Raw genomic sequence first — 66,517 nt, forward strand, 5'->3', positions numbered from 1 at the left:
ATGTATAATCTGTTACAAAACCAACTAACAGGAGATATGGTATACAAGTTTACCTTGTCTTGAGATCTCAAATGTCTTATTCGTTTTGTCGTCAATGCCGTGTGCATGTGCGTTTGTTTGAACCTTAATTTGGCATGTATGTTCATTGTTTTGTCCGTTATACTCTATCCTTTGCTCATTTCTATTTTGAAATGACAAAATGTTATTGTTGATTAATAAAAAAAAACGCTCAAAAGTGAGTCGAGAAGGTTTACATAATGCAGTTCTTTGTCCAATAAAATTTTCTGCATTCTTTCTCGTGAAACTTCTGGCGTATTCTACCCTCGCAATGTCATGACATGATAATGATAATGCGCACCAACTTTCGTCCGTACGGCATCCTATGTCTCTTCTCGTAACAAGTTTTTCAAACCCTCCTGGAAACCAAATCGAACTCTTGACGAAGAACTAGAGAAATGAAGAGTTTAAATGCAAAAAGCAAACAAACAAACAAACAAACAAAAAACAAATCAATATATCCATTTGCATCAGTTTGAGATATTGAGATTAAACCTCCTGAAAATAAATAAAAAAACAGAGGAAAGGATCGAATATAGGGATTGTGATGATTCAGTATCTGCAAAGATATTTCTTGTTAATCTATTCGTAACGAGGGCATGTAGTATCATCGAAGAAAAAATCTATTTGCTGATGATCTTTAAACAACTTAGTATTTTGAAAATGGCGTTTATTTTGTTTGTTTGTTTGTTTGTTTTTCTCCCTTTTTTCAGTCAAACTCGTCAACTATCCCCCAAACTGCGCTCTTAGTATGAAGCACTCGATAATCGTGAGACTTCCGCGCCCCGGTGTCTAGCCTTATTGGTCTGACATAGTATTATTACGTAGAGCTGGGCTATCTTTCACTAGCCTAGCTTCATGTTTCGTGCGTGATTGAGCAAAACATGAGTTTAGGGGGGGGGGGGGGTGGAGGATCTTGAAGAGAAGAGGCAGAACGGTGAGGTGATGCAAAGAAACGACGAAAATGAGCGAGAAGAGGAGGATGAACAGGAGTAATTAATATGTTTTTGTTCGTGATGTTATTTCAGAAGGAAATTTGTAGGCTGCAATTTCGAACAAAGTTACGGTATGAGAATGACAGCCCCCCCCCCCACATTATACACTCTTGTTAGATAGATAGATTATGATAAATAGATAGATAGAGAGAGAGAGAGAGAGAGAGAGAGAGAGAGAGATGGAAATAGATAAAGATAGATAGATAGATAGATAGATAGATAGATAGATAGATAGATTAGATAGATAGGTAGATAGATAGATAGAGATAGAGACAGATAGATGCTTCGGCACAGACAAATGAAATAATTATTATGCGTGCTTATATATGCAAAGTGCGATGCATTGTACATCACTCAGAGTTGTCGCTGTTCTTTGATGGTCTCCGAGCTAATTACAGCCATCTTCGTTTTAATGTCATTTTGGGATAAGATGATTCAGCGGCGTATCAATTGGAGGTCATGCGATTACTTTAAAGTCATTAACGCGCGCTCACAGTCTTTACATTGTATGTTCGATCTGCATGCATTGTTATGCAATAACGTGGGGAAATACTTGGGAAATATGAGTATTCGTATCCAAATCAAGTGTGATGAAACTGAGAGTGGAATCTGAAAGTCTAATAAGAAAGGATTCGACACATCAGAGGTGATAACAGGATTTTATTCAGGTCGATTCTAATTGCTGACGAAAATAATCACCTTAATAATTTAAATTGCTATACAAATGACGACTGTCTTCTTCGTCGATGTAGATGGCCGAGCCCTGCTGTAGCATAAATACTCGTCAGATTAAGTTAAATAAAAAAGAGTTATAGTTTAGTGTACAAAATCTAATGATTCTTATTAACATCAACAGCAGCAACAACAACAACAGCAATAACAAACTGTTTAGCATTAATTTGATCCGTTTGTACGTTTGTCTGTTTGCATTTGTGTGTCAATTCTGGACAATGCCATGACGCGGCAGGAGTATTTCTACTGTACAAACACGGAAAAAAAAATCATGTTTTGCACACACACACACACACACACATATATATATATATATATATATATATATATATATATATATATATATATATATAATATGTATATATATTATGTATATATATATATCATATATATATATAATATGTATATATATATTATGTATATATATATCATATATATATATATATGTATATATACACATATATATATGTATATATATATATATATATGTATATATATATATGTGTATATATATATATATATATATATATATATATATATATATATATATATAGGGAGAGAGAGAGAGACATATAACACATTATCCACACAATAGAATTTAGGAGGAGGGGATATAACAGGAGAGGAAACATAACAAAAGACACAAAGAGGGAGCGACAGATGCACAACTCAGGGAGAAAGACATTATTATATCCAAACAATTTTACTCAAAATGGATTCATTAAACATTATTGTACATTCAAAGATCAAAGCATGCATACATTTTATACACTGGAGACTATAGTTGTCTTCACTCAATCCGTATACCGAATGTTTTCATGCACTGGATTGCTGCACGTCCATTCCGATGTCAAGAATGTTAATATTGTTTGCTTATCCGCAGGAGTGATTTCACTCTTTCTATATACCATGCTTCAAATTAATGTTTATTCATTACCTATATCGCACGGAACTTGGCGTTATAAAAAGTTTTGTGAGGTATACATTCTGATATGTCTCTGACATTAAAGAGTCTCTGGTATAACAATTTCTTACAGTGAAATAAAAGAGAAGCATTCAAAGGGAAAATACAGCTGTCTTTTTTCGTACTATTCTGTTTGGTTAACTATCATGAAAACGTCTTTGACATGGTAATATTTCACTACTTGACTCTTATGATGATTTTCTTTAAATCTCATATATTTTTATAGATGACGCACATATTTTCTTTTTCACTGCCACTGAGAAATAATGATTATTCATATGAATTTTAGTGTGTAAAGAGGGAGAGGACGCCACTGTCCTATCCGGATTCAAGTGAATCGAGGTAATATGATAGTAACTTTAACGCAGTTTTATAGACTTTGTTGGTGCCAAAACCCTTGCTACGTGTCGTCCACCCCCAGGTGGTGTGTGTCTCTTGTCAAAAATACGCACACATTAATAGGTAAGGTCGGGTTACGTAATGTTGTATAGTGTTCATACTCGATGTAACATTATGATACAAAATATTATCATGCAATAAAGGTCTCTGTGTCAGAACTCCTCGAGAATGTAGCCAATGTTTGTCATGTCATCAGCAGGAGATCCCTTCTAAAACGGTTACAGCTCGTTATTCCGAAGGTTCGTTGTTCCGAATGCTCTTTATTCCTAAGATTCGTTATTCCGAAGGTTCATTGTTCCGAATTTCATTTTCGGATTAACCAATCTTCGGAATATCGAACCTTCGGCATAACGCCACAAATTTTCGGATTAACGAACCCTTTTTCATTTTCGGATTAAAGAACCTGTGAGGTATAGGTAATTTGCGTGTTTCGGATTAACGACCCTTCGGAATAACGAACCTTCGGAATAGCGAACCGTCGGAATAATGAACAGCACCCTCTAAGGTTGAGATAGAAGGCTCTAGTAAACCAACAACATGCAAGCTTCACCGTTGCAATCAATGACGCTCTAGAATGAATTGGTAAATCCAATATTTTAAAATGTCACTCCTCGAACCTTTCGTAAATGTCAGATTTAAAACTCAAAATGCTGGATTTACCATTATTTTTATTTGTAGCTAAAAATAATGAAATGGGAAATCCAACATTGTGAGTGTTGAGTTGCACATTTTACAAAAGGTTGGAGGAGTTACACTACTTAAGATGTTGATTTACCATTTCATTTTTAGAGCGGACGCAGATAATATAGGGCAGTCCTGTGGGGTTTTATTTTAGCAAAATGAGAGTAGATATTTCATTGTTTCAGCTTCAGTAAGTTTTATTTCTCTACTTGTATAAAAGAAAAATAAGTATGGCAATATCAAACATATTCCCAAGATATGAAAATATAAACAAGAGTTATCTTTACAAATATATAATCATGTGAATAATACATATATTTCATGACAAATCTTTAAGTATACAGGTGGAGGAGACCTTTATCAATAAGCAAATCGCTTGACTTGGACAACGGCCTCTACACATTACGGCCTGTGACAATTCTATTTATTTAACCGAAGGAACAGAACACGTACACATATAATGAATAACGTAAAACTTTCAAGTATTTTAAATGTCATTTGAGCGAATTGTCATCTCGTGGATCAATCACGAGAACTGTAAACCAAATCATTTTGTCTACTTGCGAGCACGAAAGAATAGTTTCTCAACATTCTAACAGTAGAGCTGTATAACTGCAAGTGTGTGAATCCTCTTCAATGAATACCTGCAGGGCATTATTTTGACCTCATCGCGGACTCTTGCAGATATTAACATCTTTCATGATGTTCCCTCCCTTATCCTGTATACTAAGACTGTAAGATGCAAAACGCTTCTATATACGCTGTAGTGAATTCAGGCAGTGAAATACAGTATATACCGGATGCTCTTCAACGTTCGTCACTTTGTTTGGGGGAATTGGTGAAGCAATGCATGATATACCTTTCATATAACAACGTGGTCGACTAAAGATTAAAAAAAAAAAACAACAAAGAAAAATAAACAAGAAATTAAGCCAGCGGGAGGGAACTATTCGGCCAGTCTCAATGGTGAAGAAAAATCCCACACTTCCATCTATTTCATTTAATCTGATCCACAATTTTCGATAACCATGTATTATCCGTTCAGTCATGATTATGAACATAAAAAGTCATACTCTCTCTGTAACCCAATGATCATGTCCAGTTCATTGTTTTCTTCGATTTATTCATCTGTATGAATCTATTTCACTTTGATCTATTGCGTTTGCATAATAATCTAAAGATATTTGTTTACTTATTGTGCCTTTTATCTGTTTACTATATCTATTCATGTCTTTATTGATAGTTTATTTGTTTTCCAGTCGATCGAGCCTTACGCTATTTTGCCGATCGCTGAAAATGCAATTTTTATTTTGTTCTTTATATAATGGCGTGCAATAGAATAGGGCTGCAAAGGGGATTACAAGGAGACGAAGTTTTCAACTGTGATTACTTTCACTATCCTCATCTCTAGATGATGCTCAGTTGTTTCCAGCAATATTGAAATTATGAAAACGAGTGTTCTTTTGTTATTTTCATGCGCGCATTGCTTTTTTTTTGTGTTCTGTGTTGTTTTGATTTGCTTGTTTTGGTCGTGAGTCTATTTCCTTCCAATTTCATTACACTATACGTGATGCCATCACCCCAATCACTTGGTTTGGGTTTTTTTTTCAATCTTGTTTGTATTTCCCACGCTACATAAATCGTTTCGACTTCAATTCTCTTTATACAGCAAACAAATTCTCGCTGATGCTTCTCTGTTTTTATCCCCATCCCTCCCCTCTTACCCTGTTCCGATATATTGCACAGCTCATGTCTTAAGAGTTGAAGAAAACCCCCCTCTCAATCGATCCGTTGTACTGTGTGTAACAGCGCTACAGCGTGGCGCCTCTCACCAAGGTTGTGGCGCCATCTTGCATTTTTCGAACTCACGAAAGGAATGACACGGTATACTGTATTATTTTTGTAGGCATAGCAATGTTAGAATCGTGTTTCAGCCTACAAAGTGCTGACAATTCGTGGGAACGTACTGAATAAGACATGTAGTAGCTATTACAGGTGATCCCCATCGGGTAGTTTTATAATTGAAATATGCTTGTCATTTAAGTTTTGTATGAGAAGCGAAAATCAGAGTATGTATGCACAGTAATGTAAGTATACATTGTAGTAAAGATGTCTGTACAATAGTGTAATATATTATAATATAGATATACATAGATAGATAGAGACAGACAGACAGACAGACAAAGGGATACTTACGTACATATACATGTATATGTATACAGTGTGTATATATCTATTATATCCTAATCATAATGATGCTACTTTAAAAAGAAAGCCATTCTAAAAGGTAAGGTGAACAGCTCGAAGGATTGTTGACTTGTACATGCAGTTAAAGGGATCGTATAGTTTTGGCTGAGACTTAACTTCAGGTTTTCATCAGTTTTTTTTTGTGAGATAGTGAGAAACCTCTTATGAAATATGAAAGAGCATGTAATTTTATGAGGATTTCAACGTTTATTTGATGAAAATTGATTTTGAAATGGCTGAGATATCCACAACAGAGTGATCCTATAAAGTGTGGGACCCACATTTTATTACGATCGTTTTGTTTTACTTTGTTTGTGGATGTTTCAGCTATTCCAAACCCGAATTTCATCACAAATAGACTTTGAATTCCTCTCAAAATGGCATGCTCTATACTATTTCATAAGTGTTTTCTTGGTATCTCGCAAAAAAGTTAAAGCCCAATTTTCATCTCCACCAATACTGACCATCCCTTTAAGAACCCAGTTCTCAGAATAGGGATCTTCGATTTCACACATTTTTCCCATTGCAAAGTGAATTGATAATGTAGATGACACGTACATCCAAGAGAAAATTTTGTGACTATAAATCCACTTTATATTGTATTAATCTTGATAACAAAAAAAAATATCCCATTTCACGTTTTCAACCAGAAAATGTTAAGTTGAACACTGGACATAAAGCTAGATCTTATACAAGTTTACAGAGTTACGGTTGTACTTGCTTATCAACATGAATTTTTCAGGAAAATAAGATCTCAGATTAAAAGATATATATATTTTTTTCTTCAGGCCCGTGAGGAAGCGCTTCCTCTACGAAAGAAAATGAGAAGATGCATCATAATCTTTATGTAATATCTTTATGCAACTTCATCGTCCGTGTATAATTGAGCGTTTATTGGTATTATCTTAACCTTTTTCGAAATTAATCTTGTGAATAAAAACACCTAGCTCGTATAGGACATCACAGCAAAGAGAGGTACAAGGGGAAAGCAATATATATCGGGAGAGCGAAAGAGAGGGAAGGGGAGAAAGGGGAGATGATTTCTTTTCTTCCCGTGACAAAACGTAGGCCTACATCGACTTCATAGCAGAAGGACCCGAGGCGTTGGTTGTCGGGCCGCCGTCGTCCTTCCCTTACACGCCGCCTCTCGGAAGCAAACCCCCAACTGGAGCGAAAAATCCCCCCGTACATAACAGCGGCGAGACGCTGACCTAGCGCGCCATAATACCTCATCAACCGTGCAGAAAGCGCAAAAATCGCGTCTCGATCGTCTGCCTGATGGTGTGCCTGCAAGCGAGCTCTCCTCCCTTTTTCCATCAATTTTTTGCCTCCAACTGGTTTCTTCACGCCATGCGACGATCAATACACATTGTCCGGAACGCCTCTATGACATGGAAAGTGTCAAAAACGGGATTCGATTCTGTTTTAAAAATGTTATTACACGCAAACATCGCGGATATAATGCCGCGATGAGCTCAGCGAACCCGTATAATTAAGGCGGTGGCGCAGTAATTTCACGCATCGGTCCGCCGATTCATTTTCCGTGTGGCTGACCCTGTGTGTGCCCGCCACCATTTACAGCGCCACGCCACGATGACACTTCCTAATAAAAGAGGCGAGGTGCTTTATTGATGTAGGGTGCGCGCACCGGATGACGCCTGAACATTCCTAAATCCACCAATTTCATATCTAAATCAGGTTTGTCAATAAATTGAAGCTGATCGAAGAAAAAAAAAAGGAGGGGGAGAAGGATGTTGCATTGTATTGCATTTACATGCTTTATTTGTTATGCCAATTTGACAATGAGCTGACGCGTCAAGTACAATGCGGCGCGTTTATTGCTTTTCACTAGCATTACCAAAGCCATTTTCAATCGGCAAAGAAGGTGTAGAACTGTGGAGAATAGAGAGAACGAGAAACAGACAGCCATGAGAGTTGCATGGTTGAGACAGAGAAAAAAAAAAAACCCGCATCGCCAAATATGTGTAACAATATGCTTTCTCTGTGCGCGTAAAGCCTATGATACCAGCTTCCAAATGCGTTGTGCCTAATCGAGCGGTAAAATTAGCGACAAAAGAAGTCTCGCCACCAATTGAAAATGCAAATTGTTCCTTCGTCCATGCGTCGCACCATACGTGTGTCATCAGCTTCACGCTGAGCCAGCAGGTATGTATATGTGTTGTCAGAATGGAGGTACAAAGAGGGGTTGTCAATTATTTTACCTTGTCACTTCTTCCGACAGAAAGAGCGAGGGTGGGGGGTAGGGGAGAGAGAAATGAAACTCAGACTATAGAACAGGAATTTATTCAACAATATTTTCACGCTTGATTAGAGAGCTGCATAGTAGTCATCTTTCTTTATAGGATAATTCCTCACAAAGTTATAAATCACCAAAAGATTGCAAAAAGGCTTTTTCAGCACGTCGAAGTAAGATGGAAATGTAAGATGATAGAACTTATAAACTCACATTCATGTCATCTGACAATACAAAGTGTATATGAATGTTTGTTTTAAGATTGTGATGTATGTGTTGGTTCGTTATACAGTATAAGATATTACATAATTTTGAGTGCATAAAATATGCGTTCGTATAATGTGTGCTGTATTGAGAGCATGGGCTTTTGTGTTTGTGATGGATGTACCTGAATCACCAAGTCTTGCGCATACCACTTCACTACTTAAAGTGAGATTCTGTATAGAGATGTGTCCCTATACATAGTGTGTATTGCTTTCATGTTTTCATTATCGTCATTGCATTTGTCATCAGCATTCATTATCACATTTCATTATTATTTTACACCAGCATCAGTTCTGTATTTTACTACTTGATCTCTTTGTATGGAGGAATTAAACGTTAAACGTGACAGGGAAAATACCACTATTCAAGGAACGTTTCTTGGAGTACCTATGAAATGCTATGGCAATGCCGTGCGCCACCATAGCTAGAACAACACCGTACTTTGTGATGCGATCCGTCGCGCATGACAACAGACTGGCGGCGCCCTACAAAGGCGGTCGGCCAAAATAATCTAATGATCACCCCCTTTCGACACCCAGGATTCTGACGCTAAAGGCCGGCAGCAACACAGAAAGAAGAATTGGATCAGAGGAAATCCTTTGACTTTATTTCTACCAATGGTTCTTCTTATTATGAAGAGTATCGATGCTGAAATTAGACACTGACGATTCTCCCTGTGTTACTCTGCCAATAATCATGGCTATTATTATCAGTCTCCAATGCTAGACATTAAGCAATTTAACTTACATCATTTACAACTGATGCGACTGATTACGTAATTCTGAGTAAAGAGGCTACTCCTTGTGCAGTTTTGATTCTAAAAGCGCTTACAAAAAAAATCATGTGAATTCACTGAACTATGAATAGCGCAGTGTTCAAATGATAATCATTCTCTTGTAAACACTCAATTTGCATGCTGTTTCGTAAAGAAGCTTATTAAAGGGATAAAGGAGTTTGTCGGTGTGCTACATTATCATTATTATTATGCATCAAGAAACATCCTTTAGACCAGTTTCCAAGAAACCACAAGAGAAAATCGCGTTTATGTTTCTCCTCTCAATCTTTTTGTTATACAGAATATTAATGACTGAGGACCACATAACATGATAGTTTACGTTTGTCTTGTGGTAATGACAATACTGTATGGGGCAAAGATTGCGGCAGGGTCTTTTTATGATTTTTATTGTTGATTTTTCATTTTTTAGGCATCTTATACCGTGAAACTCTCTTAAAAGGTTTGTACTCTGATAGCCCTTTGTTGTCATTGTTGTTACTGCTACACTTGGTAAAGTTTGTGAGCTAAAATCCTTTTCCAATTAGATTTTAAAAAAATGTGTAGATCTTCATGCGTTTTGGGAAATAAGCGTGTCTTGGTATAACATAGCTGTCACCGATTGACCTATCCACATTTCTCCGATGTAGTCGCTAACGTTTAGACCCCCATCGACATGTGAATATCAACAGCATGAAAAATAACATTAAATCGAATTTGAATATCAAATATCAAAAACGTTCGTTGAATTTCCTTGTATTTTCTCTGAATGATTGGAAGTGTCCTTATAATCCGTCAATCTGCTACAAAGTGCGTGTGTGTTTGTGTGTGTATGTATGTGTGTGTGTTTGTGTGCGTGTTCAATTCAGCACACATTTTGTGTCCCTTCAAGGTTTTAAGGATCTGTTCTTGCGACATGTTTGCCCAAAACGCCGTTCACTTAATCTTCAGCGTTCAAACTTCTTTTTGTTTAAGTTTCGTATTTCTCCCTTCCGGTTATGAAGGGGATACTGTAGCCTCTTACTGCCTATGACTTGACAAGCTCCCGGATGTAAAATTCCGCGCTAAATGGACTGTCAACACACGGAACTTAAAATGGCCTACGAGGAAAACCATACGATGTGTGCTGTGCAGAAGCATTGCATGGCTAAATATCAGTGTTCATTGATTTCTTGTCACAAGGTACTGGAGTGTACGCATGCGCGGAATCAATGCCGACATTTATTATGATGTATTTGAATGACATCTTGTCTACACCGTCCATGAAGTTGTGTACATTAAAATAATGGAAACTTCATGCACACGAGTCATCAGTTTTGACTGTATAATGCTACTACGACGAGCCTTGTATGTTTAGAGTGCAAGCAGCGATTGGGTTACTTTATGTAAGATACTAGTTTGTCACCTTTAACGTTTCTTTTCGATAAAATTCAAAATAAATTTCAGTTCACGCTGACGCACAAGAAAGTGAAAAGCTCAACTGAAGCACGACATTCTATTGAAACTTTTTTTTTTCGAAGAGAATGTTCGCTCAAATGTTACTAAAGACATCAATCCTAATTCATGAATTGTGAATATTTGACCAAAAATGTAATCAGTTTTGACATATATTGCCTTCAGATTGATAAAAATTGCCCCTGTCGAAAAATTCTCTCGATTTTATTCATTAAGGGCTGATCTTCTCGCGGTGATTTGCATAATTTTTTGACAGCCGCGTCTATCAATAATGATAAACCCATGAATACCAATAGTCATGATTAATTCGTTTAAGGAGTACTTCATTCCATGCCCAGTTTTTTGGAGGAAGATCTGTTTTCCCCCTCAAGGTTCGATCTCCAAAGATTGCCAGCCATAGATCTCAATTTCAATGGGAGAAAAGGAAGATGTTTTTCCCCCACCCATTGAAAAGATGTCAGCGAATCAACGAAGAAGAGGAGACGGTAGCCTATTGTTTATCTGCGCGTGCGTCGACGGTTGGATTGATGGTTTACCTTTTGCCCGCGCGCGTGCGACGCCGCCGCTTCTTTTCACACCGCTGCAAATCTCCCCTCCTCCTTTAATGGCGTAGACACGGCTGCACATGTCTCAGCCTCGTGGCGCCGTGAGCTGGTCGCGCGCTGCACTGTCTGTTCAGAAATATTACCCTTTCTATTTTTAACCATCATGATATGATATTGAGTTTTCAAAGATTTCGCAATTTCACGCAGCCCGGGCTATATAGGTACCGCACATCGCTTAAGCCCCCTGCGCATTATGAAGACAATTACGTCTTCTTTATTATCAATATCATCATCACTTTTGCGCCCATCAGGCTCATTTTTGTGGCGTTAGAGTGTAACCTTTGGATGTTTCTCTTTAGAAGTTGAAAAGAGAGAAAGGATTTGAGGGGTATAGATGTCAATTCATTATTTCTCTGTCGGTTGTGCGGGAGAACGGTGCGTGTGCGCCCATAGCAAAGTGACGGGAGGACATTTTTGGCACGGACACAAACCATCGTTCTTCCTAATGTGTGTCGGGGTAGAGTTTAATTTCAGAAATTGATAACATAAATCATTTCGACCCGCGTGTTTAATCTTTGAAAAGGGGCTGTCACTATCTTTGGATTGAACCATGATCTCCGAACAGAAAAAAAAGAAAAGCAAGGAAAAAGAAGCAAATCTGAGAAACTGCAGAGGACGGGAATACAATGTCAGACATACGATTAATTATCACGTGTCTGTCTGTGCATAGAATATTGTATGTGCGTGTGTGAATGTTAATGTAATTGAGTCCTGTATCATTTGGAGCAGAACATTGGTGGATATAATAGTGCCCTATGTTTATGTTTGTGTGTGGGTGTGTGTGACTGTGTGTATGTGTTATGTGTAAAGTTGCTTGTGAAAGTGTGTATGTGTGCGTTTGTGTGTGTTCGTAGATCACGTGTAAGATTATGTTCATCTGTCTGCGTGTGTATATGTTTGTGTGTTAGTGTGTTACTGTGTATAGTAAGTATTGGTCTTATATACTCCATCACAGCAGATTTCATTGCAAAATGCACCTGTTTCTACAATCCAGTCATTACGATAGACCGCTTCATTGTTTCTGTCTAGAGCAATTCAGATTATATCGTCGGTTGAGAATGATAAGGACGTTAAGTTGCCACTAAACCCATAGTGTTCGAGACAACTTAAAGCCCTTCTCATTCTCAACAGACGATATGGCAATTGACTGTGTTTTGACGGCGACAATGAACAATGTTCCGTCATAAAAAGAGATAATTGTTATAATGATGATACCATGTAGCATAGCGTTAAAATTGACATGGCGTATCAGCAGTGATGGATATGTCGCTCTCGCCACAATGGATGTTTATGAACAAACATCTCCCTGTATTATGCGCCTATTTTCATACTGAAACATAGATGGACATTTTCAAATACGAACGAAAATGAGCGCTGAAAAACAACTATATAATGCTTTACTGGGCACAAGGACATTATTGCACGGCCACGCACGCATTCTCACACACACGCACATACACACACACACACACACACACACAAACACACACACACACACACAAACACACACACATACCAATATTATGATCATGATGTATAGTATTTTCACGTTATTTTAACGCTACACACTACGCACTACAGTATAGTGTTTGGCAAAAACAACGACCAAGGGGACTTAATTCCGAAGGAAATATATAACTTGAGGCAAACAAATAGGATTATAAAATTTGAAGCATATTTTGTTATGAATACGATGCAAAATATCAAAATTAGCAACGAAATACGTATCGTCGAAAGACAATATCTTATCTTAACTTTACAGTTAAAGCATCGTATATCACACGATACATATGTACATATTTATACATTGTTTGAAGGATTGTCTATTTTGTTTTGGGTTTCGTTTTTTGTTTTCAGTTATCATTTGACATGCGACTGACAGTATACAATTACGGGCATATTCGGGAGACTTTGCTGTTGTTCTTAACTAAGTATCGTTCAAAGCCCATAAACTCAGACCAACTGGCAAACATGGCTGTGCATCATTTAGCTTCTAATAAAGAATTAAAAGTAATAGAAACATCTACATCTCCCCCAGTGACCAGTCAGTGGTTGGAAATCCGACACCTATTTCCACCCGCAATAAAACATGATGATTCCACGTATTATATAAAATGTAATGTGATACCTATACAAGGGTGTTATCATTTATGTCCGCATGTTTTTGGAATGGAACTCTACTGCCATGTTGGCCTAAAACATGCTGCTTCTGTAGATATAAAATGAATGCACAAATACAGACATACTGCAAAATGAATTATGTGGAGAATTGAACACATTTTCTTTTCTTTTCTTTTTCTAGCACAATGAAAGATCACTTGGCTTATGTACCTCTTTCAGAAGGCAAAATGTATTATCCTCAATGTTATACCAGTAACAAGTGGAAGAGATGTGTACTTTTCGTTAAAAATTAATTAGATTTTGTGGAATTCTCTTCATTTCTTCTTTAAATTGTTTTCCTATACTGTGACATTCCGAATTGTTGTATAGTCTTCTTATCCAGCGATGGCGGTACCGAAACTTAAAAAAAAAAATCATAACTTTTTAACGGATTGTCCGATTCTTATCAAACTTCACCGATGTGTTCTACTATTACTTTTGCATACTTGCACTCAATCCACAAAACAAACATATTATCTTTGGGTCTAATTTCCCTTCAAAGAGTAAATCCATCCCCAAAATAAATAACTCTACAAGAAAGCGAAAAGCAATTCCCTATACAGAACGTTCCAAAAATGACAATAGTCTGAAAAGAAATAATGAAGATATATACGACGATATTTTGAAATTTCATATTTTTTTAGGGGAAAACATTTCTTGACCAGTCCTTATGAATATTCAAACGAGCTAGTGTAGCTAGTGTTTCCATGTATATTATAATATATGAAATTTGGACAAATTGCTATTCTTAGCTAATACAGGTAAAATCAAATTCCTCTGCCAAAATATTTCACAGTTAACATTTGTTCTTTTTCATTTTGGGTGGTCTTAAGACAAATTTTATATTCATACAGCTGAAATTTGAGATTTTTGTCATTTCTATGTATGAAAATGAATAAGAAATTGTGAGAACATGACATCATCAACTTGCTGATGTGAATATTCATAACGACTGGTCAAGAAGTGTTTTCCGAAAAACTTTGAAAATTGAGAATGTCCTAACTTCCTTATTCTTATCCGATTTTGATCATTTTTTTTTGCACTGTTCTGCAGATATTTATCTTTTCTCTTTCTTATGAAATTGATAAAATTCTGGAGTGGATTTCTTCTTTAACTTCGCGATCAACAGGGTAAATATTTCTTCTCTGTTAAAGAGACAGCAAGGAGAGTTCGAATACATCTCTCCTGAGAACAGCTTTAGGTTAGTTTGTGGTGCAGTGGCTGTCACAACCAATCTGAATTTACGTGGTTTGCAAAACGAAAGGGAGATTTGCGGTGGAATCAATGCCGCCAGCATGTGACTTGTTCTTGTGACGTTATGAAGATTGTCTTGAATGAGATTTTCGTCCAGGAGGGACCCTTTTTTTTAATCAAATACAATCATCATATACATATATTATAATGTATACTTTTATTTCTATTCTAAATTTTATTTATTTACCAGATGCAATTACAAATTCTCCAACTACAAATATCTTTAAGAAGAATCTTTTGAAGGATATTTGCTAGATGGTTAGAGTCGCCGTTATGAAATACACGATGATTATAAATAATTTCGTGGTTTTTGTTTTCTAGGGGTTTGTATTACTAATCACCTCTACTTAATTTTATAACGATTTTTTTTTTGTGTGTGTGTGTGTGTGTGTGTTTTTGTAATATTTTCACCTGTTGTCTCATGTTTTGATCGTAAAGCAATATTGTTTCCTCTTATTCTTTTTGTTGGGAACTACACAGACAAGACCCTGGTCTTTTGTAGTTTCCATGTTTCATTTATAGTTATTATATGTTATGTATTGCACGTTCATGTACTCGTTCCCTGTCCTCAATTGTTATTGTACAAATGATATGTTTTTTTTTTTAGTAAAACAGAATAAAGTTCAAGTTCAAGTGTATTAATTCAAAAATATACATATAGGTGTGCACATATACATATGCATACATTATATACACACATACATAATTTTGCCAACTGTTAGTTTTGCTTGTACTCTCTGATCTTATAACCTTTACATCAGACATTATAGACGAGGTGGGGTTGACGGAAAAGATAACAGTTAGTAGTGGGACAAGTTATGAAACAGGACACCAAAAGGCAAACTACCCAAGAGATTAAAGTTAAACAACCGTATTGTGGAAAACAGTCAACGGCGCCTAAAAGGGTGGAGGATTATCGGCGTGATCGTCGAACAGGTCCATTAATTCGGTCTCTTCTCCAATTCCTAGTTATCGACGTGTTCTTTGCTCTCGCTGCTACAAGTATTTACTTTATTTTCGTTTTTATGCTATCGTTTTGACGGTCTTGTCGGTGCTCTTCTCTTTCTTTCATTTTTCTCTGTTGTGTGTTCGTGTTTGCACGCACGATTGTCCAGGTGTGCGTGGAGACATATGTGTTTACTGTGTATGTATGTATGTAGATTGTGTGTAATTATTTCTTTTCTGGAGACTTCTTTGGGTTCCATCACAAACTACTTTCATTCCAAATATGAATATTACGTACTCCGTTGACTGATTTAAGTGTATCCTGTAACTCTGATTATCATGTGAAGTTCATTCTGTATAAGTCCGATTTTCATTGTTACATTGGTTGATCTGTAGATGTATGTTACAAACGTAATCTAAGTAAAATTTGATAAATGAAATGAAATGAAATGGAATGGAATAACATATTATACTAGTGTCCTCTGTGAAAAAACATGAATTAAATGTTTTCTGCTGAAAGTTCCCCCTTTTTCATGTACGCATATCTGTAAGAACATACTATATGTGACGAATCTTCGAATAAGATGATTCAAATCAGATCAAAACAAACAACAATCACAACAAAAACGTGGCACACGGGTCGAATGTTCTTGGAGACTTGTTTTTAGTTTGAAACCGGTCGTCTTCTGAAAGACGTCAGTAATTGTTACATTGCTTGAAAAAGCAAATCGGATGAAAAGACTAAGAGGATTGTCATGGTATGATTTTGTTCATTTTATACATCCTTTCTATCATTCATTTTTCCTAAAGTGTATAGCGTGTAAAGGCGAACTACGCAGAAGACTCGTATTGCCGAAACACTTAATGGAAATGGAGGGTCATAAAAGGCAGTAAGGTCATCCTTTTATCCCTGTCGTATATTGTACGCGGGAAAATAGCTGAAAAGAAAATAAGCGAGTATGAAAAATACCTCCTGAGAATCAAAAAGTATAAAACATTGTTTTGAACAACATAAAAAAAAAAATAGAGGGGACTTGTAAAGGGTAGTGAATGAAAATGGGAGCTTGTTTGAGCCTATATAACCTCGGCTATGGTATCGTAAAATGCTGGGTTTATTGCAAACACTGTGCGTGCTTTTTGTCTCGACAATGCGACACGAACTCGCCATTGTGCGCGAGCCCGACGCATGTCTCGATTAAGTCGGTGGCGTTTGCGCACTTGACTTTGTGCGAGCCGGTCTCGGTAAGAACACGCGAGGCCAGATGGATTGGAATAAAGACAATGCGTCGCTCGTGCTTCAAAGCCAGATGCTGTCGCTTACGCCGGTTTACTAATCTACCATAATTCGTGGACGTCTGCAGCCTAATGTGTCTCGTGTCCCCTCTCTAAGTAGTTCGTGTATGTTAGAATATCAAACACTTGTTTTTTAATATTCTTTGTGGGCACTACAGCGACGAAAATGTTTTCTTCAAACAAGAAAGAAAAAAGAAACACACACACAAAAAAAAAAGAATCTGCATCAGCTCTCCAAATGTTTGGTTGGTATTTCATCCTGCATGTAATCGTATAATTCCTTGAAATTAGTGTTTCGAGTTACCAAGAATGTTTAGTTGGATCTAACTGGAAATTTTAATTAAATACAAGTGTTTTTCACCTTCCACTCCCCTTTTAGAAGGACTTAGTGCTTTGATCCATTCAACTGTTGTTGTTGGTTTTTTTTTTTGGGGGGGGGGGGGGTTGAAGAGGATGGGGAGAATGTGTTTTTCACATTAATAGCCGTTACGACAGATTTGGGGGTTTTCATTGATAACTTTTGAGAGGGGAGCATAAGATCACATCTAATAAATTGGTAACCCATTTTTTTTTTTACACGCACATACACACATGCCCTTGTCACAAAGAATTTTATTATGTAGTCTCTCCAATTTTTCACTTTTTTTGATGCTTGAAATTTTAATTTCAAAGGTCTCACACAAGAAATACTGGTTATTGCAGCAAGTTGTTCCATACTGAACAATAATATAATGATATTACAGAAACGAAGGATATAGAGCATAAGATATTATTGTCTCTGTGCGTGTATGTGAAAACAATAATCATACGAAATCTTTATGTTCATATAATAGTGACATCATAATCAATTGATGTACAATGTCCTCGGTGAATTGACGGTGAATGTTGTGACGTTAGATTCGATATTACTAGGGTTTTTTCCAGTTTGAGCAAAGCTATGTGAAAAACAAACATAAACACTGCAGTGTGGGTTTAGGAAGCCTGCTGTACTCGTTGATGCTGTAGCCTCGCACGAGGTGCATCGTCAGATGAAATAATGCAGGTCGACGCAACGTTGCCATGACACAGCAAATGGCGGGAAGGCAAAACTTTGAAAGGCGGGAAGACGAAATTCGTGACGTGACCAGCCAGATCATGAATATGACCTTTCCACGACTCCTATGGATTGAACAAGTTTGCCATGAGTATTCTACCTGAACATTTACTTAAAAAAAAAAATGTTGCTAGCATAGCCGATACGCAACAATTACATTCAATTACGATTCCTTGAATTCCTTGGCAACACACTCGTAGACACACTTTGAGCACTGCTTCCTGCGTGCACACTATTCAATTAGATGTTTTAATTTAATGATGTGCTTGCAAGAGACATCATCTGGATTGATTTAGCCGTTACAGATATATCGTTTTTTAGATTATTTTCCATGTCTCTCATGACGGAATTATTATGACTATGTTTCTAATTGTGAAATTATTGAAGATCACGTATTGCTTTTTCTCTCAACATGATTATCATAAACTTAATAACTCCTACAAGATCTTATCATCTCGTGCTGTCTGCAATATATATGTCAAAAGTTGAATTGTGCCAATGAAATTACAATCAAAAGATAGATATTCGTGGCGTACACACGAATGTCATCTTAATTCAATGAAACCTGAATGTCCTTCCTCAATGCTATCTTGATATATATAAGGTCTAATTATGCGTATCCTCCATGCCGTTAAAAGCGTCGAATTATCAAGGAGAAAAAAAGGGTGGAACGTGAAAACAGAATCCGAGACATCACGTAGACATGGCGCGAAGAAGGGAAACGTCAGATTCCATAGGAAGGTGACCTAGCCACACGACGAGTTCGTCCTCAATTCAAGCTGATTCGCAGTGCAAACAGGTACAGCTGGTGGCCAACATGCGTGCATTTTGTCCAAGTCCATAACTCGGTGCGACAAATAATCCGTGAGAACATTTGCAGAGATGGGGGAAAATCGTGAAATTCAAAAGTTTTTTCGACACTGCAGGAGTATTTATTAAAAGCGCAAATTTGACAGTTGATACATATTGTATGACAGAGAAAGATCCAAATATCTTTGAAAGAATGTAAAAGCAGTGGTATGTAATATAAAGTAGACGCTGCATGAGCGAAAGTTTTCCGGTCTGATTGATTGATTGAATGATTGACCGGTTGATTTGAATTCATATCCATCTTGAGTTCACAAAAACATAGAAACGAACATAATTAAATTACAATGATAATAACAATACAATGACATTTTGTTTTTCGTATAGTACATAAATGATAGTCAAAACGTATATTTTCGCAGCAAATGAAAATACAAACTAGAGAAATGAGAACGAAAAAGGTGGGGAACCTAGATTAAAAGCACAGCTTGTCCACTTATTAGGCCCCCAAAATTGGACGTGTGACAAATCATGTACCAAAAAAAAAAAAAAATGGTTTGAATAAAAAACTAAAGCTCCACTTGAGAAAGAGAAAGGATTGGCAAACCACTTACATTCGTGACTTTGTCATTTACATTTGTATATCAACTATATAATTTCATATACAATGATAAAATATCGTTAATACCCATAAAAAGTGAAGATGACAGTCATATCTAATTAAGCATACCTCGAAGGAATGGTCGGCTTTGTTTGATATACAATGATGTAGAAGGAATAACAGGAATATAGATAAAGAGGACAGGGGAATGGGGCTAGGGAAGAGGAGTTGAAGAATTTAAAGGTGCTGTCTATCACTGGGAGCAGTGATTTCAAAAAATGTTCGAGTTATCACATTAATGATGCATATTATGTGTAGGTTAGTTGTAACACAAAACATCCTGCCATATATTAAAAAAAACTCCTCACCAATAAAGCCTAAGATATAAGGGGGTATCACTATTATCGCAGTAAACCATAACTGTAAACGGTTTAGTCTAGAAACAAATTTGTTATAATTTTTGTTCACATTTTGTATATTCAACAATACTTAACATTGATTATACTGATTAACATTTTACATTGGTTGTTTCTATCCCTAACTCACATTTTAGAACTATTTAGAAGCACTAAAGCTGGGTTTTTGTTTCATCTGCAAAAGGCAAAATATGCCTTTAAATGGTGACCATGAGTTGGAAAGTATTCAAGTGAATGACATGAATTAAAATTCACTATGTTTGTAATTTATATGTTTCGGTCTTCCCGTCTGTAAGTTGATAATTTAGTATACGCTCTCTGCGTAATCTGTCTCGCACCCGCCCACCCACTCAAAAACTCTCACTCACTTGCTGGCATGGCCTTCGGTGTCACATCGTCTGCAGTAGTGAGCGCTAGCCGGAGACGGGACGACTTCATAGGATCAGATCTGTTTGAAAACAAGCGTCGTTTCATTGACGCAGTGGCGTGGTTCAGCCTCGACAATCGCGTGTCGTGCACACACCCCCAGCGACGACAAACCCTGACCCCACCGAGGTTGATTACTGTTTGTCTCCTCCCACTCCCTCGTCGATAAACTGTTGTTGCCGTCTTTCATTTTCCGAATGGCGCTCTCGGATTTCAGTGTCGATGTCTGGTACGGCTGGCAACGAATGCCACTCGATATCGAACTCGTGAGTGAACTTACACCCGCATCGATCATGGGCGCTAGCTGGGCAGTAAACCCCACCATTTCGGGCAACAGCAGCATCACTCGTTATTGAACCACTGCGGCAATTACAGCTTTTACACTCAGAAGATTCATAATCGAATAGACATAATAGTGTACTTACTACTACACCCTTGCGTCGTCAAACGTGCAGTATTAAAGAGGAAAAAAATACAGTCAAAGAGGAAATGATCCAATAATCATCAGGACTATATACTTCCAAAGGACGAATAGAACTAAAAATTCACATCACCAGATAACAATATATATATATCTCCTCAAAATCCTATTCTTCGAATACTTTGAATGTGTGCAGTATATTTTCCATAAATTTTATGATAGCAACCTTTTCAAGAGATTGACACTCCGATAGTATATACTTGTCTTCCAAATTAAGATTTATACATGCGCCCTCACCAGAAGGTTACAATGATATCATATGAAGTATATAAGTGTGAGCGGGAGAGGTAGGTATGGTGAGAGCTAGATAGATATACAAGTGTGTGGATAGGGATGGATAAAAAGAAAAAGAGAAACATATCGAGAGATAGACAGATAGATAGATAGATAGATAGATAGATAGATAGATAGATAAGATAGAGGGAGATGAGATGATAGAAGCATCTCTCACCAATCCACCAATAACCCCAAAGTCGAGTGTATCAGGACTGATGACTCCGAGACGAGATTATGTTGTGGGAGAACAAAGCAAAACAAAACAAAACAAAACAAAAGTCATGGTAGGATGAGAGAGGGTATATAGACTCTGGTCTTGTGAATGTTTCGCCAGAATAGTGAATTTACTCCCTAATGTTATATCGTCAATGTCTTTCTCAACTTTATGTGCAAAGGAATAACAGACTGATGTAAGATAACCTTAGTTTCACAGTGAAACTAAGGGGTATCGTGATTCTGTCTGTTATTCTTCTGCATGTGAAGCCGTGAAAGACATTGACGACGTAACATTATAAGAACCAAATTCACTATTATCAGCTGGCGTTTGGCTTTTGAATACAAATTTACATGCTGTTATTGTACAGTGGCGGATCCAGAGGGGGGCGCAACCGGCGCACGCCCCCCTTTATTTTTCGTTGAAAACAAAAGAAATAAAAAGAAATAAATGAAATGAAACCCGGAAGTGGCACCAGAAATATTAGTCATGCCCCCCCCCCCTTTACAGAATTCCTGGATACGCCCCTGTTGTAGATGTCTATATTCTTTTTCTTAGCCCTGAATGAAACAGATGCTGACTAAAGTATAAAGTAAACATATCTTTTTTTACCTTACTTTTCTCTTTTCCACATTTTTGTTGTTTATTATTGATAATCACATAAGCAACCATTTAATATTTTTATCCTGTAGTGGATTAAATGTTTCAATATTCTTTAACTATTATTATAGTCGAGTGATCCTCGTCTTACAAGCTCCGCTTTTCAGTAGATTACTTTCTTCCACCACTGTGTTTACTTCTCGTCACAATGACATTGCAAGGTTTGCATTGTTTCTCTCATAATGTATTTATTCTTTATACATTTTGTATAACATTACTTTCTATGACTTGCTATTCTTACAAGTTGTTAAACAATATAAATTGTCAAATGTATACTTTGTATTACGTATTACTTTTTGTTATAGATGGAAATATAGCATAATCTAATTGAATTAACATTGAATTGAATCTTAAGACTCGCCATCCGAAGGGACAGATGAATACTACAAGAATTGGTTTTAGACGGTTCCGTCATAATATCATAATCTTACTCGTTACTGACTGCAAGCTTTGGTTCTGTCACTTATCTATACATAATTTTGTGTTATTGACCTCATTACACATTGCATCTACATTTGTAATTAGTTTCCGTGTTTCAAATTGTATATTCATGATATTTTTTTCTTTTTGTTCAGAGATTGTAATGCATTTTGACATGAAATATGAGAAATGAATTTAATTCAATTTAAAGATGTACGGGCATGATGATAGTGACGACATGATGATCATTATCATTGAAAGAACTATTCTCATGATTTATATTGGTATCATTTTTGTCAAAAGCATTTCATTTCATTTCATATCATTTCATTTATGTTTCCACTTCTACAAAAACGACAACAACCATACACAATCATAAACACAACGTGATTGTCAAATATTTTCAAATATTTTACATCTGTACGTGAATTGTTATATGATATATAAGGTATAGTAAACTTTAAACAAAGCCATACAGAATTACGTTGTATTGAACATTGGGTAATTAAGTATGCTGTTGGAAACGGAGGGAACTGCGAAAAGGCTTAGCTTGTATATTGCAGTCCCAATCCCGAAACCCCCATAGCATCCCCTCTGAATATATATATATATATATATATATATATATATATATATATATATATATATATATTATAAAATGTAACAAATAATCTCATATATATATATATATATATTATAAAATGTAAGCAATCCGTGCTGCTCTAAAAAGTGAGATCGCAAAAGTGAGCTCTGGATGTGCCTCAATCATGAAAATTGATAGCATTGTTATCATTGCCATCCTTGTTGTCATGTTCTTTATATTATTATCACAATGGATGCTTGTATAATTTTCATTATGATTATCACTACTTCGAAATCATTACTTTTGTATTCACCATTATCATAATTATTGCCGACATGACGATAATGCCTAGTTCATTTCTCATCATCGGTGCTTGTACAGCGACTGAAGAAAATGGATAAGAGACCTGCCAGAGCAACATGATGTAATTTAGGAATACAGAAATCCCATAATTGAAACATGCGTAGAATATATGATGTAATTTAAACAGTGACATTTATTGTTTGCAAAAATAAAAGAGTACCAGAAGAAAAGTAAATCATTGTGTCTTTAACAGATAAGCAAACTATGACTTCATGATATGTACTGCACTTACCGTTGGTTACATAGGCATTATGATATCAACAATATACTAGCAGGGAGGTGGAGGAGAGACTCTCTTCCCACCTCTCTGGTACTAGTATTCATTTCGCAACTGTATTGTTCCGTCCATTACCATCGCCCAGCACGGCTCCGCCAGAGCTGGGCCGATGGCACCCAAAACTTGTGCCTATAAGTTGTCGTGGCAAGCCAGGGATACGCAGTGGAATAGCCATTGTAATGTATAATTGAAACAAATAGATAGTCACTAGACATTTGAAACGGAGACATGCAGAAATGATATGGCAACATTCCGCGTGGGTGGATGTTCTGCAGAAAGCCCCTAATACCCTGAGTTTAGTAAGACAGACTGAAATTGTTGACATGCTGAAGTCAAATCGTCAAATTTCTCAGAATAGAGGATGATTTTGCTCACCATCTAAAACTGTGGCTCTCATAGTGTTTCCATTAAAAAAATGGTTTGTGCTTGGAAGACAGTATAATGATAAGTATCTCTAAAACAGAAAATAACAAAGAGAGATATATCAAACATATATGGAGAGAATATATAACAGTCACAAAGTTAAATTGGCAGAGAGTAGATACGGTCTGAGGTTGAAGTAATGTTTCGATGTTTATACGTTTTGTAAATCACAGTCGGGTTTTAGCATGCCAAGAAGTAATGTCCATGAGGTGAATATTCAACAATTTTAAATTGCCGGACATGACGTCAGATTGTTCATCTGATTCTCTTCTCGTTGCAGTCGGGAGAATTAGACTTTTGAACATCGAGAAATTTGTAGAGCAGAATACAAGAGATAAACTCACTATACTCATCACTGTAACATTACTGAGACATTATCTTATAGAATAGAACACAGGAGATAAATCACTCACTCTTCACCCCTGTTAAAACCGTTGGTGGCTCGAGCCGTAATTTGACACAGACAATGCAGATGCAGGTACTATTTATCTTAGAATGGAATTTGCTGAAACATTGGAGGGGGAGATTGTAAATAGAGGAGCTTATACATGATTTCAGATGAACGTCTTACAAAAAAAAGGAGAAAAACATTGGAAAGAAATCAGCATCTCTGGAAAGCAAGACATAGGCGCACTCTCCCAACACGAATGCTGTATATAGATAGACCCTGCACCATCCGAAGGCAGAGAGCTGTATAGTGGGGGTACAAAGAGAGGAAATAGGCTGGGCTTTCGTCGAGGGGTTAGGCCTGTGGCTCGCCAGCCGATGCTGACAGTGAAGAACGAGTTCGCGACATCAACACAACACGAGAAGATTTCCCAGCGACCAGCCGTAATGAAAAGGGATGACTGATACCAAACAAAAACAAATGGACCAAATAAATAAATAAGCCATCTGCACAAATGCCCTCGCATGATTCCTTCGCTACCAATATGTCAGTTCTACAAATACCATCTTTTTATTTCGGTCATGGTTTGTGAGGAAGAAGGGGGAAAAGGGGGGGGGGGTAAGAAACGTGTTCAAAAGCCGCTTGTTTCTTGCCCCGATTTTTTTCTATTAAGACCCACTAGACTTTGAAAATGGGCTCCGGGAATTGGGAACTAAATAACTTTAACCTCCACAATGAATTTGGCTTAAAAGAATAGATCGAGATGAAAAGAATTCAAACTGGGCAGGTAAGGATAAAGTAGAAGAATAGAACCCTGAAAAAGAAAAGTACTTCTCTCTGAGAGAGTGTCAGAAAGCCCCCGGAAAAAATTGACCACAATGAAGAAGGATTGTTATTGCCTACGAAGCTAGACGGTCTTTCTACGGAGTTCGATTTGACATAATCTTATGACTTATGGCGCGTCGACCTGAATGGCGTTCAGGTTGACGGGTCATAAATTACCTCTGTAATGGCGCCAAAACCTCGCCGCTACCAGTTCGTGCGCATGCTCGCTCGCCGGCCGTCAGTTCTAACAATGAATGCAATACCACCCAATACACAATATTACTATCTAAAATAAAAAGGTAAAAACTATGTGTTCTATTTTAAATGTGCAGGAGATAGATTTATATTTTGTTATGGTTTGTTTTAATAAAATGACGCGTGAACAGCTTCCATTCGATACAAGATATAGATATGTGATCTTATGGTCCCATTGGCTATGTTTAAAGAGTACACTAGCGTTGGAAACTACTTCGAGGAAAATCTGGAGTTCGGCGTGTAAAATAAAATTATTAAGGAATAAAACAACAACAACAACAGCAGCAGCAGCAACAACAACAAGAACAACAAGAGCCAAACAAACGAACCGAGTTACCAACGCGTACATTTGAATAACTACCTTAGAATCACAATTTTGTCTCTGTGTGGTATGATAGTCACGTGGCGTTTATGCAAATGAACTTCATTATGAATAAGATTAGATACATATTTTGCGTGATTAAAAGTGATTCACTAATGGTTGTCAATAATCAGGACTATTGTTTTGTAATTTCTCTTTCATGTTTTTATCGTAATTATAGTCTGCATTTACTCTTTTTTTTATCTAAACTTAAACGATTAACCTTTCAACATCCACTGATTTATTCATTAATTCATTTATTCATTTTATTTTATTCATTTTTCATTTTTCAAGGTGACACTGCATGTGTAGGTTTTAAAAAAACCTAAAACAATACACTTTTGTTTGAACAAGAGTCATGTCTTACACTTAACATAACTTAGGCAAATGACCTTTGGCCTTTGAAGACAACATACATGATTCGGCTGCAGTGATTTGTCTATTTTGTTACCAAGCCATGAAAAAGTATGAAATCTTTTCCACGCTCTTTAAAAGCTCCATACTTCAAATTATGAAAGGTAAATACACTTAATATCCATACCCTATTGAGATATTTTTCCATAAAATAATTCCTTTGTATGTAGTATGTTCTATAGCATTGGCGTTATTTCAATATTCATGTTATATGCATATAATATAGAACGTATAATAAATTGATGCATAATGTAATATACAATATATATTACATCATGTATAATATATGTGTGTATATGTATATATGTATGTATGTATGTATGTATGTATGTGTATATGTGTATATATATATATATGTGTGTGTGTGTGTGTGTGCGTGTGTGTGTGAATCTTCAAGAGATTCAGATATTTTTCTAGTAATGGTTTTAATTCTTTTAGTTTTGGGTGTATTGAGTGTACTCAAATTTTCTGAGACATTTTTGTTACGTTCTTTTTATAATAATCAATCCAACACATCGATATTTCTTTACAGGATTTCCCACTGGATGACACTCAAGAACAGATAAGCGGTAATATACTGTAGTGAAAATGCACTGGGTGTATATTCTGCTTGCGTGGAGCCAACCTCCATTGTTGGCGAGGTTGAGGGGAAAGGAGTGACCAAGGAGGTTTAGTTACCTCCTTGTATATGGAGGGACCCTCTGGAGTTCCATCCATCGTCTGCGTTGCGACGCTTGTACTCGCCATCACAGCCGCCATCTTCCGGCCGGTGGTCGGCCCGCTCTCAGAAACTCGCTGTATAGACGCTAACTCATTTCGCCCTATTAAATCAATTGCACATTAAGCAGCATCTAATGTTGAAAAGAATTAAAGCTTTTATTTGAAATTGAATTACAGGTAGTATTAGATATTGCCATTTCTACCAACAATATCATTTATATAGAGCGATTTTCTCAAACTTAATGATAGTTTCCTGATTAACATTTTTACAGTTTCAATTAATTTCAATTTCATTTCTACCAACAATATCATTCACATAGAATGATTTCTATAAAGACTTAATGAAAGTTTCCTGATTAATAATGTTTACACTTTCAATTCACAGGAACAGACAACTTTTATAGCGGTATAATGAGAAATGGATCATTTTCAATTTCCATTATTTCTTCAGAGATTCATGATTTGAAAGGATCCAATCAAGTCTCCCTCACATCATGTCATGATGAGAAATATATATAATATATATATATATATATATATATATATATATATATATATATTTATACATATATATATATATATATATATATATATATATATATATATATATATACATGTATATATATTTAATGTAAATGAATGTGTATAGTGCAGGTAAGATACACCTGGTATTCTCTGGTAAGTACTCAAGTTTAAAACTTTTTCTTTTTTTACCATCATAACTGTAACACGACTTCCTTGTTTCAGACGGAGCACAAACATGGTAACCAGACCGTCCGTCGGTAGCAGCAACGAGTCAATTACAGCATCCGTGTTTACCTCGCCTCTCACGACATGTGATTGCAGCTACTGCCGCTACTTTGTTTCCTTCCTTATACCCAGAATCTGAACTCATCTGAAGGCAAGGGTTGATGAAACTTGAAAACGATACGACATGAAAGTCAAAGAACGCTTGCCATATCATTACATATGCAGTGGCGGATCCATGAGGAGGGGGCGCACCGGGCGCGCGCCCCCTTAATTTCTTTTTTCTTTTTTACTAAAAAAAAAAAAGAATAGAAAGGGAAAGAATTAAGGGGACGCCCCCCCCCCTTTGACTTTGCTTTTCAAATAAAAGTATACACCAGAAAATTGCGCTTAAAAGGCTTTTTTTTTTTTTTTGGGGGGGGGGGGGGGGGGGGGGGGGGGGGGGGGGGTCAGCTGATAAAACCCGGAAGTGGCACCTTGCTTTATTTCTGGATCCGTCCCTGATATATATATATATATATATAAATATATATATATATACATACTGAACATACATATATAATGTATTTATGTGTGTCTGTGTAAGATACTTTAAAGCAAGTTTTGATAAAGCAAGTTTTGATTTGAATTTATTTCCACTCTTCGTTCACAAAAGCAAACAAACCAACACAACTGAATGACGATTACTATCAATATGCAATAACATTTTGTTTCTTTTTTTGACGTACAAAAATGATCGAAACGCACATTCTATCATAGCGTATAAGCCTACATTTGCAACAAGGTGGTAAGTACATAAGTTGCTTGCAGTTCATTAAAAATACAAAATGTACCATAAGGAAAAAACAGAATGTAAAAGCTAGCATTCCAGGGAACATTGTTTCGAATATCTATGCACATCTGTATGAGTACTGGACACTAAGTTTTTCAGTTTTTCAGAATGTCGTCTAAAGTGAGTTTGTGGAAATAAGTTTGGAAATTTACTATTTGACGTTAGTTCGCATGCGTCATTACAGTTTTTGTTTTTCTTTGCGGTTCAACCTTTTTTGTGTTAACGGGTTTCATACGCCGCACTTCTTCGCGATACACTCGACATTCACTTGTGAAAACGTGTAGTTGTCTTTAGTGCTGTGATAATGTTTCAACAAAAGTAAACTTTAATTACTGTTGAAAGAAAAAGCATGAATTATATTTTCTTCAATGTGATAAAAATGTACTAAAAGCTGTTTTCGTCTGAAAATACTTGCTTAAAGTCTTCATTTTGGATTTCAACAGAGTCGATGTTGATGGTCATCTTTTAATATTAATTTGAATAATGACGAGTAATTCTTCTTGTTTTGCAGTTCCCATGATTATTAAGTGTATAATGAATGATTCACGAAAATATTAGAAGCTATAATCTTGTCGCAGGAATTATAAGATTAAAATGTCAGTGCCTGGCAGAAAACACGATTCTCTCAAAGAACAGTATATAATCATTACGCAGCCATTTTTAAACCTGCCAACACGGAGACGAATATTATTAGATATTATTCTACATGATGCATTTTTTTGGATCAAATATAATAAATAATAACAATGATAGTTGAGATTCCTCAAATGGACTTTAACTCTTGCAAAAAAAAAAAAGCAGCAGCAACAACAACAACATAACAATAACAAACCAGTAAGAAAAGCAAAAACTACAGAAAAAACCCCCAAAACAAACGTTTCGCCCCTGCTAACAAATTGCCCGGGTTCTCATGTAATGAGATAATTGCATTTATATGACAAACTTACCCGTATCTAGCTCCTCATTTTTAATTAGAGTGCATTGTTGGTTGACATAATGACAAATGGCCGAATTCATGTACATAATTATATATATCCTGTCACTGTAGCAATGCGTACACTAATCGAAAATATATTTAAATGTTAATGAGCCATGCGTTTTGTGGCGCTGTCAGAGTTGCCGATGTGCATCGCTTTTGTGCCACCATTCACACTTAACACAGAATCTAACAGCTGTGGCAAAGTGTATTACAAAAACTCGTCATCAGAAAACAGATTACCCCCCTGGCCTGGTATATTGCAGTTATAAGCCAAACTCTTTACTCCCTGTAAACGCCTTATGCTTGTCTCGTAACCTTAATTACGTGGCGGTTTTTTTTCTCGATATATTTGAATAAAATGTGAGGTTGACTAGTTGTTTCTTGCTTCAATTACATAATTTCAAGACTGCTTTTATCTTACTTTCGATTAAGCAATATACAATTTTAGTGATATTTTATAAATGTATGTTTAATTTTCCTTTCTGTAATAATTTTTTTCCCCCTGATGATGATTATGAAGAGGATTTCCTTCTCATCTAGAGTCATGCAATATTGTGGATTTCTTCTTGAGTATTTAGAAAGAAAAAAAAAACAAAACCACGATTTTACATTCATTCGCGAAGTTACTTTGTCTATTATTCATTGCACCTTTGCAAACATGGAGAGTTCCAACAGTATTGAAGCCCCTGCCGTTCCCGTCGTGGGAAGTTTTCTTTGTCGGCGTACTGTTGACACAATAGAGGGCGCTACATACCTGACCATTGGCGGCGAGACCTAGCAGCCGGGAGCTGCAGCTCGGCCAGGGTCTAGTTCGCTAGCTGCCAAGAACAATCAATTCGTGTGTGGAGCACGAGCTCGTGCTTAGCGATACCAATACTCATTAATTATTAAATGAGACGAGGTTACAAGAGGGAGAGCGACATTTTCTTAAATGTCGGGTGTAATTGAAATGAGCGAAAGACTGCCATAGCACTGAGAGAGATGCGTGTTATGTCTTTCAAACGAAAACACAACCACCTCTGAGACATGGCCAATTAATCAGCTATAAATTCTGCTATACAGCAGCACTGTGAATGTCTGTTGGTTTTATGTAATAAAAAGGAAAGTAAAGAAAAGGATATTTCCTTTCCGGCAAATGATTTGGGTTCTTGAGGCGTTCTTTGTCTAATGTAGTAATGCTATTCTCGTCTTATAGTAAACAATGCACTTATCTCTTTTGGGCGCCTTGTCCCACGTTGAATTAAAGACTTAATATCATTTGAATTGAAGATGATCTGTACTTGTAAGCATACTAAGAACATACTCATTTGGGTGGTAGCGCATCTGTTTCAATAAATGTAGGCCTATATGTATTTTTGTGAGTCGTTTGCATTGAAAATGTATAAGCAAATGCAAACGATACAGCTTATAATATAGCTTAGTTCCATATCTTATGTTCCTATTCAAGTTTTTATCACGGTGTATTATCTTTTGCCGTAACTTGTTTGACAGAATATGAATAATTTGTCTGGTACACCATAACGCGTATTGTACACACGTCAATTATTGCGTTGACGTAGTTTGGATAATTTATTAATTTGTTTTCTAGGAAATCAATTCGGACCTAGACAGGACTTTAGTATTGATGCACCTGATTCTATGCGATTTTTCGCTGCGGCCAATTTTTTTTTTTTTACAAGGGCGTCGTTAAAGAAAATTTTAGAAAAGTTTAGGGGGTCATATTTCCTGGTTTCGGAGTAGGAGCGGAGATCAAAATCAGACAGATTAACCGATAAAAGGAATTTTGACTAATCTGTTCGGGTTCACTCTGGGCATAATTCGTAAACAACGAGCGTCTAGACCGTAATCTTTTGGTTGGGGGTTAGAAAAAAAAAAGTGAATATCGCAAAGTTGCGGTCATACTGCCATCTTGTAAAAGAATTTATTCTCATTAACATCCAATCTCAGAGAGGTTCGTTCCGCAGTGACGAGAAAAGTCGTCAAAATAATGAAATGTAAACATCCTTGCGAGATTTCTTCCCTTTTCATAAAGTTTCACTTATTGCGCTTGTTTTTTATTAATCGTTTTATTATCATTTGTATTTTTGTTTCTTTTGAATCAGAGAAAAATCAGGGACATTTGAATCTTGAAAATTTAAATCGTCACCTTCATCATCAGCGGCGAAGTAATATATTGATGTATCATTTTCATAACTGTTACATCTTTTATTTTCATAATGGTCAGAGTCAACATCATACCTATCTTAATCCCTGACAACGTATCATCATGCCTATGAAAGGATGCATATAAGCCGTTCCAACAATTCACACGTTTGTAATGTGTGGCAAAAAGCATCATTAATATTCTTTTTTTTTTAAATCGTCGTCATCCTCTTATCAGTGCCTTGAGTCATAATCATCATCGGCATCTTCCCAAGAAGTATTATATCAATCCCCTTTTGTCGTTAGAATAAGAGGGTTTGCAAGATTTATTATATAACGCAACCACATCCACGCAAGGTATGGCAAAACACCTACACAAGTCTGCCACCTCTCAACCTCACTAACCACTTACAACCACATCAATCAACGGCACAATTTCGACAATCATCGCAGTAATCGTCACAGTTTTTTTACCGGGTTTGCGGCAACCACTGCCGACTCTCGGAGTGGCAGCACTCGCGCGCCGTCTCCGCCGCCGACGTTCCTCTACTCCGACTCGGCAGCGGACAAGCGCCATCCTATTCGCGAAGAAACTTGTGTACTGAGCGACTCACCGCCACCGCCGTGCGTGCATTCTATATACCGCTGAAATGATGCGACGATAAAAAAAAAAGTCGCGTTGTGACAGTTAATTATTATCCGATTTAATAATTATGCAGAAGCAATGAAAACATCCATGTTTAAGTACATGAGCCATCATCTTTGAATGTGCTGTTTATATGTTCTGTAACAACTCACGTTTGTTCATAAGCTAGCCATTTATACACTTTAGAGTTGAACTAAAAAGGGCTTGTCATAGAATTTCGATATCTACCTTACAATATTCACGAATAGTTTACCAGTTCCCATTCTTGCAATATGATTTGCCTTGAAACCGAATCTACACCAAGGATGTATATAGAACAAGAAAGAAACGAACGAAATAATGTATCATATTGGAACTGAAGCCACAGCGCATAGTAAGGCCATCTGTTATTGAAGGTTGTATAATATCTAAAGTTACCTTAATCATGCGTATTTCAATTTTGTTGAGGGGGATGATAAATTCTCGTCGAATGAAATACGCTGTATATTGAATCTATCTTCAAATTTATGATTTAAAAGAATAAAACTCTTAGATTTAGCACAAGGGCTCACTCGACAATATTGGATTTTGTTCTGTTTTCCTTCCCCATACAAAGTACCTTGTGTTTGCAAAAAGACCATTGTATTTATATAGTTTCTATTCAGTGTCTTATTTGAAAAGATAATGGTGGACGAGAAGTTGTTCTATGCAGGCTTCATTGCCGCATTTCACACCTTGAACAAGAACTGTTAACAAGCTTTTCATTTTGTACGTTCGACTGTTCTTAAATCGAGCTCTATAATCACCTGTTCTGCTCAAAATTGCTTCAATAAGTAATAACTTTTTGTCTTTTGAATATTCAATTCAATTCAAATCAAATTCATTTTCATTTTTAGACAGACGAAAACTTTATTCCCTTTACTCTGAGTTCTTGTGACAAAAGAATAGCGTAAAAGGTACATTGTGAAAGAAACAGAGTGTACAACAAAAGCGAAACACTAATACCTCACTGTACGACAAAACATTGTAATATGAAGCATTATGCCATAAAACAAAACAAAACGAAACAAAACAAAACAACAATCTATCCACTACGCAGTCATTGCCGTCATTTTCTTCTTCTTCTTCTTCTTCTTCTTCTTCTTCTTTTTTTTTTCCTCCTCCTCCTCTTTACTTCTTCTTCATCTTTTTCTCATTTTTTCTTCTTCCTCTTTTTACTGATAATATGCCCGCCAGTGGCTTGGAGTGACTTAAAAATACAGCCTAAAAGACTGGGTCATGATAATTATTGTTGTATTCCACGCCGTTAACATATTAATCCATGTTTGAAACAACAACAATAACAACAACAACAACAACAACAACAACAACAAACAACAACACAGATCCGCCGGTTCTTGCGAGAAGTATAGGTTTCTTGGCAGTTCAAAGTTCGATCTGACGCAAGCAGAGGCTTAAAGGGATGGAAAGACGCAAAATGCTATGAGTGCCATCAAACTGAAGATATAGGGAAAAATAGCATCATCTATACGCGTTGGATTAATTTTCATGAAATAAAGGCAATGTTAATGTTTGATAATATGAGTTCATCGAATATATTGTTGTTGTTATACGTTTACAGATTATACCGATGAGTTTGCGGGCAATATAACAACGACAACATCAACTTCGAAGAATAATGAATGATGTATAGTACTGGAACGGCATGAATAAATATTTGTGCGAATTATATTTTCATACTGAGCAAGAATAGGGTGTTTTAGATAGACGGCTATATATAGAAAGCTATATGTTTGGATCAAATAGGAAAAATAGTAATATTCATCTTGTCTTGTTCGGTGTTTAACAAGTTAATTGGCTGGGATTACACGCACTAAATTACATGCTTTTATACTTTTATTCTTTTTTTGATACACGTTTCTGCATTAAAGGCTTTTGGGAAGAAAATTCCCAGTGCAGTGCATGAAAGCCTCTATCAGAAAAGGCTGTTGATTCAAAACGCTGGAAACTATACATATTGCCTGTGTATAAAATGTCTGGAGTTTACAGGTTGCAATGTGATTGTGGAATTCGTGATGAAAATGCGGTACCTGCTATATGCACAATCTTCCGCAATAAAGAAAGCGAGTTGGGTGGATTACGGCTCGTGCTTTCAGGCCTGTTTCCCAATCCGGGAAAGCCTGTGTCAGCGCAACACCACAAATCAGCGCTTGAACACTATCATGTTCCTTATAAATCTTCGAAATGTTGTGCATGGGAGATTTGTGTATATGCGTAAGCTCAAACACACACTTTACATTATTGTGTAAACGAGATTTAGCGTTTTGTGTGTATGTTAAAGATATAGGTATAAAGATATAAAGGATGTAAAGGTATGGTAAAGGATTTTAGAGGAAGAACAGCAACACGCGTATTATGTGGAGGGTCGAACAGCACAGTAGACATCAGTTTCAAATTCATGCACTCACAAAATGTCCCATTAAACTTAAACCTCACGATAATATTTCTTGTTGGGAACATTATGTTCAACCAAATGCACATTATGCTTCATTGCAGGCATCATATTTCCAAGAAAGTTAAGACAATTTAATCATTCCCGGCATTTCATATTCTATATAATTCAGCTTGAATCAATAATTATATATGAATAAAGTCCGGGGAGTAAAGTATATATCTCATTAGTGATGTAATAATATAATTTCTGTTAGCTGACCTGTATAAGTCTGGATTCATATTGCTGTGTAACAACAGGCAAAATATCGTAATGATACATGTTGAACCGTTGAGCTCGGACGGACTTATGCAATGGTGCATTTCAGTTATTTCATCTTCTGGGAATGAAAGTCGGATACATTGTCTTGTAGTTATCGGCCGTTTGCGAAACTATTTTTCTCTTTCTCCGTGGAAATGAAGAGTTGCGTTTCGATAATAAATAGGGGGAACCCCCAACCTTTGCTGAATAGTTGCGGCTTTATCCTCAAGATGAGATCACCATTAACCGCAATGCCATTCACTTTAGTTTACCATCTTTAAGTCTGAATACTTTCCATCGGTGTCTTATATGGAGAAAATTTCGCGAACATGGTTGACGATTATTGGAATAATCAGTCTTCTACTGGCCTTCCTGAATATCACTACAAAAGAAAGCATTCTTGTGTTGGCATCTATCAGTTTATTTTCATAATATGCGAGATATTCGTCATTCCTTTGTCTTGACACCATGATCTATCTGCACATAATAATGTAGTGACTATATTCATGCTTGGTAGATGCGATCTATAAAGAAAGCTTGCATAAAAAGGGGCGCCGTATCGAGAATAAAGAAAGAAGTGGTCTAAGACTAATAATGATCATAAATACTACACCTCTCACACTGATAATAGTATGATAAGAGGATGATCTAACATGTTAAGGGTATAGCCTCTTTCCAGATGATACTGCTCTTCCAGAGGGCCCTGTATATAGTCTTCATTAGCCCTATATAACATTGCCCGGTATTAATACATGTATATACCCACATATTTTTACACCCAAGTAAAGATAGGACGTTATGGGTAAAAACGTCTTGTAAAAAGAAAAGGATGAAAGCACCGGACAAAATCTGAACCCAAATCTTGTCTTTCGGAAGTCCCGTGTCCAGAATCCACTATACCGCAGCATTCCCGAGTTCTACCAGTGACCGAGATGAGGCAAAATTCAAACACATATTATTCCGCAGCGCGAGAACGATAACAGCTTTCTCGGATTTTTTCAAACATTTTTTTTTTTTTAACGAAAATAATAAAAGGTCCAGGTGTGTATGTTTTGAACATGACCGGAGCAACATATCGACACGGAGACATAATAGGCCTAATATAGGTGAGGATTATTTGACCAAGAACAAGAGAAAATGATGCGATGTTTGTTTAGCGTTCGTGATATATGCAAATTAAATAGATAAGACAACACCTAATCAAACTATAGTGTTAGCTGTTTACCGCTTGACAGGAACAGTTTGGAGATATTCCTCTGGGAAAATGTGGACAAAGTTTAATGTGAATAATGAACATAAAACGTAATGCGCGTGCATTTCGGATCCATTTCCCCCCTGTGGCTGTACAAACACCAACAAATATAATCGTCCTTCCCGGAAATATAGATTAACACCATTTGCAGTTCACTTTCCATGATGAACCGCCCATAACATCGGTTTCTATAAATCGATTGATTAAATCGCAAGTTTATAGTTATCTTGACGACTTTATTTTTTTTCCATTTTTGATCTTTCCACCCGTCCGAAATGCTTAATTTCGCGTTAATTCTTGAAAATATCACGTGGTCGATCACTCAGGAACATGAATATTATATAACTCACTACCATTTATTATGTATGTATGTATATATATATATATATATATATATATAATATATATATATATACATATATATATATATATATATATATATACAATTACTTTTTCTTTCATTACTTCATTAGGAATTACACTTTTTAGATATTTCATTGTAAACCTGATGTGATAAAATGCGGTTATATCAAGTCTATTATCTTTGAAGTCAATCAAAAATTTGATGACATCATATTGGAAATTGACGCGACACCCCTCGATACTCGGGAATTAAAAAACACAACAAAACAAAACCAACAAAACATTGTAACAGCATGTTACAATGATTGTTTATGTAGGGTGTGTCTGGAACATTCAGTTCAGCGTAAAGCAACGACTGGCCGCAAATGTATTCACCTGCATCGTGCCAAAATAAAGATGTGTTTGATGTTAACCTTGCCAATTGCCGTAGATTTAGGACGCAGATATTACAAAATTCGCGTGAAAACAGGAATCATGAAATTAATGACATGATTATCACTGCCAAGTTTTGTTTTGTCTGTTTGTTTTTTTATATTGACACGAAAGGACACTTCGAACGAAAGCAACATTGTGGGAATTTGACTCCCGCACTGTTTACATCAGGGTCGTCAACAGGAATGACGAAAGACAGGAAAACATTGTGATGAAAAAGAACACGTTACACGTGCAGGTGTGCGACCATTAACCGACTATTAAAGGACAAAAGGCGATGGAGCATAATATACTAAACCACGGAGTAGGAGGGACACTTAGTGATATATAGGCGACGAATATGACATGTATACAGATGTAAGTCTTGTTAGAACATCAGAAAGAAACAGTAACAAGAGCTTTGTATAACAAGGAACTATACAACAAACATCATTCCACACCCACCCCTCCCCCACAAAAAAGAAGACGTGATCAGGATGAGGTATATCGACTATGCATGTGCTTTTTGAATTTAAAAAAAAAAAAGGGGGGGGGACAAATTTTCCGGTAGACTGTAAATTATCCTTTGAACACAATAACATACATTTTTGTCTTTTGACTTGAAATATCGATACATACATAACTCTCACGTCTTGTCTCGCGTTTAGAAGATGCAGATGATTTTCAATAATCTCATGTTCATCTAAATAATGAAAACTGATCAATCTTGACGAGCAGTAAATGCTCCTGTATACCAGAGACGAATATTCATCTTTTGCATCAAAATAAGCGAGGACAATATAATGTTCTTATAGTAAGAAATTTTAGCGCCGAAAACTTGACATTCGATACAGTGATATCATACCGAGTCGTCTCAGCGACTTGCAGAAGTAAGAGAAGATGAAAATAATGGATAACATCTCCTGCTAAGTCGTGCCAATTGTGTGGGTAAGAGCCAACGCGAAACACGCAACCTGCTCATGGTGCGTAAGCTCCTTTGTGTGACGACTATAATATAGCAACAAGGTTTGTTGCTTTTGACGCACGGAGTGGAACGCCGATATCACAAAAAAGGTATGTTGCGCCTCATTAACCCGTACAGGAAAATGCGAGTGCTGTTTGTTCTTTGTAGATCCATAAAAGATGGCACCATTGTTGCAATTGGTTCCGAGCTAGTGCCCAGAAATACAGATAATCACCGCAACTCGATTGTCCTGCAGTGTCGGGCGGCCAAAAACTGAAGATGGAAGCTGTGAAAAGATGGGCATTACTGGCGGGATCTCCCTGTCGCGTGTTTTGACTATGAGCCGCCGCAAAGAGCTATTCCTGTCCTGAGCACTGCGCGATAATCGATCACACTTGAAAAACGAGGTCCCCAGTGGACCTTCCCTAAGATAACAGTCATATCAAGGTTGACAATAGACCTACAATTTAATTGCTGACAAAGCAAATATGCACCGTGTAAACATACTTTGGAGATTGCTTTGAATGTTTGGGAAACCTGCAGCAATGCCATATCACGAAACACCGCAATAAAAACAAAGGGGTTATACTAGCGTTTCACTCTCAGATATCTTTATCATTTACAGAAAATTAAAACAAACATAGAAACCCACCTTTAACCCGCCTAGGGTTACTTTTTCTTTGACATCCTGTGTCATAAATATTCCAATAGTTTATTTATCGACGCCCTTTAAATGAGACGCATGAAAACCCTGCGAGACATAATTTCTTTGAAAAAGAGAGAGAGAATGCAACAGAGATACTTACAAGTAGATATTCAACCCTTGCATATATCAACTGAGCATTACACGGTGTAAAAATCAGCAAGTTTTATCAAAATGCGCGCCAACTCAATCCCACGTAAGGTGACTGAAAAAAAATGCTTTCCAATTCTGAGCGACGCTCAATGGGTTCCTTCAAACGTGGATAATTTCTTTTGCAGTGAAAGGGGAGTTCCGTGTTGCGAGCAGAATTAATAATCCCGTTAAAATTTAATAATAAATCCCAAGCGTGGATTAATTTGGCTGCGAAACGGATGAATCCCAGCTCCAGAAATGCCCTTTGTGTGTTACTAATTCGGAGCAACGCAGTGAGGATGCGCTGATCCGTCGCCAGATTCCATGGTAACGCGGTTTTGATTGACGGCCGCATAAGGCATAAAGCCATCGAAGGGATGTCGTACCATCACAGGCCGTTGTTCGTGCGAACGGTGCGCACTTTAGTCTCCCACCGCTAAGCTCCGGCTAAGCTGAAACTAACCTCGCCGTGCGATACACGGCTTGGGACACCAGTCGCGATTCAGTTCCCCTTCGCATCTTGTCGTGTATGAAGCAGAAGAGCCCGGACCTTAGCTGCTCTGTTTAGTGACGGTTTTGAAGCCCCACCAGTCATTAGCTGGCTCGCTAGCTGAAAAGTCGTGGCAGCCATAGCTCATACATCGTCTTGACGCGTCACACTGGGAGACAGAGCGGAGAGGGGGGAAAAATCTCCATACTTCCCGATCTGTACCTTTCACTTTTCACATCCAAGCTCCTCGCCGAGGTGTGATATGTAACAGTGATCGCAAACCGGCTTTTGACAGGCTGAAGGATAACGTTAGCTGTTACAAACCAGCTCGGCGGAAACCGCGGATGATTGAAACTTTTGTTTGTGATTCTTGAATATTGTTGGAGTACCCGATTTCAACAAGCGGAGTTTCATCGAAAGTTTTCTCAGGCCATGGCAGGGCAGAGGGTAGGTGTTGCGCGGGATTTCGTCCTGCAGTTCGCCTCTTGTTGTCACCTCCAAATGAAAATGTTGAAATACGCGCCCTCCAGAACAATGATATACGATCTTTCATTTGTTTTTGCTCGATAACCTCGCATCATTATAATGATGCGAATGACATGAATGTGTTTGTTGAAGATTCACGTGGATATTTCTCCGGACGACGTTTGATAAAGCAAAAAAGAAAAAAAAAATATGTCTCTTCTTCTTGTCTTGCAGGGATACGATGATGGGTTGCCACATTACGGTACATTAGACGCCTCTGCTACGTCGATGTACGAGGCGCATGCCCCTCGGTCAGCGGTGCACTACTCGCAGGCTTACGCTCAACCGGGCGTTCACCAGCTCAATCACCCGCCATCCGTAGCCCATGCACAATTTTACCCCGGACATACACCGTCAAATGTTATCACCCCGTCAGTAACGCAGAGTGTTACGGATATTCACAAAAGAGACAAAGACGCAATTTATGGGTACACCTTCTGTATTTCTTTTTTTTTTCACCTTGCTTACTATTTTGAAGACTTCCATTCACCATGCGTATTTTAAACCAGGCAGTTTGGGTTTGAGACATTTTTTTCTTTTTGTTTGCTCATTGTCAAATCATCAGTTTTTATTCCAGTCGAGACGAAGTCTTAGCGATATGACAATTGTTGATTGAACTGTAGTCGGAACCTTTTTTTTTCGTGCTGGGATAAATCGATGTTAAGATAAAAAGAAATGAGAAAAAGGGAATGGGAGGTGTAAATTTACAGTTATATCTCCCCTACCAGTTTACCCCTAATCCCTCGCACAACGCCTTTGTTTGAAAACACGACGGTTATAGTGAAATTAGCACCGTCCTGGGCCACCGGAAAACTTCATAATTCGTGCGACAGCTTGCTCTGTCGGCGCGGCAACTTTTCTCGCCGTGAAAGCGATACCCTCACCTCACAGCTAGATGGTGTGAAACCTTCTGCCGCTTTTTTGTGTTGATCCCTTTTTTTATCATCTCACACAGTACCATGCAAAAGTGTTATGTTTTCTCAATTTCTGACCTGTAAGTGCGTTAGAATTCATGTCTTGTTTTTCTTGTCCCCGAGAAACACAGTAAATGCTATTGGGGGGAAAAACAAGATGAATTGAATTGAATTTATTCATAACTACCAGGCCCTTGTAAAGTGGATGTATCGTGGCTTGTCACGAAATATGGCATTTCAGCGCTAAAACCGAAATCCCGGTGGTAGCAGAAACGAGGGCTTGCGGATTTAAGTGGGCTCTTCTGTGTTTTCCCCCTGACTAATCAAAACACTGCCTCACTCCAAAATACATACTATCATCCGCATTTCCTTTCCCCCATTTCCCGTCGAAAATGCTAAGCTATGAAAATCCCGCTAAACGCGGCGAAGGAGATACGCTAAGGGATCGCTGTCTTGTTTCTAACCACAGGCACCCGCTCTTCCCGCTGCTCGCGCTCATATTCGAGAAGTGCGAGCTGGCGACGTGTACCCCCCGAGAGCCGGGCGTTGCAGGAGGCGATGTGTGCTCGTCGGAGTCTTTCAACGAAGATATTGCAGTCTTTGCGAAACAGGTACACGAGGTGAAAACAGGACAGGATTTTTCTACTTTTATCATGACTTGATTTCAGTTTTGTTTTCTGCTGTGGCTTGGTTTCAATCGTCTCCATATTGTTTTCTTTTTCCACTGGTTTTTCAATGTTATTATTTTGTGCATTGCTATTTAAGATTCCACTTTTGCAGCCTTTTCTTTCTATGAATGAAGTTTGGATTTATGCAAATAATTTGAGGAGCTGTTGAATACAGACATCGAAGTAAATTGTTCAGCATTATGTTTTATGACAGATGAGGTACAAGCACACATTGGGGTTTAATATGAGGTAAATTCAAAATTGATCCATTTTATTTTGAGTTATTCTCTTTCAACTTTTTAGATAACACATTTCTGTAGTTTATTTTGAGATACATGTAGTTCAAGAATGATAACATAATCAGTGTGATTATGATTTACACATTGCTAAACTAAGAAAAATATAAATTTAAGAATAACAATCATTTTTTTTTTGAAAGAGTGCATCTTCTTTTGTGAAATATTGATACAATGTTCAAAATATGAAAAATGTGTAGGTGTAATCTTCAGGACAAAATAAAGTAGAATTGGTCACTGTTCATTGAGTATGCTCAGCCAAATTTAATTTTGTTGGTATCAACCATATCTTTAAAAAAAATCTCAGTTGTATGCAAAATATGAAGGGCTATCAGTGTAGGCATGAAATGGCTGTCGTGTAACATATAACTGTGCGTTGACTTTTATTCATGCTTTCTAAATTTGTCATTCTGCTACCTCACATTTGAATTTACAGTTCCTATATACCCATAGACCTGTAGCAATCCTTTTCTCCCCCCCCCCCCTCCTGTGTGGTTGAACATGTATAATGCGTCACAAATGTGCCAAAATTGATTTCTCGTCTGTCTCGGCATGACCGTAATAAGAGTGGAAAAGGAGAGGAGAAGGAATATATACATATAAAAAAGAAAAAAATATCTAGCGAGTAGAAAAATGGGAAACAGAGTAACATGGTCTTATATGCGCCATTGTCCCTGTGCTATTTCAATTCACTTTCCTGATTGCGGGAATGACCAGTTGTACCTGGAGTGAGCCGCTGAAGCTGGCTGCAAAGTACTATCAGCATGATATTTCCGTAATCCAGGCCATTTCTTCTGGCTTTTGTCAAATGCTTTCTCAATGTTCTCAATCAGCGAGATTCTAGTGCTCCGGCAATTTTTTTTTCCTCTCTTCCCCTCCACTAGTTGGTGATGTATTCATGTGTGTGTTTTGCTGTAAGAGCTGTGCAGTCTTTTTTATGCTTATCCTCTTCATCCCTCTCTCTATCTCCATCCGTCTATCTCCCCAGATCTATCTATCTCTCTATCTCTCTCTTTATTTCCCTCTCTTGCTTTTATGTTGTTATAAACTGCAGTAAGGCATGGTCATTTGATGTTATACCATTTCGCTTGTATTCTCTCATTAACGGAAAGTCTAGATAGCAAAGAAGGGAGACATTCAGATATTGTGTCGACATTGTTGTTGCGAAATAGCCAGGGCAAATTTACTTTTATGATGCATTCGATTTGTGATGGCCATTTTTATGTTTTTAGAGTGTGTAAGGTTTATAATGCATATCTCCAATCTCCTTGCAAAAACTAAATTTCAAAGAAGCAAAGATATATATATAGGGCGCCTATATACACTAAAAAGCCATTTGTAGATTTTATGTGAACCAGTATTATCTTTCTATATTGTGAAAATGTGCATGACACTGCTATGAAATCTGTGGCTTATACAATCTTGTAAGGTTTATAATGCATATCTCCAATCTCCTTGCAAAAACTAAATTTCAAAGAAGCAAAGATATATATATATAGGGCGCCTATATACACTAAAAAGCCATTTGTAGATTTTATGTGAACCAGTATTGTATTATAAGTTATCTTTCTATATTGTGAAAATGTGCATGACACTGCTATGAAATCTGTGGTTTATACAATCTTGCACCAGCTCAATTCCTTTTTTTTTTTCCTTCTGCCACTGACTGGAGAAATGCAAAGTCTCAAATTCAAAACATCAAGGTATTACATTCATATTGTGGCAGAAACAAGAAACATGTAGGCTAACTGATTGACAAATTGATGTAAATATACACTGATTATTCAGTGTTTTACCAGCAGCCATGATAAAAAAAAAATCATAGATACATACTTGGCTTGTAGTCAAACCAACAATCCCCTGATTACCAGACAGGCGTCGCATCCACTAGACTTTGCAATAAAAACAACTCGACACAAGAATTCATTAATTTGAGTAAGGACCGTGTAGTACACTCAGATAACCTCAACACTGTAGCAACCTCGACGCTGTCTCAATATGTCGCCGAGTGAATGTTTTTTTCTCCTGTTCCGACTGGTTTCTGACAGTCCAATGTTTTGCGTCAGAATCGGATAGATTATCGCCAACTGCAACAAATTGTATGATGAATAGGCTCTAGTGCAAGCTATGTCAGAGCAACCTGTACAGCCATAAATCACAAAATGGGTGTGAATTCACCCCAAGTGGTCTTTCATTTAGTCGCATCCCAGTCGGGAGTCCATGACCATGGGTACGGAGTTGTCAGGTGGGATAGGAGGGGGGAAGTGACAGAGATACGGCTGCATGAAATTGAGTGCTCCATGCGAGGTTTTTGGATACTCCCACACGACATTTCTTTGTTTGTTATGACTTGCTCTTCGTGTACTATTCCTTCTTCGGCAGGCAAGAGCTGACAAACAGTACTTTTCCAGCAATGAAGAACTGGATAGTTTGGTGAGTATCTTGCAATTTTTGTAATTTTATTTTGTTATTGTTGTTGATGACCATAATCGTGTCTCCCTGGAAAATATGTGCCGTGCACGTAGGACCAGTGAGCTGTAGAGTAAACGTGGTGAATATACTGCCTGGTAGCTGGCTTCAAGGCACAAATTATGTTGTGATAAAGGTTGTCTGTTTTGTGTATTCTTCTGACAGTGGTTGTAAAATGATTCAATGTCTCAGAGTGATTTTCTCAAAGGATGTGACTATGTGTGTTTTTATTTTCGTAATCGTTATGTGCGCTGGTCAAGAAATACAAAATCAAACGTGATATGTTAGCCTTGATAAATATTTCCCTTTGCTAAAATAAAAGCTGCCCACATCAGTCCACTGGGTCTACATCATCCTGACCCTGAATTTGTGATATTTTCTCAAATTGCTTGATTGAGCTGAATTTCTACTTCTCCAGAGCTTGCTGAACAAGTACCTTAATATAGTAATATAGAGCATTGCATATATCTGTGTTAGTCACTTATTGCTAGTGCAATGAAGTAGCTGGAAAATCCATCAGTGATCATCTTGTTCTCGTACTTGTAGCAACAAGGCCATGTCGGCTACCTGGAAATTGAATTCGTTGATCTATCGCGTTTGTAAATGGAAAGAAACCGTTGTTCTGATATTGTGGTGATCAGTATAAAAAAAGCTAAGAGTGTATACTTTTCTTTCATGTAATGGAGGCCAGAAATAATCAGAAATTGATTGTAGTAAGCTGAGAGAAGATAAGTGATGTCTTTGTGTGCCTGGTTTGGTTTTATCATTTATGTAGTTTTTGAGACTTTTTACTGATGTAATCTAGATATTTCACCATCTATTCTCTTTCTTGTGTATTACTTCCCATAGACAGGTAAAACAAAATAGAAAATGTATACCCAAACATTGATGCTATTGCATATCTCATGTATATGTCTGGAAATGGGTGATAACATTTTATCATTGACTGGTTGAGATGCCCTGGCAAGGTTTATGATACTGTTTTTGTCTTGTAGCAATTTTTGCTCTGGTGTGCCGTAGCTTTCGTATGGGTAGGACAATTTGTTTTAGTGTGCGTGCATTTACATTTAGGTTATGACTGGAGAGATTAAGACCTTCACTTAAAAAATCCTCAGCAGCTGTCGTTTTACGGGACAGTCTGGAGGCAGATTGTACGCTTGATATCTAGGCAGGAAAGCTACCATCTTTGTGACTGAGATCTTTACCTCACCGCCAAATCAGTCGAGGGGAAAGAAATACTGTGCAGGGATCATGAGCTCCTGAGCATGGATTAATCTGCAGCCCCGTATTTTCCTTTTTGTCCTTATGGTGAATCCAAAGGGTTTAATGCATTTATGGCGAAATTACTATGAATGAGGGAGCAAAATATTTTCTGTCATCAGTATGTCAGTCATATTCCATAGTGTCAGTGATTTCATGAAATGTATTGATAGTATTTGTGATTATAATGTTTTGTTCATGTGTTTGTTTTGTAACTGATATGGCTGCAATTCTCAAGACTCTGCCACAATTGTGTTAGCATCTAGTAGCTTTTTATGGTTTCCAGAGTAAAGAGGCCACATTTAAGTTTCCAGTAGTTTGTCTACATTATTATAAACTTCACTATTTATGCAGCAGGACATTATATATCTTTGTGAGTGATTTAACAGATGTTCATGTTGAAATGTGACCGTAGTTCGAGTGATCTCTTTTTATTCTACCTCTTATTTGCTTTGTATTCCACATTTATTTCAAACAATTTCAAAGTGCATATCATACTTACACTGTTTCTCACGATGTGATAAATGACTTCTCATTTAATACTTTGTATTTGTGTGTGCTGTTTTGTTTTCTCCCAGTTCCAAGATATTTTATCTTCAGATATGCTCTATGAAGGATTTTAAAGCCATAATATATGTTCTTATGACTATAATAATTCATTTTTGAAAGAAACTGGTTTAACATATAATTTTTCTTGTTTTTCATTCATCTGCTTCATGAATAGAAACACTAAAATGATATGAAATCATGATGAGAAATATTGAACTCAAAGCAGATCCAACACAATTTCAATAATCATGTGTTGTTTTCTTCTGAAAATCTTTCAGATGATCCAAGCCATTCAAGTATTAAGATTTCATCTTCTTGAGCTAGAAAAGGTAAGTGCATGGATTATTATCATCGTACAGTTTATCTTATTTGTCATCGTTACTGACAAGGCAGAATTGCAATTGTTGTTGCTTTACAATAATCACTGATAGCGATGAAATCAGAGATTGCATGTTTTACCAAAAAGAAATGTTCTCAGACTCAACAGAAAAGATTTGATTGTAATTTTCATTGGTAGTGATTGTGTGATGTGCTTGTTTCTGTATTTCTGTTTGAAATTTGTGCCTGATGGAGAATGATTTTCATAATGAATAATCTTTTTTTTTTTCTTGTAGCACTAAGAGTTACTCTATTAATTCTTAGTATGATATGTAAGATGAGACTGCAGTTATGTATATCCATATTCATGCTATTTTTTTGTTGTTGAGATTTGATATGTCGGGAAGTGCGTTGCTGTATTATTCAAAAACTTGTTGCACTATAGTCTAGCAGTCTGTACCGGCCGATGGCAATGTCATTTATTTTTGTTTTGTTCCTGAGAGTGCAATAGTAATGGCAACTGCAGAAACTATGAAGTTTGAAATTTCAACAAAATCTGGAGAAAAAAAAAGAAGATCTGATTTATCCCAATTGCACAATAAAATCTTACATATGAGTGGTTGATGTTCCCCGAGAAGTAATTTTGAATCAAAAAGTCATCAAATTAAGCTTGGCAGGTATTATGTTGATCGTGCAGATGGGCACCACAGACTCCACGGATATTCTTGCAAAGCCCAGATTTTTGTCTCGATCCATTCTTAATTGAAATGTCATCCCATCTTATGGCCTGACAGATGATGTATCTTCCCATCTTTATTTTGTTCTGTAATATAATGGTACACGTAATATTCTGTATGCAGATTTACTCATTTCTCCGGTATCGGAGGGAATGAAACAACAACAACAAAAAAGAGAAAGAGACAAAATAGAGCATTAAAGTGCTCTGTTTGGGAGTAGTAGCTGATCCATAAGTTGTGTTCAAGAAATTGAAAAGCCTTTCTTATGTCTATTGTCTGCATATTTCGAGACACCGATTTGATATGACCCAGCATTTCTCGAGTGCAGCCTCACTGCTCCTTCGACACATGCTTCTTGTGACTTTTTTGAATTCAGAAGAAAAAAAAAATGTTTATCAAGAGACTGGAATATCCATTTTTTACTATGAATATTTTATTTTCCTTGCATGGAAAATTACTGTGTTGCTTCGAGGAGATATGTTTTGCTACTTTATAGGGTATGATAGTTTATGTTGCTTATGAGTAATTTGTTGGTTAAATTCTAGCTGTGGAAGTTCATACCAGGAGGTTAAGTTGCTCTGCTTTTAATGGCAAAGTGTTAGGGGTAAAAATGGCACTGATTTAGAATTGCAATGATACAATGAGCTCATTTAAAGAATCTTCTTCTAATCTGGTTGAATGTATTTCTGTGAATGTTAAAGTTAAACACTAATGATTATCCGTGGCTACTCATAAGGTCCTCGGTATGAATTTAATAGAATATGATTACAGAATATGCCATATTGTAGGAATGTAGGCCTAGATGTATTCTGTCACGTCTCTTGTGAATTTAGTGACAAGAGTATAGCAGGAACACCATTGGTGTTGTCATAGTTTATTGCTCGGCTGATGTCGAGATGCACGAGCCATCGATCCAGCTCTTGCGGCAGGCAACCGTGTGTACATTGGAAATATTTCACTGTGAAAAATGCTGGACGTATTATTATACATACACCAGCAATAGATGCCGTGGCCATGGGGCAAGGTTCAAGTAGAACCCGTGGTAGACTTCCCATGCACCCCGTGGGAGAAATGCCACACTAGCTGGGATGATTAACCAGAAGATGCCACCGCAGGTCGGCTCTCTGGCATGGGGAAGTCTCTCTCGTGGCTGGCCTCTCGCTGAAGTTTAACCGCCGTGAAAGCCCAAAATTTGCAGTAACACTGCTTACATTGTGACTGCAATCTTGCCAACAGGTCTGCATATATAGATAGGCCTACATGTATATATATATATATATATATATATATATATATATATATATATATATATATATTATACATTTGGAGAGTCAAGGTGAGCACAGTTGTGGTTGTTGAGATATAAGATGACAACTATTTTCTGTTTTGTTCTGTCTGAATTCAGACTAGGATGACTCATGCCAGACTTCAACATGTTTTGCTAGCTATCATACAGTGTTGTCTAAATTAGATTGCTATTTCAATACCCCCCCCCCCCATAGAATTCCCCTGTAAAATCACAAGAAGGGGGAAGATCTGATACTAATTCATTTAAAAGAATGGCAATTCAAGTCTTGATTTCATTATGGTGCGAAAGTTCTGAAATCCCTTAATGTCGACTCAAATTTGGGCAAACTACTTCTGTCGGCCTGCATTCACTTAGCTTGTAATTGAGAATTGAGATAATGTCAAAAAAATTGAGGAGGGAGAGGGAAGAAATAGGGATGACTGGCATAGTGAAATTTGGAATGTGGGCGTTTGCAAGGGTGGTAAGCTTGGTGATGTCTGATTATGAATTCTGATAGTTGGAAGCAGGATGCGTTTTACCTCTTTTTCCTCATCGTCTGCAAATTTGCGATCGCGGGGCACTGGCGATGCGCCCCCCCGCCACATGAATTCGTCACATGTGTAATTGGTTTTACGTAGCAGCACTTCAGGAAATCTATAGAGGAAGAGCAATAGCTCACGAGGTTAGCAGATTGTAAACAAATTAGAAGCCTGATGTCTACCAGATGCTCGGAGATCAGTTTGAATAAGGCAATAATGTGACATGATTTTTTTTTTCTTCAGAACTCACTCCATGCTGGCACAGGACATGATGCTTGTTCATGTGGTTCTTTTTTCTCGATTTGATAAATTTTGAAATCATTCGAATCTGGGTGGCAAAGGCCAAAGTATATTTCTGCCAACTGATTAGGGCTTTTTTTTTTTCGTGAAGGCCCAAATATAAGATTAGAATGATCACTTACTAAATTTTACAATGTAGTCTTATGTTGCTCAAATGAAGTCATACAGAAAATAGAAAAACACGTATGAAGATAATTGCTAACCTACATATATATGAAGATACTTGCTACACCTCTGAACATATTTTTGATTGTCTAAATGTGTTGTTAAAAGATAAAAGATAGAAGAAAGAGTAATGGATATCTTCAGATACAGTTTTATATCAAATTCTTCATGTATGAATAAAAAGTGAAAAAAAATAATGATGATGCCATATTTTTCAAAATATATAATTTAGCCAGTATCATGTAGGGCCTACAGTTTATGAGATGATGAGAAATACATTGAAACATTTTGGGTGATTGCCTCACAAGTTCACTCAATTGAACACAAGTTCACTCAATTTCTCACACATAGGGCCTATATACACTCCTTAACTCAAAGGAGAGCTGCAGTGTCGAGTTCCTGTACGTTTTTTGCAAGGGTATATAATGACAGTCTGCAGTCGCACATGTGCAACTGCACTTTGTTGAGACATCGAAGCATGCAATAAAAAGCGCTGAACGATTGAGCATATGGCATTACATCTCCGAACTTTCAAGGGCAGGTCAGACTCAGCTCCAATTTTCATCTCCATCCGTGGTTTGTTCAGGATTTATGTTTGGTTTTTTATTCTTTTATTTTCAAAAAAAATATGTTTTTGAGGAGTGAAGAATGTCATCATTTAATATTAACTTCTTCATAGCTTCCCGTCAATTATGGCAAATGCTTTGTTGAAGTACCTGGGGTAGGCATCTTCTTTTTTTTTTTTTGGTAAAGATTTGTATGATGTTGCTGTACATAGGGAATACAATCATCAGTGAGACAAGGCATCTCTCTCCCCATGGAGAAAGCAAAAGTTTCAATATTTTTGAAGACTGATAATTGCATTTGCTGCAGTGATCGTTTGTAAAGTATGAATTATTGCATTTTCTCAAGAGAAAAATCATACTCTGTATCAAATGCATTAGGTAAAAGGTAGCATGCAGAAGAAAGTGTAGTATGACAGGAGAAATATTAAGACCTGGGGAAAATTTATGATTTTTTTTTTGTCTCTCTCTTTTGGAGATAACAAGAAATGTTAAGTGGCAAGAAATTCTTCTTCCTGGCCATTTCCATGTACATTTTTCCCCCTTTCCCCCTTGTCTCTTACTGTCTTTTTCTCTCGCTCTCTCTTTTTACACATTTGGATGAGTCCCAAATAATTGGTGCTTCTATCACAGTGCTGCAGTTTTGCTGGGCCATCAATGCCCCTCTTCCTTTGTGCTTGTTGCTGCGGTAATCCAGGACATTACGCAAATCACCTGCATGGCCCTAGTCTCCCGCTATCACTGCTGTTTTCAATTTCCCTCGCAGGGCTGCTCCGTCTCTGTTATGAGCAATCGCCCCCCAAAAAAACTTTATGCCCGGTTAGAAAGAAAGAAGGAAAAGAAAAAAGAAAAAAAAGACTAACAACAACAGTTGGGTAGTAATGAAGTATGGTGTAAATAAACCTTAAACAGTTCTTTCGGCTTGTAGCTGCAGTAGTGTGATCAAAGCGACTGCTCCCAGATTTGACTCTGTGTTTTACCCTAATGTGGTTGAGGGTTAAGGAGCTTGACAAGTCCAGTGATGGCTTGTTAATGATTACCCCCTTTCACGACTGAATTCATTTCCAGTGAACGGGGAAAATCCTACAGATTGTTTGATAGGTATTACACGTACTTACCACAAGTGAGAGATTTAATGGGTGCTGAAATATGCATGGAGCACTATCAACCACTAGCAGTGTTTGACAAGGAAAAGTTTTTCACCTGTCTGATTGGCTGGCCATAGCATTTCAAATTTCTAACTAAAAAGAATAATACAATTCCTTGACCTGAGAAAGTGTAGGGCCTAGGTATCAATGCTATTGGGAGAGAAAGTGTAAAATGTTTGTTCTGGTTACCTTGTAGGAGGCAGTTGAAATAATTCTGATTCTTGCTCAGTCTCTACAGACCCCTCCCCCTCCCCCCCCCCCCCCCACCCAAAAAAAAAGCAACAACAATAACCACAAAAGAAAAAAAGCATAAAAGAAAAAAAGAAAAAAGAAAATGGCAAGTGACCATCTAGTTGAGACATGCACCTGTCTGGGCCAGCATGAAAAGTGATGTCTATGAAATGCCAACGTATTTTAAAAACATGAAAATAAGAATAGAAATTGTGAAGATTTGTGCATCCCTTACATGGTTGAGAAAAAAAATATAGAATGGTATTTACGGTTTGTGATGCCATCTTGAAGGTATAAGTGTCTTGTGTGTGTGTTTTTATTCATTGGCCACCAAGCAAGCACTAGCACAATGCAAATTTATGAACTGACTGGATTACTAATTTCTTTTGAATTTGCTATGATAGTATAACAGTTATGACATTTTCAGCTGTGATATTTTCAAAGAAAAAATATAAGTACTTTCCACTCCATTTATTTTGAAGAAGAGAGCTTGTTCAATAATATTTTCATACCAACATCTTTTGGTATGGTTCTTTGATGTAGTGCTATGATTTTTGATGCACTATGCTACAGCATATTTATCTAAATCTAGTCATTCATTTTTTTTTTTGTCTGTAATGTATGTCAGGTTTATACATCTGTCAAAAAACCACATCTTCACTATTGTCTTTTTTAAATGAATTCAGATAACATGGTTCGTTGCCTGCCCGGCAGAAGGGCCCTAAGGGTTGCATGATGTGAACTTGGTAGAGCCCTTCTGCCAGGCAGGCGATCAGTTGATGTATTTTCAGCTTCCCCCAAGAAATAAGTAAGAAAAAAAAAAGAAAGCAATTTGGTTCACAGATTCAAAGATATTGAAGTTTTTGAATAGTCGGAGCAATGCCAGAATGGGAGCATATATTGACAGCCCTTGTCTCTATCCACCAGGTCCTGGGAAAACAGTCTTCTTGTGAAAATCTATTCTCTGGCCCCGATAGGATTAGAATCCCATAGATGTCTTGAAAATTGACTTGTGTGAATAGAATGTTTACCAGCCTGAAGGTACTGGCCATGTGCTTATGTGGTATACATAGTCACAACACAGCTGTGGAGTGTCCACAGCCTACTTTTGATGACTGTTCCAGAAATAGTGTATGGCATTTTCTCTGTGTCCTCCGAGTCGAGTCAAAATGCCAATTTTAAGGTACTGGGTAGTCAATAGCAAGACTGAAAAGTTGCGTTATATATTCTAACATCAGATGAGGTCAATCTAATGCATATTTTGCTTATGAAGATTGAATAAGATAAATGCACTCAAAGGAATATATGTGTATCTTTTCCTCATTATCCATTTAAATTTTTTCATTTATTTTCATTTATTTGATTTCCAACATTCATTCACTTCATATTCAAAGGAATATAGGCCCATTTGAATATATATATATATATATATATATATATATATATATATATATATATATATAATAAGCTGGCTTGACTTAAAGCATTTGTTTTGATGTCACATCTGATGCAGAATGAATCGGGACTAATATCCAGTTGAGGTAGTAAAGAGTGAAAAGCTACAATATATTTTCTCTGTCTGTTTGTCTGTATCTCTCTCAGTGTCACTTTTCTCCTGTCTCTGACCATGGTCCTTCTTGTCCCCCCCCCCCCATCTCCTTTCCCCCTCCCTCACCCTCAACCCCCCCCCCCTTACAAACGACGGTGAAGTCTTTGACCTGACAAAAATTCTGCATGCATGCATGCATGGACGTAGCAGGGAGCAATCTTGCTTGCTCGTCCCAATCACGGGCTAAGTGGCACAACACATCAGCTCGCCCTCTTGTTCCCCTCTCCCCTGCTGCAACATGTCCTGATGAGGAGCATATAATATGTGTGTGGTTCACCCTCGCCCCATACCTGACCGTGTAACATGCAGATGGTACACGTGCACGTGTGCTCCTGGTGCTAAGACAGAAACATGGCCGTAGTGTTTCTGTAGCAGAGAATATATATGTGCCCACCTCGTGCAAATCGCTTTCAATCGCTGGGAGCGCCCGATACGCTCTGGAGAGAAAAGAGAGGGAGAGTGAAGGTGTGTGGGGGGGGGGGGGGGGGGGAGAACGGGGAAAGACAGAGAGAGAGAGAGAGAGAGAGAGGGAGAGAGGCTAACAAGTAAGACTGAGCGGGTCGCCTACTGAAGTAATACACACAGCAGCTTTCTCACCTAATACAACTGTGCGACTGCCTACCTGTGTGGGACTATGCGGAGCATGGTTGAATTGATTGATACAGAAGGAGTTGGTGAGAGATAGATAGATAGATAGGGAGAGATGGACAGAAAGCAAAGGAGAAGATGAAGGAGGAGGAGGAGGAGGAAGAGGATGGGGTACAGGGAAGGGGAATGACTACTAGTATGTCGTCATGTTGGTTGAGAACGTAGAGATTTTTTTTTTTTTAAAGATTGATGTTTTGTTTGTGAAATTGAGCAGCAGCTAAAGTTCGAACGCAAACACTCAATATGGGACTACTCAGGAACGGTATTGATTGATAGGGTCTGCATTAGACGCAGAGCTGCCTACACATATTTATACATATATATACACACATTCACACACACAGAATGATCACTTCATTTCTTTCACAGTGTGCTCATTAGCATGTAGCATACCTGTGTACACACAGTGGTATGTGGTACTAGCGATGATGTTGTCATTAGTGGTAATGCAAATTCTGATTGAACATTAATTAAGCAGGACTACGGGGATGCAAATCGAGCAGGCACGCCTGCTTCTACTGCAGTGCTATGGATATAATAATTATTCCAGCGTCAATTTGATAATCCTGTACCTGTAGTGGGGTTTAGATGTTAATTCCATGTTGATATGTAGGCGCCTACTTTATCACTATCATGAATGGCACTTGTGCTAAGCAAAGGATAGATTGTAATTTTAACTTTGAGGTAAAAGTCACCAAGACGTATGTGGAAAATAAATGGACATGGATAATGGCCTTAGTCACTGGCTTAAAAAGGCAAAGTAGTTCAACTACTGTCTTTGTCCATTTTTCTTTTCATGTAAGATGTTTGAGTAAAGTTTACATTTTGTCTTGAGTAGCTAGCTGAATACTGTAAAACCAGGGCCCCGTTTTATGAAAAGATACAATCAATTTTCAATTTCCTTACAACACAGTCTGCTATAGACTTACAGCTGAAATCAACTTTATAATCAATTTTAACTCTTCATAAAACAGGGCCCAGAAATGTTTGCATGCATTTTAATTTCACCCATGAGATTTATGAAATTAAAATGCATGTGAAAGTTCTTGTCTACACTATGATGCATTGAATGCCAGTGGCAATTCACGAAAAGAAGGCCGTCGGTTCCAGTTCCATGAAAATTTCATGCAATGAAGTTATGTTGCTTTATTACAGAGTTATCTGAAAACACGCTAGCTGATATTTTGTTCTGGTCAATGAAGGCAGATGTAACCAGTTTTGTTTGGATGGTTGGGAGGGTGGGGACTGGGAAACCTATCACTAGAAAGTGAGTGATTACTTGCCTTGCTATGATTAAGGCAATGGCATGTTGCATGTTTCTTTGCATTGGAATGAAATGGAAAATAGCCGGATCCTTTACAGAGTCGGGGGCTCCAGAAGAGACCTGCATATCGCATATTATAGTCAAAACTTCTATTGATCGACGCTGGTGTGTGCAACTAAATGGCCGTCTTTGACTTCGCCAACAATGCAGAGTAATCACACGGGGGATCATTTTTCCCCCGCCGCGACAAAAGGCCGGCCCATATTTTGTGCGTTCATTTCTCTCCACAGTTCTCCTCCCTTCATTCATATCTGGTGGCACTGTCTGTGTCAGGGCGTAGGAAGGGTACAGTCAGTGAGGGGCACAAAGTTAGTTGCGTTTGCCGCAGCCCATCTCTCCAAAGCTAAAGCTGGTTATACCGTGATTGTCGATGACCTGTCAAGGCAACCCCTGGTGAAATGGCACCAGAAAGAGAGAGAGAGAAAGAGAAAGAGAAGAAGGGGGGGGGGGGGGGGGGGGGGGGGGCAACGGAGAAAAAGGGGGCAAGGTAGTCACAATGACTGACTTATTGGGGTGATATGATATGACAGACCTTTCAGTGCCAGTGTCAATGACTCTAGCCTGACAATGGCTGTTGCGTTGTTCCCCTGCTGGTTCCGAGCCATTCATGGTTGAACCCTTCTTTCAAAGAAAGAGAAAAAATTGTGCTCTTTTTTCAAGATAATGATCAAAATACTGTGGATTCTTTTGATTTCTGCTCCATAGTTCTTGCCATCTTTGCTTTCATTTTTCTTTTTTTTTTTCATGGAGGTCGAAGATCTATTTATTTTGTATTTCATTTTTTTGTATGTCAAAGAAGCGAACAGTTACAATACTTTGTGGTTACAGGAGGAGTGGGTTAAAGAAGAGGGACTTGAAAAAAGAGCTACAAAGAAAACCATTCAATCATCTGTATATGCCCAAGTTGGCTGTGCGCTCATCATATGAACAGCATTATTGAACAGTTGAGACAAAAAAAAAAGTCTTTCCCCCAACAACAACAACAATAACAACAGTAGAAGAATTCATTGGCCGTGCCCAGGTTATGCCCACTGCTGCGCTTTCGCAGGCCGTGCACACGTATATATCATGTACTTCATTGTGATTTTCTGGATCATTTGCGCTTTGGCGCTATCATAATGGGACAGCATAGTTGATACTATTCCCCCCCCCCCCTTCTTCCCACAACCCCTCTTTATTCCTGGCTCTCCTGAACACATTGTGTTTGTGCATACATGTGTGGTTTTGTGGCTGCTTGAGAGTTTCCTTTCTGTTCATAATTCCTAGCGTCAAATAACCCGATCCTCCTGTTGCAACCAACCATCCAGCCCAGGAAAAGGATCTCTTGCGCAAGCTTTTTCTAGGAACGGCCACGTATAGAACGTGCAATGCGATCGTTAGCTTTTGGAATCAGAAGGGCATTGAAGAGTGGCATGTGCACTGGCGCTAATGCCCTTTTGATTCTCACACTTTGGAGGTGTAAATGTAGAGGCAAATGACCGAACTCTAACTGCGAGAGAGAAAGAGGGGGGGGGGGGGGTTGGAAGAGATCAGAGCAGAGTTTGCCCAACTGTGTGTGTTAAAATAGGTCAATGAGAAAGATATCAGTGTTGTACTATGGAGCAGAATTGTTGCAGTCGAGACAATGGTGGTGTCAAAGAGAAAATAAATTTATGGCAGGAGGATGTACAGGAGGAAAAACTCTTGACACCATTAACTGCCGCAATCTATATTATATTACAAAAAGACAGATAGAGGAAAAAAAAATCTCTTTGCCTGACAGAAAATTCCCTGATGGCCCAGCTCAGGCCAACTAAAGCTTAGGTCACCCAAGGATGTATTTAATAATCAGTGCTACTGTATCAGGTTGTAAATCCATGTGCAAATAGGAAAGATACACCTCTGTCAATATAACGTGGCTGCTATTCAGGCCAGGTTTAGGGTGGAGGGATAATCGCCAGTGTACATAGAGCCAAGGTGTGAATGACTGGACATGCATGTGGGTCCTCAGACGGGGGTCTGTGTTAGTGCTGTGCAAACATGACTGGTGTTGCTATTATTGCAAGTGTGCAACCACCTCGCACACTTTCCCTCTCTCCCTTCTCTCTCTCTTTCTCTCTCTCTACACTCACACGCACCCACCTACCCACACACACATGCACATAATATGCACACACACACATACTGGTACTCACATACTGTCTCGTGTGTATTATTAATGTCACATTACATGGGGACAAAAAAAAAAAAAAAAAAACAAGCCCTAGTTCCATCTCATTGGCTGCAGTTACTTAATCTCAGTTGACTTTTCATGTAGAAGCATAAAAAAAAAAGAAGGAGAAGAAGAGGAAAAAAGTATAGTTGAAGACTGGATTCGATTTGATTCCCATCTAGCGGCCAGCAGGGTCCATTTCAAAGCCGGTTATACGGGACCCCAAGCGCGTTGAGCAGCCAGCTTCTCCATGCCAGCTCCACGCCACCTTAGGAAGAGCTCCCAGACCCCAAAGAGTGGGGGAATCTATTATCTGACAAATCGCCAGAGTCTAGACACTAGACGCGGTGTTTTGAATGGTCATAATGAGAGCCATTCAGGCCCGCTTCGGCTCTTTTTTTCTGCAGCAAATTGTTTGCTTTTGAGGTCAGTGCTTAGCCGTAGCTGGACAGGAGGGGGGTGATATTGTCCAGTCCTTTATTGCAGCCCCCTAACCCCTGCCCCTTTATTCCCCTAATCTGTTTGGACCAGCGCAATTCAAGTGATGTTAGGATGCAGCATGAAGGAGTTGAAAAAAAAAAAAAAGGAGGAGAAAGAAGGCGAGAAAAAGGAGGAAGATACATTACTGTCCTGTGGTATTAAAGCTCCTGGCTGGCTTGAATGCACGCCCCTCTGACAAACAATTGCCACTAAGATACAGATGTGCTTTGTGCGAGGGGATGATGTTGCCTTTCAGACTCCGGCCGGGGACAAATGATGAGGTTCTTGACAACTGAATGGATCCCAGGTATCAAATTGATCAATGTGAGGGGGGGAGTAGACCTATTCATCGGACGCTGCACCAGAAGAAAGCGGGAAGACATGCATAAAATAGGTCCAGCAGACAATGGGGGGAAAGAGTTGTCTTTTCGCTATCAGGAGGCTGAAAAAGAACTCAGACAGTAACTTGTAAATCGTAGCATGAAAGAGGATGGGGGGGGGGGGGGCTACTGCATTGATTTTTGTTTGTTTTTTCTTCTTGGTTTTGTCTAATTTCATCTGTTGTAAGGAACGTTATACGTTTGTTACAGGATGCAAGTAATGTTTAAGAGTGCTTGCCCCACTCTCCCCACCTCCCAGCTCCCTTCTCTGACCAGAAGTTTTTGGGACTGGCCCCGATTTAGGCTGCGGTCAGTTAGCCAACCTTCTATTTTTATGAGGCCTGCATTGGATGTGAGCCGCGACAGACCCACACGACAAGCATTCCAGACTCCTCTGCACGGCATCGTTGAGAGCACTTTGCAGATGTGCCGCGCAGCGCGAATGCCAGATGCAAAACAGAACTTGTCGTTATGATGTAAAAGCAATGATGATGATATTCACAGCAAAAGGGCAAAACCATACGGCAGATTTATCACGAGGTATATTCCCATGCCCTGGGTGGCTGCGATACTTGTGTGTCAGAATGATTAATTGTGGATTCAGTATTGAAGAGAAGAGTTCGATGATAAATGTAACTCTCGCTTTCCCTTTGTACCTATATCATATATTTCTTCTTTTTTTTTTGATGAGAAAATTTTCTTTGTCAGAAAATTCAGAAAATAGAAGGGGGTTAAGCAGGCAGGGAGAAAGTAATTGTGTAGATCTGTTTCATTCTTAGCACTTTTCCATGTATTAGACGCCATGTGAAGCCTTTCAGTCGAAGGCCACACACTTTCAAAGTGCTCTATTGCCATATTGATGCTATAATCCTAATGACTATGTGAGTGCGCAAGAGTTACGTCTCGCTAGGGCAGATTATCTGCCATTTTTTTAAGAAGGCACACAAGCCGTGAACAGGCAATCACCAGGCCTGGACACGAGTAGTGGCCAGGTGACCTGGGGCCACTTAAAATTGATGTCGGGCCCCCAAAATTTTCAAAAAGGCTATCTGTTGGTGGCTCGATGGGGCAGCTAATATTCAAAATAACTTTTTTTTATATTAGCTATTCCCTCTTACTTCAGTCCACTACATTTTTTTTTCAGGCCATCAAACTTCAAATTCATAGATTTTAGCAGCCTGAATGGGCCAATAGAGAAAGAAAAAAGTGTGTAAATGTGATGTGTGTTTTTTGCAGTCACACCACGACACATTACTTGTCCTGATTTACTGCTATTGAGAGTGGGAAATGATTGATTCATCACGATGCAGAATCTGAGGATGAGCTCTTGGAATAGAAACATATCTCTTTCTCTCTCTCTCCGAGTAATATGTCAGTAGACAAAGCCATGCTACTCCCATAATCTATATAAATGTGCCATGGTTACTCTGAAGAAGACTTACGTCCTTGTAAAAATAGTCACTCTGACTTGTGAGCAGATGTATCATTTTATGCATTAAATGGAAATTACAATGAAAAAAAAAAACTTTAACATGCACTTTAATGTTTCTGCCATAGCACAATGTAAACTCTCTGCATATATGAAAGTACCCAGGCTTTCACATTAGCAGTGGCCTGGGGCTCCCAAAAAATTGGTATTGGGCCACCATTTTTTTGTGGCCCTGGGCCACCACTAATATAAATGCTTTTGTGGCCCAATTGGGCAACTAAGATTCAAAATGTATATTTGCTTTTGCTTTTATTTCAGGCTACTGCATATCTTTTTCAAGCCACCAAAATTTCAGATTGTATAGAATTTAGTTGCATAAACAGGCCACCCGATATGTAAAAGTTAGTGTTGAGCCCTGGTGCCCCCAAGTTTTTTTGTTTTTGTTTTTATTAACATGAATATTCAGCCTTCCAGTCCTGCATCCAAAATTTGAATGATTCCAACCACTTGAATAGTTTTTCAAAACCGTGAAATAATCTCTCTCTCTCTCTCTCTCTCTTTCTATGAGTCTTGAATCTACTCTTGTTGCTGTGATGTTCTCTACAGTCATAGTTCTGATATCACCCTTTTCCCTTTTGTTCCTCCTCCTCAGGTGCACGAATTATGCGACAATTTCTGCCACCGGTATATCAACTGTTTAAAGGGAAAGATGCCCATAGACCTTGTTATAGAGGACAGGGAGGGGATCGGCTCGGTGAAGCAAGGAGCCGCATCGCCGACCGAGGTTGGTTCGGACAACCACAGCGAATCAAGGAGCCCGATGGATCAGGTGAGAATTACGTACCTCTCATTGCAGTATTTACATGTAGTAATCTTAGACTCTCTCTTGTTGCATTCACACGACAGTTCTTATCTTTAAGATGAACTCAATGTTCTAAACTTTGATGATTAGTTTCAAACTATGATGCGTGTCTACATGACACATAATCTGTAAGTTTAAACTTTCAAGCAGGACTCCCACTTCATTATTAAACCAGAGAACAAGAACAAAGGCTTACACAAGTGATCGTGATACCCCAACGATACAGTAGTGACAGCAAGGACTAGAGGTTGACCTGGAAGTATTTAAAAGGGGAAATGGGATTCACGGAGAGGTCGCACTAACTTTCAAATTCTTTGACTATCTTGTCCACACAATGCTACACTATGAGTGGAGACCCCCTGTGGCTCGTGGATGGAGCATAAATCTTAAGAGATCTTGTGGTCCTGATCATCGATGAATCTATAAGATTGCTATTAAAACCCTATTGTGTGTCTCCTCACGGTTAGCACCACAAGCTAATCATCAAAGTCTAAAACTTTGACTTAATCGTTGTGATTGGAAATGTCGTGTGAACCTAGCTTATTTGTGCATGGAACTCTCAACAATTTGTTACATAAATTATGCAAGAATGAGTCCATCATGTGCTGAGATGAAATCAAGCATCATATAGGACTTGGAGCAACAAGCAGGAGCAAAAGTTTATGGAAGGGGAGATAAGAAATAGCAAACACAGGAAAAATACTGGATATTTTGCTTGATCTCATCATGCAGTCTCCCTCAGGAGTGATAGTCCGGGATGTCTTTAATGGCTAGGAAGATGATTATTATCACAGCCAGTCACTTAGAAGGAGACTGACAATGCTGTTAACACAATGTCATCGATGACCCGTTATACACTGACAGTGTAGTTTTATAGATCTTGATCATTCGGTCACGATGCCTATGCGACGAGGCAAGCGCCATGGAGCTTTGAAGCTAGTGCCTGATCTCTGCAATCTGCGGGCTCGCACTGCACATTATGTCCGCACACGATCCATCCAAGATCGCGCATATAATGCTCGTATCTGTAGTCAACATCCTTTTCAAGGTTTCTTCACTCTGCCAAGAATTGTGTGACAAATCTTGTGATTTTTTATATTTTATTTTTTATTTTTTATTTATTTATTATTATTATTATTTTATTGTGTTTTTTTTTTTGGGGGGGGGGAGGGGGAGGGGTTAGACAAGCTGGTATCCTACAACCAGATTTAAAACTTCACACCCTTCATGGTTTAAGGATTTGGGGGATGGGATTGCGACAACATCAATCTGGACAACAGCCAATATTTTGTGGTATTGTGAGAAAATTATCTGTTATGTACAAAATTTCATAGAATGAACATTCAGTAAACAGTAATGCTTCTATGAAAATAGAGTTAGATGAAAGCTTGTTGTTTGTGTTCGTATGGGGGGGGGATGTGTGTATCACTACTCCCTCAAACTTGTTGATGCGTGGTGTAAATATTGATACCTCCTATCCCAACATTACGTTAGCAGGAAGCATTCAAAATGTTCATTGTGACATATGATACTTGTTTGCTTGCCGCAGCACACTTCCGCCTTCTCTGGACGCTTTGATATCGTGACATTATCTTTATCTTTGTTTTCCTTTTATTTTGTGACAATTGTCTAATGATTACTAAAATACATTGTCATTCCAGTGGGATAATGCATAAAAATCAGTTGACACTATACTTCATATATTCCTTATTTATATATTCCTGAGATATGAAATGTCAATGCATTCATCAACAAATCACATAATCTGCATTTACCCAGGGAAAGATCTTCATTTTGATTTGAACTTCTTGTTGATCTGGGCAGCCAATGCTAATGTCCTCCCTACCTGTTTCATACTATAGTGTTACTAAATAGATGTAGGGTTCACTTCAAGTACAGCAATTTTTCTCCCCTTTAGCTCTTGCACCCTTTGTTTATATGATTTTGTCTCTATTAAGTTGATGTAAATGGTGGAATGGGTTTTCACTTCCTAAAACATCACTTTTGGCTATGTGTGCATATGTCTATATGTGACTTGAGCACACAAATATCTCCAACGCAACACTTAGAATCAAGTTTATGACTATGTCAGTCATGCGTTCACTTTGTTAAATGGAGGTATAGTCATAACCGACACTTCCAATTATGCTCGTGCTGACAGCCATTGTATGGGGTAGTTTCTTGCATTTTTTTTTCTTTGGTAGAGGGAAGAACTTTTTAAGGTGCTGTCATCTGTCACAGCGAGACTTTGACAAAGTTTGGTCAGGGTAATATCGTTCAACACGAACCTGTCACTGGTTGACAGGTATTGCTACCAAAAATGCCCTGATATGGAGGATAGGCTTTTGTTTGATTTTGCTCTCGCCCTCCTCTCTTTTCTTTAATCCTGGGTCGAAAGTAATATGAAATCAAACACAGAACTCACAGCTCCTCACCCCCCCCCCCCATCGTAACAGGAAGATGTAATTTTGAAATGATGACTGCGCCTTCTCGCCTGTCAAACCCTAATGTAATGTCAACATTCATGTTACTTTGCAGTATCAAAATTTGATTTGGTCCCTTTTGTTGACATGGGCGTTCCTCAAATGATGCCTTTGTGATGATGGCAAGGAATACTGATGCCCATTTTTTGGGTTGGTTGGTTGGTTGGTTGGTTGGTTGGTTGTCTTTGAGCCACTTTAAGTGGACCTCCAAAGACTTGTCTCTATTGGTTGAAGTATCAGTAGTGGGCTTAGTTTAGAATTACGTGCCTTCTCTTATTTCATTTTTAGGTTTTTGGTTGTCGATGTGTGTGCATTTGTGTATTTGTGTGTTTTATGTGTTTGTGTTGAAATCTTGTACTTCAAGATGTCTCTTCGCTACTTTGCCTTTATCCAACCTTCTTACATAGTCTTACACAGTACTACTTCCCCAGCTCATGTGGCTTTGCAACCATGCATGTCCATGTCTAATAGCATAGACCTCTTTGTGATTTGATGAGGAAAATGCATTTTTATAAAAACAAATTATGGTAGTTGCATACTCATAACCTTAATAAAAATATTGAAATAATGAAACATTTGAACTCTCTGTGATATTTTGATTATGCCACTATTGCTCAGTATGGCTTACAGGAATGTAAGGATTATGACTGCAAAAGGTGGAGTTTGGTGATGTGGTCCACAATATAGTTAGAAATATATATTTCTGTTTTGTTTTTCTTTGAGGTGCATCTGTTTTTAAATATTCCCCCCCCCCCCAAAAAAAAAAAGAAACAGTACTTCAGTGTCCATCAGTGTGTAGTTTGCTGCCATTTTACCATTTTTAGGATTTTGTTTTGCTAAATATATTTTTCCATCTTTGAAATTCATTCAGGATCACATTGGAAGCCATTAAATATAAAGGGATCACTCTATATCTTTTGATGATATTAATAATGAATATGATAATAATAAAATCAATATCTAGACATTTGAACTAAGGGTAAATTGATTTTGTAGTTACTGTGCTGCTGCTGCTGATGACATGATCAGCTGGATTTAAAGAAGCAGTCGGGACAAGTTTGAATTGGCAAAAATATGCATTGAATTGTACACCCTAGGGCATCATCTACGTTCACGTTATTTCCCCCTATTTGCAAATAGAATACATCTGTATATGCAAACTAAAAAAAGTCTTTCTACCAGTAACATCTATTTTAGTGATTAGGTATATATCAACGATGTAGGGGTGAAAGGGGAGAAAGCAGAATAATGCCACATGGGCCAGAATAATAGAGAAATGACACGTCATTGTAATGTATAACATGGGCAGAGGCTATGCCTTCCCATTTGGGATAGAGGGTTTTTTTTCTCTTTTTTTCCCAATGTTTATTCACAAATAGAAATTAGCTCACTTTTTTGAGAGCATCATCATTCAAAAGTAACATGAGTCCACATTTAGTGACTACTTTATTTACCCAAAGGTATTTGTACAGACACCTATGTAATCAGATCAAGTTCTCACTTTGCTGAATTTTGAATATATATATATATTTTTTTAATATAATTCCTGTGATATAACCTGCAAGACAATTATATTAATGCCAAATTGCTCACCATCACCAAACTGTAAATGATAAGTGAAGTGTTTGGATTGCTTTTGGCATTGGCAAAACACTTCACAGATCAGTGTCATGGGTAGACTAGTATAAAGATATAGTTGTGAAATGCTGTGCTTCCGCTGGCATACACGTGTACATGTCTGTACATTTTGCCTCGTATGGTTTTATATGATGCTTTATAAAACTAACTTTCATGCATTGATTATTTTTTTTTGTCATTTGTATTTATTATTAATATTATATTTTTTCATATGATTCTTTTGATTCTATATTATGTTTTTCCTCACTTTAAACAAAAAAACCAACCCAACCCAAGCAATCTCAAGGGGATAAAAAAACATGCAAATTAACCTGTTGAAGACGAGTCCCGAGTATACTTGGGCAGGTGTCTATGGGAAATGCATGTTGTAGCAAAATTGATCTGTCCTCAATGGGTTAAACAACTCACAAGTGTCTCAATCAAGCAGATTGTGCTCTCCTGTTTTACATGTGAGTGTGTTTCAGACATATCTATCTATTTTGAATCAATAGAGGCCACATGTTGTTCTGTTTCTGCTTGCAAAGGTGAGGGACAAGCTGTTCAAAAGTCAATAACAAAAAAAAAAAAATCAGAACACATTTCAAGCTTTAAACTGCTTGTTTCTCGACAGGGAAACCATACAACCATGTTCTAATAAAAGTACATGTATTTACTCACACCACAGTCATTTCATTTTTCAGACCACTGGACAGCTCCTCATTGGGAACCTTTATATATCATCGCTTTTTGAAATTTACAATATTTTGTATTTTCCTTGGGTTTTTTTCTTGAAAGTTGGTTTCTGTAGCATATTCATAGGACATGTTTCAACAGTAATTCATGTTTCACAGACTTCTCATCTTGATCCAACCCTTGTTCTTCATTCTTTTCCACATTTTATTTTTTCCTGTGTGGTTTTCCACCTTTTGTCCATTTATAGTCTTTGATAGAGACTGTCACATTTTGCATGAACATGTATGCAACAGACGGAAGCGTAGGTACGTGATATATTCTGTGATATAATTACTTGAAGGTCTTTAACTGCTTTATAAATGAAGCATGGATATGTGAAGTATTGTAGGTGCCCCACTTGGAAATATCATTAAATGATGAGTGGATGACATGATGAAAATCAAATTTCCAGATCAAAGCAAATTCAAGGTGACATGTGCAATGATGCAACTTTTGCAAATCAAATGACCTAGGTATTTGTCAGTGAATTAAAACTTTTCAACATCATCCCATTGCTACAGATTTAAAAAAAGATGGTGGAAATTATTTGGGAATTTCTAAAACAAATACTACTGTAAAAGTGGAAATTTTCGCGGTGTTGAAATTTTTGCGCTTTTCGCGCAACCTCAAACAAGCGCAAAAATAAAAGCACGCGAATATTTTTGCTTGCCATATGTTCCAGTATTTTATACCTTGATTCCGTGGAATCAAAGTCACGCGAAACTCTTCTTACCCAGCTAAGCGCGAAAAATTATTCACTTTTACAGTATGTTAAAAGATTCGTAAGAGTGATATGCAATCTTGTATTTTTATTCATTTGTGTATTTTTCTATGAAAGCATTTGATATACTTGGTTGTTGGACCCTTTTCTCCCTCTCCCATTTAAGTAAATTTTCATTCAATCTTATGATCAAAATCTGTCAAGTTACTTTCTTTTTATATGTCATGTCAATGTGATAACATTATGTAATCAATAACAATTGAGTGTTCCCTCTGCTGGATTGAGCATGACAGGTGTTTTCGTGTCATTAGTGCAGAAGAAAAGAAAATCATCTCGTGAATTTATTTTTTACATTACTATATGCCGTAATTCTTTATAGGCTAATCGGTAGAAGTTATACAATTCAAGTAGTTTTTGCTTTGACACTGGTTACTGCTAGGCTTTTCAAGGCTTACTGACCTTTCATGCATGGCTGATAAATCATGTTGGTACTCTCCAGCAGCCTGTAAGACGAGACTAGCTAGAGAAAAGAGTAGCATTCAGGTAACAATAGGGCATCATGAGGCATATGAGCCATTGTGTGACTTGAGTGAATGCGC

The 66,517-nt window shown here is 37.7% G+C and overlaps 1 protein-coding gene across 2 annotated transcripts; it reads left to right on the forward strand.

The window, feature by feature from the left end:
* The first annotated feature begins 39,363 nt into the window (after nucleotides 1-39,363).
* On the forward strand, nucleotides 39,364-60,706 carry LOC139740993 (homeobox protein Meis1-like). Of its 2 annotated transcripts, none has more exons than XM_071651584.1 (6): nucleotides 39,364-39,919; nucleotides 40,172-40,425; nucleotides 41,381-41,522; nucleotides 44,258-44,308; nucleotides 46,432-46,482; nucleotides 60,156-60,706. In XM_071651584.1, exons 1-6 carry the CDS (start codon nucleotides 39,905-39,907, stop codon nucleotides 60,420-60,422), a joined length of 780 nt encoding a protein of 259 aa, XP_071507685.1. In that variant the 5' UTR covers nucleotides 39,364-39,904; the 3' UTR covers nucleotides 60,423-60,706. The 2 variants fall into 2 exon arrangements, with proteins under 2 accessions (XP_071507685.1, XP_071507684.1); XM_071651583.1 differs by having other exon boundaries at nucleotides 41,381-41,531; nucleotides 60,156-60,704.
* Nucleotides 60,707-66,517: the final 5,811 nt, after the last annotated feature.

The sequence above is a fragment of the Diadema antillarum genome, unplaced genomic scaffold, assembly GCF_040938485.1.
Source record: "Diadema antillarum isolate AM-2024a unplaced genomic scaffold, OU_Dant_1.0 seq00000894_RagTag, whole genome shotgun sequence".
NCBI lineage: Eukaryota > Metazoa > Echinodermata > Echinoidea > Diadematoida > Diadematidae > Diadema > Diadema antillarum.

Bases quoted from the DNA above. Each gene is read 5' to 3' on its own strand.
- LOC139740993 (XM_071651583.1), top strand. The intron at 40,426-41,380 runs GTACACCTTCTG...TTCTAACCACAG, and splicing joins GACAAAGACGCAATTTATGG to GCACCCGCTCTTCCCGCTGC. The intron at 41,532-44,257 runs GTGAAAACAGGA...CTTCTTCGGCAG, and splicing joins TTGCGAAACAGGTACACGAG to GCAAGAGCTGACAAACAGTA.